Below are 58,896 nucleotides of genomic sequence, written 5' to 3'. Positions count from 1 at the left end.
AAGTGGTATATTTTTTTCATAAAGTAATATGGAAAAGTAAAATTAAAAAGTCAATTTTTAATGCAAGAAAGGTGCTTAGCATAAAAAGTACTACATAAATAAGTTAGGATGCTAGTTTCAAAGCTGAAAGATAAACTGGGAAATAATTGCAGGATTGTTTCATGTTGGTTTTAATGTTCAAAATGTAGCATCTTTTATTACTGCACAAGCAAATAAAGCTACATTTAACAAAGAGCAAGTCTGAAGCTCTTCCACTAATGAGAAGAGTAAATACAAGTGAAGATGATGGAGTTTAATGTGTTGTGTGGCAATGTGGAATAGTAAGGTCCAATAGTGACTAAACCAAATGGAGGAAAAAATAACAAATTTTGTGGAGCTCTTTGAGAGACTGTACAATGAAGAAAGACAACCAGTGTTAATTTCCATGAGAAGATACATAATTCTAGGTGTCGAACTATAATGACTCAAATACCTTTCCCCTTGTCTGAGTGAAGGGAAGAGGCAGGTCCTGCACAATTGTGTACAGGTATTACATGCCCTAGCCACGAAGGGGTGATAACTGTGAGGGGTTCCACCCAGTGACCTCTGCTGGGGTAGCAGTGATAGTGCCCGTTTTCCCTCAGTAGCTGGTTTTAGAGTTAATACCCCTTGAAGCTGACTAGATGGGTCTGAGCACTCAGGCTCTGGCCAATCAGCCCTCTTGTTCCAGACTGGCTGCAGACTCAGGCATATGCCCTGGCAATAGTTACACTCCATGTTTCATCGGTTTGTCATCAGGGTAGAACTAAACTTTATTTTTAAATCGGGGGTGCTTGGGTTGTGGCTTCCAGCGTCTTTGGCTGCAGGAGGATTGCGGGGACGAATACAATTGGCCAGCAGTGCCACCGACCCCAGCTAAAATGTCATTATTACAGAGCGGGAAGTGACTTGCTCCGGGTCTTTGCACCCTAGCGGCCAAAACGGGATTAGAACGCGTGTCTCGGGGCTCCCAGCCCAGCTGAGCAGGGGCCTGCGCTGCAAGGGGCGCAGCCCACTGTCAATAGCTGCAGTCTCCTGAGCTCATTGGTCACAGCGGGCCGGGCAAGCAGGCCCTGTCCCCACTGCCCGTCTACGCATCGCAATGACGTCATGAGGGCGAAGGCGCTTGCGCCCCATCGGGTTCGAAGAGTCCCTTCCCTCCACCGGAAGTTTCCGTCCCCGATCAGCTCCTCCCGCTGGTTGTGAGCGCGTGGAATCCTCCCGCGTGTCTCGTTCCCTCCGGAAGCGTTTCCGTGTTCAGATGGTTCCGCTCCTCTCTCTGCCCCTCGCTGCGTCGGACGCGCCCGGATCCCGGAAGTGGCCTCTCCTGCCCGCTCCGGCTGACGCTGGCCGTGAGGATGGCGGAGCCGACCCCGGAGCTGGGCGACAGGGAGATCCGGGACAAGCTCGGCCTGTGGGACCGCAGGCCCCGGCCCACGGCGCCTCTCACCGACCGACAGACGGACTCGGTGCTGGAGCTCAAGGCGGCGGCCGAGAACCCTCCCGTCCCGGCCGAGGTGAGCGGGGAGGGGCCGGGGCGGGAGACCGTTGCGGCGGAGGCGGTTGGGGGGCGCCTGGCGGACGCTGGGGCCTCCCCGTTCCTCTAACGGGAGCAACTGCCACGTAGCCAGGCGGCGCGCGGCCTGGGCCGCCCCCCGGGCTGGGCGGGGCGGGGCGGGGTGTGTGGGGGGGAATCATGGGCTGGGCTGGCCGGAGGCTGCTACCCGGGGCCCGCTGGGGGGCGGGGCGTGTCGGGCCACCTCCTGCTGCTGCCCAGGTCGTGCCCTTGGTCTTAGTGGGGCTCTGAGCCGCATCGATCCCGTGCGGAGCTGCCCGCGGTGAGGGGGACCCGGGTCTGGCAGGCGGGGACCTCGCTGGTGGTGCGGCAGCTCGCAGTGCTGTCCTGGAGATGAAATGAGCGAAGTCTCGAGGAGTTATGTGGTTAAGAAGGCCTCTCTGGCATCTTCCCGAAGAGTGAGCTCCAGTACCTGCCCTGTTCTCCATGCAAATAACTACATTTCAACTATCCTAGCGTACTGCTCTGGTTTCACTTGGATTCGCTATTCGCTTCCTGTTGCAGGGGGCCGTTCCACCCCAGAGATGGCTCCATTGTAGTAACTGTAGAATCATAGGGACCTCGATAGGTCATCTAGTCCAGCGTCTTGCACTGAGGCAGGATTTACTGTTATCTTCTAGGAATGGCCAAACCGCGGCTCGCAGTTTTACAATTAAAGTGTGGCTCATGGAACCCCCCACATCCCATCATTCTCCTCCTACCAGACGCGGGGAAGGAGGGAAGCTCCGGGCTTCTGCAGTGTGGAGGAGTGGTGGGGCTAGGGGCTTCTGCCCCATGGGAGACACCTGCTAGGGCTTGGGACTTCAGCCCTACTCTTGCTGAAGTCCTGAGCATTGACACATGTGCCTGACACTCAAATTTCTGAAGATTATCATATGCGTCTCAGAGGATCTGTAAGTTTGGCCACCCCTGAATCTAGGCCATCCCTGAAAAGTGTTTGACTAGTCTGTTCTTAAAATTCTTTTGTGATGGACATTCCATAATCTTCTAGCTAATTTGTTCCACTGCTTAACTACCCTTACAGTTAGAGGTTTTCCTCATGAAAAACCTAAATCACCCTTGCCGCAATTTAAGCCCATTACTGCTTGTCCTTTTTCAGTGGATAAGGAGAACAGTTTATCACCATCCTCTTTTTTTCTGTTCTTGAAGATTATGTTCCTCCTCAGTATTCTTTTCTCCTGACTAAACACACCCAATGTTTTAAATATAATAATCCAGACAGATACAAATTTTGTGTATGGCTTTCATCTTGTAAAGGACTGTAGGATGCTTTGTTGCCACATAATTTAAAATCAGCACTGAAAGGGAGAATATTCATTAAAATACAACTACGTAAACCCAACCTTCCATAATGTCACAAAATGTTAAACGCTAATAAAACATAAGTTGATTCTGCTCTCGTGTGATGTCTGATGAGTTGGGACCTGTAACCATATGGCATACTTGAGTCATGAATGTATTATTTAGACAGCAGATGTGCTGGGGTAGAGCCTATCAGTTAAAAAATGAAGTATTTCTATTTTTTACCATCATAAAAGTTTCTGCCCTATTGATTTTTAACAAGAAGCAATGCAATTAAATTATTTTAACCAGAAGTTGGTCAATAACACATTAGGGTAGTATTGGTTTTTGTTTTACTAGCTCTGCACAATATCACTCTTGTTTGTCTTACCTGCAAACTGTAATACTGCCTGTTGCATATAATTGTTTTAAGCTGTTAAGGTTACTTTGATGAATAGTGTTGTTAGCATTCCGAATACATATTTCTGCTAAGAAGACAGGCCGGTCTGTATCTTGTCAATAACTGTTGTTAGTATAGGTTAATTTATTCAACACCCTGAGCATATTTAATTTCCTTGTGTGAAAATCTGAGTCTCACAATCAGTTTTCTCATATGTTTGCTAGCAGGAAAAACATACATAGCAGCAGCTATGTGCTGGTGGAGTTTACTTAATATATTTAAGATGGACAATTTGGGTATACATGAAGTAGCTAGAAAGTGTAAAACGTTGTTACGGTCTTCAAAATTTCCCTTTGAATGAGAAAATATTTTATAGTTGAATAGAATTATAGTGCCTGTTACAAATCCTAGTTTTTTTAAATGCTATTGAATGGACAGATCTATGAAGAAAAAAGGGAACAAAAATGTTGTTGTTCAGAAATACTACGTGAGTTAATTGAAGTATTTCCATCTAGCTCCATTCTGTTGTAGCTGAATTTACAACAAATTCTTATTTATGAAAGACCAACTTACCTATTTCTTATATTGTATTTAATTGAAATGCAATAAGCTGTCAGCAGACTAATAGTCCAGATGTTTATAGAAGGGTTACTCATTCTTGGACAGCATAGTGATCGAAAGGGTTCGTGCACATGATAATACTTAGCACTTTTATAATGCTGTTCTATCATAGATCTAAATTTGTCTTACAAAAGAAGGTGGGAAAACAGAGAAGCAGAGAAGTTATGGGCTTGATTTTCACAGATGCTGAGCACTCTTAGCTCCCATTGAAATAAACTGGAATTGTGGGTCTTCAACGTATCTGAAAATTGGACTCTAGCTGACTTGCCTGAGGTCACGCAGCTAGTCAGATTAGAAGCCAGGTCCCTTAGCTCTCAGTCTTGTGTGCTATCCACTAGCCTTTCACTTCTGGAAATCTACCTTAAAATTCCACCTCAAGTCACCAGCTTCCCCATCCTTAGACCCGGTTTGTCCATATTACAAAACCACCAGTTTGTTTAGCAGGCATGGCAAACCCTGCCCAAGCAAGGATCAGGATTAAATGGTGGCAGACTTGCACCCCAACGAGACCCCACTACAAAGGTCAGGTTTGTGTTGGATCAGAAAACAACCTGAACCTGTTTGGTCGGGTTGTCCCTGTTCACCTTGTCTTGTTGGGGGGTCCTTATCCGCTGTAGGCGCTGCTCCTGCCTCGCCAGCCCCCGCAACCTCTTTGCACTGTATATGCTGAGGTGTGTTTGTGTCAATGGGTCGCAGTGTCTTTCACTCCACAGTGCAGCAGCGGGTGGCAACCAGCAGGAACGGGCTGTACAGCTGCCACTGTGACAACCCCAGAGGTAGGAGGTGGCTGGAGATGGATTATGGGCACTGGTTATGGGGATCCCCCACCAGGCTGAGCCCCAAGCAGTGGTGTGCTAACACAGGGTCGGAGGGGGAGTGTTGCAGTCAGGTCTGAAAATGACTCAACCCTCTTGGGCTCGGGGCAGGTCAGGCTTTAAAATTAGTCCTGCTAATAGAAGCTAGATAGTAGGCATGTTGAATGTCAAAATTAAGGTGCATTAACAAAAAGCAGTCTGAGGAATCTGGCATTATCAGCCTCTACTTTTATGACTATTAAAACTGCCTCTTGCAAAAACAAACAAAAAACAAACAACCTGCTAACAAAAATCAAAAATATATGAAGTTCTGTTGAATTCATTAGTTATCAGACTTTTAAAACCTAGACGAGGCTTTTTACCTGGTTAATATTTTCAGACAATGACTTTTATTGCCACAGATAACTTGTTCTGTGTAGAAAAGTAATACTTTTTTTTAAAATTGTGTACAGTGCTCTTTTGTTATGTTCTTGGTTGTTGTGAGTAAGCTTTAATTGTGCAAATGGTGGGCTGTAGCCCACGAAAGCTTATGCTCAGATAAGTTTGTTAGTCTCTAAGGTGCCACAAGTACTCCTGTTCTTTTTGCGGATTCAGACTAACATGGCTGCTACTCTGAAAGAAGAGGATGTTATGTTAGAATAGTTAGGGAGAACATCCTCGTTAGCTGTAAAATTTTTTTCAGGGATAGGATACAGCATCTAATTCCAAGGCAGTCTCCAGTCTAAAAATACTTAAATTAAATTGTCCCAAATTACTTTGATTTTTTTATGTTCAGTAAAATATATTTAATAAGCTGAAATTCTGAAATATAGGAATTATCTTCTAAAGAAACCTTCCTGTATAATCATCTGGAGTATCTATTTGGAAGTATTATTTAAAACATTTTGAAATTATTGGAATTTCAGGTTGTGACAATATTGGGCTTGAAATTTCCTTTGGTCATATGGCAGAAAAATCTAATGGAAGTTTGTTTAGCTTGTATGCCAGTCAAAGGGTTTTTGTGCTGTGTAGATACTGTAAACCTCTGTTATTTTGGCTTGCACTTGGAAATATGAATCATCATGGGCTTGTCTCCACTATGGGTGGGATAGATGCTGCGGCGATCAATCCACTGGGGGTCGATTTAGTGGGTCGAGTGAAGACCCGGTAAATCAACCGTCCATCACTTTCCCATTGACTCCGGTACTCCACTGGAACGAGAAGAGTAAGGGGAAATGACAGGAGAGTTTCCGTGGTAAGTAGATCTAAGCTACTTTGACTTGAGTTACGCTACTAACGTAACTCAAATCGCGTAGCTTATATCTGCTTTTCCCCATAGTGCAGTCCTGCCCCATGTCTTCTGATATTCAGTCCACAAACATTAATTTGTCTTGCTGTTTAGCTAGCTAAACTGGAGATTTGTAACGCTTTTCAATAATATAGATCATATCCAAGAGGGTTGTATTAATTCATTTTCAGTTAATCTTGTTTAGTAGAAAGTATTAATTTATTTTTTTTTTGGTCCTGGGATAATTAAGTGAATATTTTAAATATTTCTGAATTTTGATACTCTGGTGTTTAAATATATTATTGAAATAGTTTATAAAATGTCCATGCTGATTATTCCTTCAAAATTAAACAAACAGGAACTTAAGAAATAAGTTTGGTGTGATTGAGATGTTGTTTACACTATTGCATATTAATTTAAAATTAAGCGTTAATTTTTAAAAAGTAATTTAACTAAAATGATGGGATTTTTATGTACAGCTTCCAATTGAAGATTTATGCAGTTTAACATCACAGTCACTAAGTGTCGCGCTGGCTGCAGCAATACCTGAATCAACAGAGGATATCCTCTTGAAAGGATTCACCACTTTGGGAATGGAAGATGAAAGAATTGAAACTGCACAGCAGGTAAATCACACCAAATTAATTGCTTTATAATCCTAGAGGCATCATTTCAGTGCTAAAATTCTTCCCAGTGGATTTGTGAAGCTTTAGTGTGCCTTTCTTATGTTTTTTATTAAATTCTTTTGTTAGCATTTAAGAGACATGCAAAAAAATTGAAGAAAATTAAACTTTAACATTTTGGTTGTTCAATACTAGGTGTTTTTCCTGTATTGTGAGGCTAAAGCATCAACAAAGGACAGTGGTGTTGCCCGCAGAATGTTGCATTTCAATCCCATAATGTTTGCAGTGAGATAGACAGTGCTAATGTTGTGCTCCTAGAAACTCAAGGAGATCGCATTCTACCTTTTTCCTTTAGTTAGGTGGTAGGATTGTGCTCTGCTAGGTTCTGGACTGTCTGAATCATTGTTGAGTACTTAAGGGTTTTTTTCCTTTAATAATGAAAGATGCTTATGTTGTGGTGCAATTCATCATCTATATCCTGTTGATTGCTCTAGAACTCCAGATATGATGGTTTCTCTAATTGGTTCCTTGTAATGTCTGGATTGTTGACAATCTAAAAATCTGTGTTCTAGTTCTTCTCATGGTTTGCTCAGCTGCAGGCCCAGATGGATCAAGATGAAGGTGCTAAGTACAGGTATGATCCTTCTTCCATTTGTTGAATTTTATCACTGTATATTTTTAATCTCTGCCCCAGCAACAGCTTCTAAACTAGAAGTGAAATTTTGCTTTTATGTATATATCAATTCCCACTTAGACATATTACAGCATATGATATGTAGGATTTTATCCTGTCCACTAATATATATGCATCTAATTTTTCAGCATCCTATGGCACTTTTCCCAGTTATGTCTAATTTGTATCTATTTTCACCTGACTGACTTTCTTTCTTCAATCTGGGAAGGACTACTTTCAACTGACTTTAGCTGTTTATCAACTATTCATAAAGAGTTGTGTCTGAAACATTTCTGAGTGACTGATGATCTTAGATATTTCTACTGTGGCTAGTGCCACAGTGTTGAGTTGCCACATCCAAAATTAAGAGCATGCATTAAATTTTACTGTAAAATAACCTGCTCTTTTCCCTATCACTTGGTTTTTACGATCTGCTTGTTCTCTGGCCTTTATTGTGGGAAGAGTTTTGTGTTGTATCCGGAAAATGGTAAGGCTTGGGATTATTCTGAGCCCATACTTGTGAACCTGTCGCAAAGTTGGAGAGTTGCATCCCTGTTCTCTCTATTATGATGTGTTTCTGATGCATGGCAGTAGTGTTTTGTAGATCACAGATGGAAAAGTGGTCTATTATGTGGCTATGCTTTATCAGTTTTAGTTGGAGGAGTCTAGAGAAGAGTGTTAATTAGTTCTGTGCCCTTACTATTCTGGGGATTACACAAGTCTGAGAAGAATTTATGATTTTACATACTGTTGTATATGTGCTAAAATAGAGCACAGTAGTTGAGGCCCAAGAGTCATTAGTTTTGAAGTTCCTTTTTGATTTAAATTGGACACTTAACATTGTTTTAATTTATGCTTAATAGTGTTTGAAAATTGATGTCTTATCAGTTTTAAAACAGAATCTATGACCCATGAGCTTAAATATCAGGTCAGTTTGTGATTTAAGATTTTATTATACGTTGTTTTTTGTTCTATGCATTTACTTCCTGCAAGTGATCTACTCTTTTCTAGAGAGGTTTATGTATCCTCAGGAAAATGGAGTAAATCATGCTATGTATTGGTTATATTTTTAAATATAAAAAGAAAAACATTACCCTTTTTCATTGTGGTTCTCTTCTCTAGACAGATGAGGGATTATTTGTCTGGATTTCAGGAGCAATGTGATGCTATATTGAATGACGTGAACAGTGCTCTTCAACATTTGGAGTCTTTGCAGAAACAGTATCTCTTTGTGTCCACCAAGACAGGAACACTGCACGAAGCCTGTGAGCAACTTTTGAAAGAGCAGGTAATTTGTGATACGGTAGTTACTGAAGCTTTTTAAATTGAAAGGTACCAAAAAATAAAGTCCTCTGTTTACAGAACAGGCATCTTGTGGGCAGTAATGGAAGTGCATGATTTACTCCTGAGGGAATTCTGTGCCAAAAAAATAAAAGTTCTGCACACAATATTTTAAAATTCTGCAAATTGCATTTGTCAAGAAATAAATGTGGAGGCTCTAGCATAGCAGTGGGGAGCACAGCCCAGTGGCGGTGGGAGATCACCCTGCAGCCCCCCCTTAACCCTGGGACACAGACTCGGCGGTGAGGCTGCACCCAACCCTGACACAGCACAAGGGTCAGACCTGCCCCAGAAACACACAGGGGCTCTGCCTCTCCATGCCAGGTGTGGGCAGGCAGGCTCAGCCCAGCAGGATCCAAGCGTGGAGGGTCTTAGTGAGGGTGGATCCAGATGTGTGGTGAGAGGGTTCTGTGTGGGGCAATCTGGGTTCAGGTGGCTCTGTGTATGTGTGTGTGGGGAACGGTCTGGGTGTGGGGGCATTTGGATGTAATGCATTTGGATGTAGGGTCTTGTTGGGGCAGTTCTGGGTGCAGGGGCAATGGGACTCTGCAGAGGGATCCAGTTGAAGGTGGTTAGAGCTCAGCGGAGAGGAGTCTGGGAGTGGGGGATGGGGTTCGGCACGGGGGAGGATGAGTGTGGGGGGCTTTTTGGGGAGGTCCTTGGTTCAGAGGAAGAAACAGAACAGGAGCAGAGTTCTCTAGTCTCTTCACTATGGTCCCTGGGAGTTGAAGAGGAGAGTTCCTAGTGAAAACACTTTTCTGAAATTAGAAAGGTCATGTTGGAATTGTGTAAACCATTCACCAGAAAGTCATATATTTTAATGTGGAAATATTTTCTTCAGTAGCCACCTAATTAGAGGAACATCCTAAGACTTTTTCCATTCCTCTTTTTTGGACTGTTTTACCTGTGAAAAATTTGGGTTAAGGTTTGTCATTTATACAGGTTTATTTAGCAGTTGTCCCTGCCTACCATTTCCCAGCTGGGGGCTGCCCTTTATTTTTTGCACCCCTTTAGTAAAGGATTTTTAAAAGGTCTCTTAAGCTGTTCACACTTATTCATAAACCCACAAGTCCTTCGGGTTTCAATTTGGTTGTCTGCAGACTGATGAAATTACTGTTTGAACATTTATGGGAATGTTGCTTAAACTTTCTCTGTTGGAAAACAGAAAACTAAATGAGTTGTAGGCTGTTGTAGCCTGTCTTACACCATGTTCCACTCAGACAAAATGGTCATGAAGCATTAACCAAAATTGTCAAAGGTTGTTATAGCTAAGCTGATACTACTCTGAAAAGTAATGCCACATAAACAGCATTATGAGTGGTTCCATGTTTGTTTGCTATCCAGCTGACCTCAAGAGCAAGTGCTCAGTATACGAGTAAACATATTTAATATTTAGAGAGACAAGGTCAGGTAATATCTTTTATTGGACCAACATCTGTTGGAGAACAGTCTGTGTCATCAGAAGAAGTTGGTCCTGTCAAGGTTCCTTCCCCACTCTGAACTCTAGGGTACAGATGTGGGGACATGCATGAAAACCCCCTAAGCTTATTTTTACCTGCTTAGGTTAAAACTTCCCCAAGGTACGAACTATTTTACCTTTTGCCCTTGAACTTTATTGCTGCCACCACCAAACGTCTAACAGATATATATAACCGGGAAAGAGCCCGCTTGGAAACGTCTTTCCCCCCAAAAATCCTCCCAAACGTTACACCCCCTTTCCTGGGGAAGGTTTGATAAAAATCCTCACCAATTTGCATAGGTGACCACAGACCCAAACCCTTGGATCTTAAGAACAATGAAAAAGCAATCAGGTTCTTAAAAGAAGAATTTTAATAGAAGAAAAAGTAAAAGAATCACCTCTGTAAAATCAGGAGGGTAAATAACTTACAGGGTAATTAGATTCAAAACAGAGAATCCCTTTAGGCAAAACCTTAAGTTACAAAAAGACACAAAAACAGGAATATACATTCCATCAGCACAGTTTATTTTCTCAGCCATTTAAAGGAATCAGAATCTAACGCATATCTAGCTAGATTACTTACTAAGTTCTAAGACTCCATTCCTGTTCTGTCCCCGGCAAAAGCATCACCCAGACCGAAAGAGAGGCTTTGTTTTTTCTCCCCTCCAGCTTTGAAAGTATCTTGTCTCCTCATTGGTCATTTTGGTCAGGTGCCAGCGAGGTTATCCTAGCTTCTTAACCCTCTACAGGTGAAAGGGTTTTTCCTCTGGCCAGGAGGGATTTTAAAGGTGTTTACTCTTCCCTTTATATTTATGACAGGTCCAAAGGAAGATATTACCTCACCTGCCAACATGGCTACACCACGCAACAACACTGCATACAATTTTTTTTGTCAGCACTGCAAACTCAGTCTGAGATGTTAGTCTAACTGCTTCCTTTTCTTATCCCACATCACCACCAATAATACGGTTCTGCAGAGCAAAATATGCTCTCAATAAGCACCATCCATGCATTGTTCAAATTTATGTCCTCAATGACTCTTATGTAAACATCCCATTGCATTTAGTGGCTTTGCACATGTGCAACTGCTTGGAAATCAGTAAACAATTCTGATATTGAAAGAAGAAAGACTATATAAAAGTAAATGATATTCTCCAAATCTACTGCTTCTGCAGATCTATGATGACTTTTTCCAAGTTATTTTTTGGATGCTTTTGAGGGATAAAGGAACTGAAGATAGGAATGTTTGCATGGTATATTTTTAAAGAATGTTGGGATCCTGAAGTGCTTCAGAATAGCATATAATAGCTTTACTACTTGAAAAGATTCTACGGCTCCTTCAGAATACTGCAAGACCCCTAGGTTGTGTGTCTGTAAAGACAATACACTTGAAAACAGCATTTAGTGGTAACGTTTCTTTCTTTAATTCAGAGTTTAGAACATGACAGGATTTCTGCTTTCTGCATATTTTTTTTATGGTCTGTTATGTAGCTAGCAAAATCTGATCTTATTTTTTTAACATGTCTTATTTGAAACCTAAATAGTTTAAGTTACTTACAGTCTTTTATTTGCTCTGTTTGAACAGTCGGAACTTGTTGACCTGGCTGAAAATATCCAACAGAAACTCTCTTATTTTAATGAACTAGAAAATATTAACACAGTAAGTGTTGTTTTATTTCTTATAATCTTAGAAAGTCAAGTAGGCTATATTAATCATCCAAGTTCTGTGACCAAAATTAGTTATTTCTGATGTTTTCTTAATTTCTTCTGATTGATGTATTTTTGTTTTTTAAAGAAATTAAATTCCCCAACGTTGTCTGTGAACAGTGAAGGATTTATACCTATGCTGGCTAAGCTTGATGATTGTATTACATATATTTCATCACATGTAAGTAACTTAACATTTTGTATTTTTTGATTAAATCTTAACACTTTAGAGATACATATTCTAGTTACTTTGGATTTTTAAAAATGTGTTTATTTTTACAGAGGGAAAAAAGGCAAGGAAGACACTTTCTGCTCCTTAAAATGTATCTTATCTGCATACATTTAGTCCACTTATGCTTAAGTTTATAAACCTGCTACAGTTAGCTTGCATTGGATACTTTTTACCTATTACTTGTTCTTTTTAAAAGTATTTTTTGTACATCTACCGTTACTGCCACATTTAAAATGTTTTTCTTTGTTCTTTGCAGCCTAATTTTAAAGATTATCCCGTGTATTTGGTTAAGTTTAAACAATGTCTTTCTAAAGCTATGCACCTTATGAAAACATACACTGTGAACACACTACAGAACCTCACAAGCCAGTTGATAAAAAGGGTAAGTTGGGTAAGCAGGTACTGACTTGATTAGTCTGATGTATTTGTAATAACCCTAGACCAGGGGTTCTCAAACTGGGGGTCGTGACTCTTCAGGGGGTGACAAGGTTATTACTTGGGGGGTTGAGAGCTGTCAGCCTCCACCCCAAACCCCACTTCGCCTCCAGTATTTATAATAGTGTTAAATATAAAAAAATGTGTTTTTAACTTATAAAGGGGTCGCACTCATAGGCTTGCTGTGTGAAAGGGGTCACGAATACAAAAGTTTGAAAACCACTGCCCTAGACAGAACCAAAAATACCTGCAACTTCTTTTAATATTAATTTGACTGATGCTAATATTTATTACACTGTTGTATTGGACAAGCATTTTTTGGTGATATGGCCCATTTAAATACTTTCTTTTGATTAGTTTGTAGAGCACATTAGTTTACGCTGCTCTGGGACAGCTGCAGAGCTGCAATGACAAGCGCAAGTAATCCAAGTGATATCTTGAAAATAGGCTATAAAGATGAATTTTTAAAAGGAACAAAGGGGAGTTAGGTGTTCAACTCCCATTGAAAGTCAATAGAAGCTGGTCACCTAACTACCTTTTTGTGCCCATGCAAATCTCCCCTAAAAAGCTTGCAGAGATGGTAAAATCTGAGTAGCAAAATTACGTATTTGACTATATAACTTTGGCTGAAATCTGGTGAGAATAAATAATTCCTGTGAGCGTTTTGTAACGTGATTCAGAAGATTTGGGGGTGGGGAAAATGAGCCCATATCCCTTCTCAGAACTTGAATGTGTGCACGCTAACATATTGCCATTCAGACTTCTGTTACACTGTATACGTTTACAGAGGTAATTTACTATGTCTCCATTGCTTTTATTTTACATGCTTTTCTTTTTCATTTCCTTCTGTTGTCTTTCTTTCAGTGTCTCCATTTTCTTTCCCTTTCTCTCTTTGGCTGCATTGCTCTGTCTCCCTTTCCACCCATTTTTTCCAGTTTCTCCCTTTCTTGTCTCCTCATCCCGAGAATCTCTCTTGTTCCCCTCTTCCTCAGTCTCACTGCTTTTCTAATCTATCTCTTCAGCCTCTCCCTCCTATATCCCCTGCAAACTAAGGAACTGTCTACAATACAACCCCCTTCCCCCCCCCCCAAAAAAAAAACCCCAACAAAAAACAAAAACAAAAAAACCAAACCAAACCAAAAATAAAACAGACTCAGGCAGTGAGTCTCACAGCCCAGGTCAGCTGAGTTGGGTTTGTGCTGTGGGGCTAAAAACAGCAGTGTAGATGCTTGGGTTGGAGCCTGGGTTTTGAAACCCAACGGAGGCATGGGTCTCAGCCTGCCCTCAGGCTGGAACCTAGGCTCTGAGACCAACTCCCCTTGTTGGGTTTCAGAGCCCAGGCTCCAGCCTGAGCCTGAATGCCGACACTGTTGTTTTTAGCCCTGTAACGTGAGCTGAGTGAGCCTGAGTTGGTTTACCTGGGTTCTGAGACTCACTGCTGTGGGCCTTTTTTTTTTTTTTTTTTTTTTTTTTTTTCAGCATAGACATTCCCTAAGGATACATCTACACCACAGTACAACACCCGTGGCTGACCTGTGTCAGCTGTGGGGCTGTAAAATTGCAGTGTAGGTGTTCAGGTTTGCACTGGTGCCCAGGCTCTGGGAACCTGTGAGGCTAAGGATTTAGCTAGATTAAAAGAGGGATTGGACAGTTTTATATGAATAACAAGAATGTCCAGAGTTATACTAGGTAATGCTAACAAAAAGGGTACTGGAAGAGAGACAGAACTTCATGTTTCAGGGTTTAAGCCAATCTCTAGCTATGGGGGATTATGAATATGACCTTCGTGGAGGAGGAAAGGGAAGATTACCCCATATCCTTCTACAATGAGGTTTTTTTGCACTTTCCTCTGAAGCATCTAGTGTTGGCTTCAGAGATAGGTTAGTAGATTAGATGGACCACAGGTCTGATCCAGTAAGGCAGTTCATATGTTACTGTGGAAAGAAATTCATTGGGGGCTAGCCTGCTATTTGCAGTCTCTTCTGCTTTCCCTCTGAAGGTCTTCTCTCTGCCTCCTAACGGGACAGGAAACCAGTGTGGTGGTCTCTATTTGTGGGAGCGCAGCCAGACTGCTTCAGGGGATGGGTAAAGAAGAGTTAGAGGTGGGGCTACTTTTTGCCCTCTTCATGTCACAGGCTGAATGCTGCTACTTCTCCCCCCGACCTCTGTGGGAAGTGCCCTGGGAGCAGGAGAGGGAGGTGAGCTGGTGGCTAAATTATCCAGAAGGTATTCAAATGTGCAAGGTTCTTTTTTCTGCTCTCCATTCTGGTCTATTACTAGAGCAGGTAAAAGCTCTTGCTTTGCACTGAGCTGAGCCATGGAGGGCAAGGCAAATGCCTGAGACTCTGGCAGCCCAGTTCAGGCTTCGGTGGGAGGGGGTTGAATTTTAACTCAACCTCTCAGTTCCAGGATAGAAGTTAGGTTTCCATTTATCAGTAGTCACCATTTCTGGTTAATCAGTGGAACAGCATTGGCAGGTTTCAGAGGAAATGGCATTGTGACTGTTTTTTAGTGGAGAAGAAGGGAGAGAAGTAAAAATAAAAGTGTGCAATAAATATTCTAACCCTTGCTGCTCTGGTCTTGAATATTGTTCTCTCAACTGGGTTTATCTGAGTTTTGAGAGAGTGCCAGCCTTTGGCACACTGAATAGAAAAGCATAAAAAGGTCATAAAAGTGCAAACATTTCACAAAACAGTTCCTCAAAAGCTTAAATGTCTCAACCAGTTAATACTATGAGCTAAATATAGACGAATCTTATTTATCAATTTGTTCTTTCTCTCTTCAGGATCCTTCATCTATGCCAAATTCTGACAATGCCTTCACACTATTTTACGTAAAATTCAGAGCTGCTGCTCCCAAAGTTAGAGTAAGTAGCTTGGTAATCAATAGCTGATAGTGAAGCCATAAAATGAGTTTTAAATTCATTGTTAATGCTAATATGTGGGCTGCAGTTTATTTCTGTTTTAAGGATAGTGTTCAGATCTACCTTCCTATGTTAGAAAATGGTGAATGATGCATTTCTTACTTACTAGATGATGAACATTAATTTTTTACTCATTATTTTTGTCAAGCTGTGTTTTGGATGGAAATTAGAATTAAATTAAAAATACACGAACAGCATTTTAAAATAGTTTATTAGTTAAATAAAATCACCTTTAAATGTTATGATACTTTTTTCTTGTGTAAGTATCGAAGAATGTTTTGCATTTAAAACTGAATTATTAAGCAAGGGAAATATCTGTAGCTAGTGAATTAATCTGATTGTTTCTGATCACCACGTCTTTCAAAGACTTTAGAATTAGTGGATCTCAACCTCTCACCTCATTTTTGATAGATTGGGAGAGGGAAACAAGCTTTCCTGTTTTTGGTTTTCCAATTCTTAATTTTTCTCAACTTTGTACAAACTAAATATTGAAGCGAATGAGTTGAATAAACTACAATGAAGAAAATATTCTCTTCATCTGCAGAGGAGCGTACTGCTGTGTCAAAAGGTGGTTTAGCACTTCAACAAACTCTTGTTCCAAGTGCTTAGCCAGTGCCTTCCACCAGTTCAGTGGTTTGATTTTCTTTAAAACTTCAGCAACAAACATACTGCTTTAATATTTTTTATTTAATTGATTTTAATAGGTTATAGTGCTCTAAAGCCTTAATGTAGGTTGCCATAATTTCAAAAGTAATTTTAAATAGGTGTATTTTTAAAAAGAAAAATGTTTACATTTAAGAGTGATTTCTTTTATTAAAAAATAATTTTTATTCACCCTTAATGTGCTTGGAGTTCATGGGGTTTTTTTTTGTTTTTTTGTTCTCTTTCAATATAGACTCTTATTGAGCAAATAGAGCAAAGATCTGAGAAGATGCCAGAGTGAGTATAATGTAATACATTTATTTTCAAGTGTTTGAAATTCTGGAAGCTTAGAATATTTTACCTCAGTTAAAAATATTGAGTTAAAGAAATACTGCTTTTTGGAAACACCCCCCCCCCCCAACAAACAAACAAACACAAAAAAACTAATAACTTTGCTTTGTTTTGAACTATGTAGCAGAAAAGTTAGAATACTGGCAGTGGTGACCTGAAAATCTAAATCCCTTGTACGCAATTGTTAGGTTTTTTTGTTTTTGTTTTTGGCTAGGTACCAGCAACTTCTGAATGAAATCCATCAATGTTACCTTGCTCAGCGGGAACACTTGCTAGGCCCTAGTATTACTAGTACTGTAACGGAATTAACCAGTCAGAACAACAGAGATCATTGTGCTCTGGTAAGAATCTTAGTGGTGGGGTTTTTTTGTATGTTTTCAGATTTCTTTAGCAAAACTCAGATTCCTTTCTAGATCCAACCAGCCTTGGATAAAATGACAGATTTCCAGAAATTTTATTAGTGTGAAATTTTGTCCAGTTTTTAGTAAAGTTTATGGTTTTTTTTCCCTTTGTAAAATCTGTGCTGTTCCTCACAAAGTGACACTGACAAAAAGTGATTCTCTTTTAAACTTTGCCCAGTGCATGCAAAAACAAAAAGTTTCCCAAGGAGCTTTCACTTGTTTGGCAAAATCTGTGCTAGAGATCTAGTACCTCCTTTTCAACATAGTGTAATTTTGAACAGCTGAGAGATTAAACTCCAAATTAGTCTTATCTGTAGCAGCAAAAATCACTAACATCCCTTTCAATGTAAATGCAAGAAAAATACAATTTGTTAATTACGTATTTGTATTTATGAAATGCAGGTACGAAGTGGCTGTGCCTTTATGGTCCATGTGTGCCAGGATGAACACCAGCTTTACAATGAGTTTTTCACAAAACCAACACCAAAATTGGAGTAGGTAGTACATACTGTTCTTGTTTTTTTGCATACCATGTTTAATGTAGTGTTATACAATAAGTATCATCAGAGGTTAGATTAGGCAGTGTTGAGGTGGTTTGCGTAGACTAATAGTTTTTCTTGATGGTTCCTGTTTTGTGCTCCAGAATCAAAGCTTTAATTTAATTGTTTTTAAATCTCTAGCCCTTATGATTCTGAAGATAGTCTTAAACTCCTGAACCTAGTGTGAACTGATGTGCGTGGTTTGAAAGACTTCCCTTCTGGAAGTCATTATTCTACTTAGTTCAGGTTCTTATACTGTGCCTATCATTGTAGTGTCTGTGCACCTGGGCGTAAACTGTCTCTGGTTCCTCTCATTGGGAAGTTAAGACTGATGCGTAACAATAATTATTTAAATGTCAGAATTAACTAATTCAGTGATAATCAAAGCACATGCGAAAGAGGGACACTGATATTATGAAAATCTACACGGTCTGCTTTGACTGACATCATTTGAGTGTCACATTGTGGGGTGGGTGGAGCTTGAGGAAAATACTTCCGCTCATTTTTCCAGTTGGCTCCTTGAAGCCAAAAGCTAGAGGGGAGAAGCAAAGGGCATCAGAGCCTTATTAAAAGGAAGCCAAGCTCCGAAATGCCAACAGGGCATCTGAGTCTCACTTGGGGTACTATACCCAAGGAGCCCTTTGAAGCCTAATTGGGGATCCATGCTCCAATGAGGAGCAGCCCAGGGATATCTAATCCCCATCAAAGAGGAGCCAAATTATGAAGCCCAGCAGAGCACAAATGTTTGTATTTTGAACATCTGCTGAGTAATGCCCAATTTTCACATCTTGACTGGACAGAGCCAGGAAGCCAGTACACCTGCCTCATTTGCTCGTCAGTTCAACCCCTGGCATCATTGGGAATATGCAAATATTGACTATTCAGGTTAGGGTCACTACAATTAAGATGCTTATTCTTTTCTTAACCCTAAAAGTGACCCTATTTCCCAACAAAGTTGCTGATTCTCTGAGAGTCACTCATTTTGGTGCCTGAATATAGATTTATGAACCTTCCTTTAGGCACCCAGGCTTGACATTTTTGCCCTGAATTCTTGCTGCTGCTGTTTTTTTGTGTGTGTGTGGTGTTGGGCTGTTGAAATTTGCCCCCTTTTCTCAGTTTCTGCTCTTACATTACCTTGGCAAGCAGCCCTGATTATGCTGTTATATTTTGAGAGCTCTTACAGGATGCCCATACCAAAATATGTACATTTAAAAAATTTATATTTTCGTCAGCTATTCACAAAAAGAAAAGGAGGACTTGTGGCACCTTAGAGACTGACAGATTTATTTGAGCATAAGCTTTCGTGAGCTACAGCTCACTTCATTGGATGCTCAAATAAATTTGTTAGTCTCTAAGGTGCCACGAGTCCTCCTTTTCTTTTTGCGAATACAGACTAACACGGCTGCTACTCTGAAATCAGCTGTTCAGTTACTTGGGCATAGTTCAAGATGCCTACTGCAATTGTCAGTAATTCCACCTTTAAAAAACATGGTTTATCTAGTTTAGAAGGACTTTCCTATTGGAGTAAACTGTCAAATATATGAAAGTGTAAATACTTTAAATCCTCTGATTGAATTCTTTAATTTATTTTCTGTTAATTAGCAGGCATGATTTAAATGTTCAGATTTTCATAAGCACATTACTGGGACTTCATTGAAATCTAGGAGAAGCTCATCTGAGAGAGTGAGACAGCTCTTGTTAAAATACAAATCTTCTATGATAGGCGAGGGAGCACTGAAAAATGACAGTGTAAACTTATTTTAGCATGAATATTAGTATTTCCTAGTTTGCTATAATGTAATACTCTGTAAGTAGGGCTTAATTATAGAACTGTGCTCTCAATAGCTACACATCAGTTCTAAGGAGAAGGGATGCCAGATTTGTAAATTGGGTCTGAGATTATCTATTTTCAGTGTAGATTTTATATAATTCAGTTATGAATGGTAACTTCAGTTGGATTAAAATTAGGATACATTATGCTGTAAACAGTTTGTTGGTGCTGGCATACGGGAACTAGTCCTTTCTGTAACATGATCTTAGTTAGTATTTTGGTATCCTGGAAATGTTTTTTTATAATATCATACATTTTATCTTTCTTCTAGTGAACTTTTGGAGAAATTGTGTCTCTCGTTATATGATGTCTTCAGGCCATTGATCATCCATGTTATTCACTTAGAAACTTTGTCTGAACTCTGTGGAATTCTCAAAAATGAGATGCTTGAAGATCATGTACAGAACAATGGTAATACATAGGTGGAAAATGAGTGATTGTGGTGTTAATCAGTGTTAGAAACTACTAAACTTCATAGGAAACCGGATGTAGATGTTTCTTATGTGCTAAACGTGTCAGAGGTGACACATGATTATTTTAGATGAACTTTGTCCTTTTTTTGTTACATTATGGTAAAAAAAAATTGTTTTAAAACATTTCTGTATTGAAATGAGTATACAAGGGGTATTCTAGAGATTCTTGCTACATTTTGATTTTACTAACAGGCCTTGATCCTACAAATGCTTATGCATGTGTATAACTTTACTCTCACAACTAATCATGTTGATGTCAGTGGAATTGCTCAGATCAATGAATTTGTGCTCTTGTGGGTACAGGACTAGTGCCATGTAGAGTGCAATGAAGAGAATAGTGTATGTTATACTTTACATCTAGTCAGGGATTCCAGTTTTTTTTGAAAAGTCTTATTATTCATGTGGGAACCAGGGTTGGCAATTTCCTGGGGGAAAAAACTGGATTAGGACACTGTGCTGGTAAATTCCACTTAAACCCTGTTTAAACTGGGAAAAATAATTGCATCAGTGTCCAGCACGTTCAGCAAGCATAGAATGAATCTTTTCAACTTTGGATACATCCATTCAAACCTGAGGAATAGGCTCAGTCTATCCCCAGTATCAAAGTTGGTCTTTTGCTGTAGGCTGCTGCAAGGTCAGATGGACCAGGACTGGTAGTCTGCAACTCTGCATGCTTATGATTGCTTAATGCTTCAAGCCTAGAACTCTGCATTGTTGTTGTTTTCATATAATGGAATGTTTTTGAGTTTTGTGTGTGTAATATTGAAAACTGAAATGATTCATAACATGTATAGCTTCCTTGAGAAGATACTGAGCCCGAAATGTGTACAGACATTCTGATGTTCAGTATTATAATTTTATATATATTAGTATTATACCCACTGCAGTTTTACTTTTTATTTGTATAATCCTAAATTAAGCTATGAATACTGTTGTCTTACGTAACTAAAATAAAGTGTAATGTGTGAAATAATGAAACAGTTTTTAAAATAGAAAATGCCTTAAATTGAGGTGGTAAAAATCATGATTTTACCTGGTAAAAACCACCTCTGGTAAATATCATGCCATTCCTGTTAGGAACTAGTTCTTCATTTGTGGCTTACTGTGAAACTTATGAAATCTAGTCATATGCCTTTAGATTTCCATTCCCTTGTAGTATATAATTGCATATGGAATAAATATGCAGAAATTTCTGCTCATCTGAGTGGCTATCCATCTCTGGGATTGTGAAGATAGTTAATTTACTTTCCTAAGAACAGAATTGTGACCCTGATCCCTCACACTATCAAAAACAAAACACAGAAACACAGTATGACACTTCAGTCCACATGGTAATACTGTACTGTGTATATGACAAAACTACTCTAGGGCATATTCTTAGTATAAAGGCAAAAACTTCATTTTGACATATATTTTTAGCATCTCCCAAAAAATCAGCATACTTAAACTGTAATATGGTATGTTATGTTCTGTTGTATTCCCAGTTTGCGTGTGGGGAAATCTTAGGCAGAGAGAGAGCTGAAGTGACTGGCCCCACGCCACATAGCAAGTCAGTGACAGAGCTGTAGTTAAGAGCGCAAGAGTTCATGGCTTGTTACAAACCATGAACAAACTGTTATTGTGCAGCTCTTCAAATGTTATTTGTGCCTGGCTTTCTTTGCAGCACGTAAATTAATTTGTGACAAAGTATGAAACTCAAAAATTCTTTTTAAACATTATTTTCTAGATGTAATTACTGAGCAATTGTATTGGTGTTTTTTTGTCAGCAGAACAACTGGGTGCATTTGCTGCTGGTGTCCAGCAGATGTTAGAGGATGTACAAGAACGCCTTGTATACAGGACATTTATCTACATTCAGACAGACATCATAGGTTACAAGCCTGCTCCTGGGGATCTTGCATATCCAGATAAATTGGAAATGATGGAGGTATAGTATCAGTTTGCTTTATTTGCTTTCCTAGTTTATACATCATATGCAATTATATAGTGAAGAGCATGGCAAACAGGATTTTTCTATTTATATGTGTATTTAAAAGCATTGACACCATCAGGGTGGCATCCGTTGATTAATCTTTGGCCCTGAAATCAGATAACTTGATAAAAGATATATTATACTAAGTCAATTTGGACACAATTTCCACCACAGCATTAGTGTGCATTGTGGTGCTTCTAACTTTCTCTTCTTTAAACAATTTCTGTTTGTTTATTTTAATGTTCTTGTTTTTTGTCAATGGAAAGTTGGAGTTAAATGTACTGAATTGTAGGATAAATTCTATGGATGGACACAGTCGGCTGATATTTTGTTTTCAAAGTTGCTGGTCTGATACTGGCTTAAAAAAAAGCTTCAAAGATTAATTTGTTAGGTTGCTAGTAGTTTCCAATAACTTTCTCTTTCAAGTAAGTACTGTCACTAGCTATTCATAACAGCCATTCCCAGCTTCCTGCAGGGTAAATTCATTCTCTTCACACTGGTCCTGGTGGAAAGAATTAAAAAAATAATTTTACTTATAATTTAAAATAAGTATAATGGATACAAGATCTCAGGTAAATGACTCATAGTGTCAATATCTTGTCAAAGAATGATTTGAAAACATCTTTTGGATATAAAGAAAACAGTGAACTTAATACATAATTTAAGGCATATTAAAAACGGATATTTCATTAAAGGGGTTAGTCATAAGAACATAAGAATGGCCATACTGGGTGAGACCAAAGGTCCATCCAGCCCAGTATCCTGTCTACCAACAGTGATCAATGCCAGGTGCCCCAGAGGGAGTGAACCTAACAGGTAATGATCTAGTGATCTCTCTCCGGCCATCCATCTCCACCCTCTTACAAACAGAGGCTAGGGGCACCATTCCTTACCCATCTTGGCTAATAGCCATTAATGGACTTAACCTCCATGAATTTATCCAGTTCTCTTTTAAACCCTGTTATAGTCCTAGCCTTCACAACCTCCTCAGGCAAGGAGTTCCACAGGTTGACTGTGCGCTGAGTGAAGAAGAACTTCCTTTTATTTGTTTTAAACGTGCTGCCCATTAATTTCATTTGGTGGCCCTTAGTTCTTATATTATGGGAACAAGTAAATACCTTTTCCTTATTCACTTCCTCCACACCACTCATGATTTTATATACCTCTATCATATCCCCCCTTAGTCTCCTCTTTTCCAAGCTGAAAAGTCCTAGCCTCTTTAATCTCTCCTCATATGGGACCCGTTCCAAACCCCCTAATCATTTTAGATATGCCAATATATCTTTTTTTGAGATGAGGGGACCACATCTGTACGCAGTATTCAGTGGGCGTACCATGGATTTCTATAAGGGCAATAAGATATTCTCCGTCTTATTCTCTATCCCTTTTAAAATGATTCCTAACATCCTGTTTGGTTTTCTGACTGCCGCTGACGCTGTGTGGACGTCTTCAGAGAACTATCCACAAAGACTCCAAGATCTTTTTCCTGATTAGTTGTCGCTAAATTAGCCCCCATCATATTGTATGTATCTATGGGGTTATTTTTTCCTATGTGCATTACTTTATATTTATCCACATTAAATTTCATTTGCCATTTTGTTGCCCAATCACTTACTTTTGTGAGATCTTTTTGAAGTTCTTCACAGTCTGTTTTGGCCTTAACTATCTTGAGCAGTTTAGTATCATCTGCAAACTTTGCCACCTCACTGTTTACCCCTTTCTCCAGATCATTTATGAATAAGTTGAATAGGATTGGTCCTAGGACTGGCCCTTAGGGAACACCACTAATTACCCCTCTCCATTCTGAATATTTACCATTTATTCCTACCCTTTGTTCCCTGTCTTTTAACCAGTTCTCAATCCATGAAAGGATCTTCCCTCTTATCTCATGACAACTTAATTTACGTAAGAGCCTTTGGTGAGGGACCTTGTCAACGGCTTTCTGGAAATCTAAGTACGCTATGTCCACTGGATCCCCCTTGTCCACATGTTTGTTGGCCCCTTCAAAGAACTCTGATAGATTAGTAAGACATGATCTCCCTTTACAGAAATCATGCTCACTTTTTCCCAACAATTTATAATAGTAAAAAATAAAAACAATGATTGCTGATGCTAATTTGGCAATGAGAGCTCAGAATGTTAAAGGATTTGACTGGAACATTGCCTTACTTGGCCATTGTGTTTGTAAGATTGTAACTTGTAGTCCATTTTATTTTCGAACTGACCCTAACAGCACAGATGGCATTGTCAGACTTACTGCTACTGAAACATCCTCAAAGAGGCAGTTTTTTATGATCACTTGGTTGGCACATGTTACTATAGGTTTAAGTTGTACAAATGCTTGCCTTGGACAGGAGAAATACATTTAGTAAAACTATATAGTTTTTTTACAACTCTGTCCTTGCAACTGGCAAAGCTTTATAAGAAGTGTCCTGTTCAATGCCCTATCCGTGTTCCTATAATCATGAATGTTTTCTTACCAGTATAAAACTTCTTATAATACTATTGTTCAAGCACAAGTAGTAAGCACAAAATGCCCAGGATTGTATAAATGTAGTTATGATATTCATATTTGTGAACATATTAGCCTTCTACTTGTTGTATCATTATGCTTTCCCATATAGTATAATAATGTCTTTTAAATGGCTGTTAAATGTGTCCCATCCATTCAAGCCTATCTACACTCAAGTTTTACCGATATAACAATTTCAGTTAGAAACTTTTTTTTTTTAACACTGAAATTATTATACTGTAAGCCCTAGTGGATGCAGTTATAAAGGTATGCAGGAATAAAGTGACTTTTAAACCAGTAAAGTTCTTCCTCTTCCGATACATGGATAGCTATACTGGTATAAAATACCTTTATACCGATATAACTGCCCTCATGCTTAGCAGGGAAAGTATTTCTACCACTCTTAACTATAGCAGTATAACTAAAACAGTACAACTTTCTAGTGTAGCCAAGGTCAGTCTTACGGATAATATGCTAATTAAGGTTCTGTAGCTGATCATTTATAGAGAAGCAGAGGTTTACACCTAATTCCACTGATAGTATAAAGTTTCCACTTCTTACATGTCCTGGGTTTGTCATTGTGATTCTGATCATTGCTGCCAATCACTTTTAAACCTCAAACTTTGAATATTTGGAGAGCAATGATTAAGTCTGAGTAAATGAATTATTCAAATATTCGTAATGCTTAAAATGCAGTGTAAGAGCATGTTTTAAGCTCTTTGCTCAAACATCCTCTTTCCATTTTCAAATGGCTGCTGCCAATCTGACAAACAGTTTGAAGTGCTAAAGTGCAGCACTGTAACAGGACTTCAAAGTGCTAAGCAGAGTCTGGAAAATATTTTGCTGAATTCTTGTGAAGAATGAGCTAAAGATAATTCTCTGATGCCACCCAATGATAACATTTATAGGAATAAACAATCCAAATCAGCATGTTATTTTAGAGTACTGAGAATTATCCACCTTTAAACAGAAAGCAGTGCCCAAACTTAACTAAAGCAGAACAAACCCATCCCATAAACTGTGATCTGCATGGAATCTATTGAAATGTTGAATCAGGTTCCATGGGTCAAATTCGAACAGCTGTTCCTAAGTGGGCCAGTTGTCCATATCTCTGTAATAGGTGAATATTGGTATACTAGGAAGCGTTCAGTTAAAATCTTGATAAACAAAACACCTTAAAAATTTATTTAGTTAAAAAGTGCTAAACAAAAATCAAGTTTTGCTATCCTTACTTCTGTCCTTTTTCCACATACAAATCTGAAGATTTAAATAAAAACCTCCCTTTTTAGTTGACATTGCATCATTAATGATATATTTTTCTGCAGTATCAGAGTTCCGCTTAACACAATTAATTTTTAACAGAAGGGGTGAAGAAACACAAGCCAAAACAGGAAAAGAACAGGCTAAAGAATATTTAGATAAGTTAGTTGTATTCATGTTGGCAGGACTTCATGAAGTTCACCCTAGATGAAGCAATCTTGGAACCATTAGGGATTATTTTTGAGAACTCATGGAGGACAGTGTGGTCCCGGAGGTCTTGAGAAGGGCAAGTATAGTACTTATCTTTAAAAAGAGAAACAAAGAGAACCTGGGAAATTATAGACCAGTCAGCCTAGCTTAGATATTTGGAAAGATACTGGAACAAATCATCAAACAATTAATTTATAAGCACCTACAGGCTAATAGGGTTATAAGGAAGCAGTAAGGACACAGTCCATATGAGATTCTCATAAGCAAACTAGGGACATGTGGTCTAGATGAAATTACTATAAAATGCATGCACAATGGTTTGAAAAAACATACTCAGTAGTTATTAATGGTTCACTATCACAGTGGGAGGGTATGACTAATGGGGCCCACTGGAGTCTGTCCCATTTCCAGTACTAGTCAACATTTTCATGAATGACTTAACTAATGGGATGGAAAGTATGCATATAAAGTTTGCACATGACACCAAGCTGAGAGGGCTTGCAGCACTTTGGAGGGCAAGATGAGAATTCAAAATTGGTAAATGAGAGACTTGGTCTGAAATGAATGCGGTAATATTCAATACAGACAAGTGCAAAGTTCTGCATTTAAAAAGGAAAATTCAAATATCCAAATACAAGGTGAGGAGTAATTGGTAGGTAGTTAAAAGAACAGGGGTACTTGTGGCACCTTAGAGACTAACAAATTTATTTGAGCATAAGCTTTCGTGGGCTAAAACCCACTTCATCGGATGCATGTAGTAGTACTGCATAAAAGGATTGGGGGTCAGTGTGTGTTATGATGGATCACAAATTGATTGAGCCAACAATGTGATGCTGTTACAAGAAAAGGCAAATATCATTCTGGAGTGTATTAACAAGAGTGTCATATGTAAGACCTGGAGATATTTGTTCTGCTCTACTCAGCACTGGTGAGGCCTCAGCTGGAGTATCATGTCCAGTTTTGTGTGGTACACTTTAAGAAAGATGCGGACAAAATGGAAGTCAAGAGTAGAGTAACAAAAATGATAAAAGTTTTAGAAAGCCTGACCTATGAGGAAAGGTTAAAAAACTCGGGATGCTCAGTCTTGAGAAAAAAAGACTAAGGCAGGGGTCGGCAACCTATGGCACGCGTGCCAAAGGCACGCAAGTCGATTTTTAATGGCATGCTGCTGCCTGCCGGGTCCCAGGCACCGGCCCCGCTCAGCCTGCTGCCGATCCCAGGCCGGCAGTGGGCTGAGCGGGGGCCAGTGGCCAGGACTCTGGCAGGCAGCAGCGTGCCATTAAAAATCCTGCCCGCCCCAGCCCGCTTTTCTCCGCCCCCCCCCCCCCCCACGGGAGCAGGATGAAGAAGCTTGGTCCTGCCGGCTACTGCTGCAGGGCAGGCAAGCTCCGCTCTCCCTCGCCTCTTCTCCCAGTGTGCTGGGTTCCTGCCCCTCCTCCTCTTCCTCCCTGCTGCCAGTCAGCTGATGGCCCTTGCGAGGGAGGGGGAGAAGCAGAGCCGCAGCATGCTTGCTGCTCGGCGGAGGGGACGGAAAACAGGTGGGGATGGGGCCTTAGGGAACGGGGATGGAATCAGGGCATATCCCCTCCAGCTCCCTGCTGTGAGCCACTCTGGGCAGGGGGCTGGGAGCACCTCCTCGACCCTAGCCCACACTCCCAGCCCTCTGCCTGGACCCCTGTCCCCCGCCCACAACCCCAGCCCCGACTCCAGCATCCCCCACACATACCCAGCCCCCCCACACTCCCTGCCCTGACTCCTGCAACCCCCACGTTCCCACCCCCACCCCGAGCACCAAACAGGAGCTCCAGCGGGGGCCCCCCCCCACATTCTCACCTGCACCCTTTGCACCAAATGGGAGCTGCCCAGGTAAGCACTCCACACCCAAACCTCCTGCCCAAACCCTGAGTCCCCTCCCTCATTCTAGCTCCTGGCCAGACCCTACACCCCAACCCCCAGCCTGCTCCTTCACCCCCAGCCCTGTGCTCAGCTCAGTGCAGAGAGAGAGGAAGAGAATGGGCTAGAACCAGGGAGAAGGTAGGTACCCACTCTATGTAGGTACCTGCTCAGCCCACTGCTGGTCTGGGGTCCTGGCCGCCGGCCCTGCTCAGCCTGCTGCCAGTCTGAGGTTCTGACTGCCGGCCCCTTGCCAGCTGGGGTCCTGGCCACAGGCCCTGCTCAGCCTGCTGCCGGCCTAGGTGAACGGAACTCCAGGCCAGCAGCGGGCTGGTGGTGTAAGATCAGCATTTTAATTTAATTGTAAATGAAGCTTCTTAAACATTTTGAAAACCTTGTTTACTTTACATACGACAATAGTTTAGTTATATAATATATAGACTTATAGAGAGAGACCTTCTAAAAAATGTTAAAACGTATTACTGGCACCTGAAACCGTAAATTAAAGTGAATAAATGAAGACTCGGCACACTGCTTCTGAAAGGTTGCAGACCCCTGGACTAAGGAGTACCCGATCAGTCTTCAAATATGTTAGGCTGCTATAGAGAGGACTGTGATCAATAGAGTTCTCCATGTCCACTGAAGGTAGGACAAGAAGTGATGGGCTTAATCTGCAGTGAAGGAGATTTAGGTTAGATATTAGAAAAAGCTTTCTAACTATAAGGCTAGTTAAGCACTGGAACAGGTTACAAAGGGAGGTTGTAGAATCACTGTCAGTGGAGGTTTCTAAGAACAGCTTAGACAAGCCTGTCAGGGAAAGTCTAGGTATAATAGGCCCTGTCTCTGCCGGGGGATGGACTAGATGACTTCTCGGGGTCCCTTTTAGTGTTATATTTCTATGATTCTGTGGTACCTTCCAGACAATGTAAACAAATAGATTCTCCACACCTCAGAGCTTGCAGTCTGTTAAATGTAAATGTTAACTTCTATTTTAAGGTCCTGTCTGAACCCAGCACACTAAACAGCAGTGAAAAAAATAAATATCTCACAGTCTTCATATAATACAATGTTAAGTCAGAGTTGCTCTATTTGCCCAACACATTTATGAATAGATTTTTCACTCTCCATGTTATGTTGCTTTTCACATTTTAAAAATATAAAGAATATTTCTTTTGCAGTACATGAATATATTTATGTATTTTGGCCCAACAGTAACAATTACAGCAACTTTGCTTAATGAAACCTCATATTAAAACATATATCACTTTACATTCACTACTGTCTTTTTGGTATTTCTTTGAATATTTTTTACACTCTGGAGATGCTGTTTTTTTAGATCAAGGAAAAACGACTTAAAATGTGGCGAGTGACTGTCAAAATGGCACCTCTTTACTGGATAGATCTGTTATGCGTTTGTATGTAATTATATTCACTTTAGGGACATATCTTTGCCTTTTACTTCTGTTAGCCATAACAAAGGTAACACAGCTAACAAAGTGAGCCCAATGTCTGTTCCTTCTGGCTCATCAGCAGAGTTGTTTACTTGAGATTCAATTGTTTACACTTGTGCAAACCAATTAAAGGCAATAAGATTACACAGGGGTCACTGAGCCAATATTAGAAGGTTGTAGAGCTGCCCAGGTGTAACAGAGGGCCTAAACTGACCTACAGAACCTTGATTACTGGTGGTGGAGTGAGAAGAAACAAATCCAGCTTGATTGAGTCCAGGTTTAGTTTGTAGTTCTGGCAGGCAGCTTATAAGTAACAAGATTTTTATGAGTACCTTTTCATACAGGAATTGAGACCGATAAACTTTGGACTCCCATTGTGATGTTTTATTATTCACTTTTTTTGAGTAGAACCATTCAGTGTAAAGCTTCTGAATCTGATCTCAATACTAAACATTTCTCTGTTCCTGTATGAACAGAAGTGCTGGGTGGGAAATAGTTTTCCCATCATGGTAGAATTTTTGAGATTTTGAAAATTTTTCTTATACTGAATCAAGACAAAAAGTCAGTCTCAAATTTTCACCCAACCCAAAATCTGAATTTTTTTGGATTGGATCAGTCCAAATACTTCAGCTATTTAAAAAATTTTTTAAACTTTTTTTTTTTACTATGTTAACTTGGATTTTTAAATGAAAAATCATTTAGACTTGCAAAAGAACTTTTTCATTTGGAAAGTGTCAAAATGACACCTTTAGACAATCTTGATCTCTCTTTTAAGGTTGCAACTGAACCCAGCACAGCAAATAGCAGCAGAAAAAATGAATATCTTGCAGTCCTCATATAATATAGTGTTAAGTTCATTTGCTGAGCACCTCTCTGAATTTTCAAATTTTTTTCTCAATGGAAAATTCAGAATCAACCCTTTCCCACAAACAGTTTAGGTTTTGATGAATTGGCATTTTCTGACCATCCATCCCCCCCGCGGGGGCCCCTCACCCCAAAAAAAAAAAAAAAAAGTTTTCTCGAAAAAATTCCTGACCAGCTCCATTTAGCAGCAGCAACATTTGTTCAGTTATCTGGTTTTGCCATGAAAATCCAAGTAGGCTGGGCACGTTAACTTTTTTCTACATTGTAAATATAAGTTACAGATTCTTCTTAAAAAAATAAGTCTGTTTAATGTAATAGTTGCATGACATATCTTCCCCTGCAGCAAATTGCAGAAAGTTTAAAAGATGAACAGAAGAAGTTGCCTTCTGATGCTTCATTTTCAGATGTGCGGCTAGAAGATCCAGAGTCCTGCAACCTAATAAAATCTGGTATGTTTGGGAATATATTTTATAATATCAAATGAAGTAGTAAAATAGACATAGTGGGCATTAATCTAAGCAAATAATGAGAATTATATTTACTTTAATAAAATATTTTAAAGTATTTGGAGAATTTTGGGAAGAGCTTGCGTAAAAGGAACTTTGACTGAAGAATTTTAATTTAAACTTTTTAAAATTGTCTTCCCAGAACACCTCAGGAACTGGATTTTCAGTGTGTTTATTACCTGCCTTAATCCCGTGATGGTGATTGTGGCATGTCTGTACTAGACGCATTCATTCTGCAAAATACTTACTCCTGTTGTCAAGGGGCATAGCATCTTTTCATATGAAGTATAATAAAGAGCTGAGCTCACAGGAGAAGAATGGGTTTTTTGTGATTCTGGCATGTGTGTTACATGAGCGCTCTCGAAGTTGTAGTTCAAGAATGTTTTCCTGTTTAAAACATAGAATCAGACAGTGATTGCATCCTTTTAGTGTTTTTCTTAACCGATTTCAATAACTTGTAGTCTAGTTATTGCAATAATTCGTTCTTTAGTCTATGAATTTTATAACCTCATTTTGGGATCCACGTTTTTATACATTTATAAAGGTAATTAATTCCATAAAATTTGATTTTGTTAACACCAGAACACCACATGAATACTGCTTACATGCCTTTAAATGTGCCTGGAATCCCTGGATGACTTTTTTTCCCTCCATCTTACTACAACTTATTAATATTCTGCTTCCCAGTTGTATCTTTCTAGCTCTGGCAGTTGTCTTCACTATTCCATGGATTTATCATGGTTTCCTACTGTGGACATACCAGGCTGACACACCAAAGACCCAGACTAGAACCAGCTAGAACACACAATTCTAGCCTTGAACAAATGGTAGGAACTCCACAAATGGAAGAGATTGTTAGACTATCCCAACTGGTTCTGAGACTTCCTTTTAGTTTTTATTTTTTAAAGTGGTTGTCACTGAGGTTAACTAGTAGTTGCCCCAAAATCTGGGGGAAAGATGAGTTCTGTGAAGTTCCGTGCCACCAATTGTTAAGAAAACCCAATCTGAATGTGCACAGTTGTTTTTGCACCTTCTTTGTCACGAAGGGTGCCCTTGTAACAGGGTTGTGACTTCTAATAATCACCATGACAAAATCATTGTCAGCTGTTAGGACAGAGAACTATATTGCCATATTAACATGGATTTTAAATTCTATATTTCAGCTGTATTAAATCTGCTCAGGTCATCTCCTGTACAGCAAGGAAAGAATAGCAAAGTAAACTTACTCAATATTATTCCTTTTCTCTCCTCCCTCTGGGTGACCTCTGGGTTCCTGTAGGAGGGCCCACAGGGCTTTAACGTTTCCCCCCCTGTCTTTTCTTCCCCATAACTCTCTTCAGTAGTTATGCATCACATCCTTTTAGCAGCTAGGATGCTACAGTAATTTCCAGAGAAATGCCTATAGAAGTAATACATTTAACAAAGGAGGAACTAGATCTCCTTTGGATAGTCAGTAGTACATATAAAATTGGCCAGGGGTGAAGGAGTAGATGGTTGTCATTGGGTGAAGGAAGATACGCAGTCTCAGATATGGGTCACTGACTGGACCTGATGGCCTGAAGAATGAGTGTGGTAGCAAAGTTATTTTCAAATGTCTTTTAGCAATTTTTTTTATTTAGGAGGGCAGGCTAGTGTTTTCTTTTTGATAACCATGTATGCCCTCTTCTTAAATACATGTTTCAGAGTATATTCACCAATTCAAGATCACTCAGTGCATTTTCAAGATGAATTCAAACCCTACATAGCTGCCCGCATAATCTGTGCATGTATATACTGGAAGTCAGGTTTCTTCCCTCTGAGGAGGTTGAAAACAAAGTAATTTTGTAATGTGTAACATTCCTATGGAGGTCAGCATTAAATAACATTCACTATGTATTGTTTTCAGATTGAAGAAGAGTGATAACTTTTTAATGTGTGTTTTCTACCTTTAAATAGGTACCGCAGAATCCCTTAATCCCAGACCGCAGACTATGATTTCACCGGCAGATCTACATGGAATGTGGTATCCCACCGTCAGAAGGACTCTAGTGTGTCTCTCTAAACTGTACAGATGTATAGATGTATGGACCTCTTCTTGTAACTTACTGTACCATTTTAAGTTAAAGTAGATAAAAAGAGAATGTATGACAAATTCTAAATATTTTTGTCTAAAAATAACTGGAGAACATTGATATCTATCTTTTGTTAGCTGTTGCCTTTTTTGCTGGTCTCATCTTATTGCAAATTGGCAAATTGCAGATTGTTCAAAGAGAAGTGATTTTGCAAATGTTAATTTAGAAATGAAGCACCAAATCAGGTCCAAAATTGCATTTGCCATCTTGCTAAGATTTTTCAACAGGTAATGTTTAAAAAGTTACATACCACACCACACAGATTTAAAAAAAAAGAAAAAAATAATAATGCTCTATCTCAATCGCAAGTTATGGGATTGATGTAGAAATTATTGGGTGAAATTCTGTGGCCTGTGATATGCACTCAATCAGACTAGATGATCATAATGGTCCCTTCTGGCCTTAAAAATGGAATAATTTATAGTTACCTTAGAAAATGTTTTAAATCTTTTGCATCACATTTTTAGTAACTGTAAAAGTACAATAGCAAGAAACGGACAAATTTACGTAAAATAAAAGACTACTTTAAGCAGTGTTTCTCAAATGCGGCCACCAGGTGCTTTTCTTGTGGCCGCAGCCTCCTGGGCTGTGATTGGAGGGGCGCAATAGAGCAGCCCCTCTGACTCCCTGTTGCTCCTGGATGCACTGCCTTGGTGTTGATTGCTGGGGCCACCAGCAGCAGTTGGGTCCTGTCTCCCTCCGGAGACACCTGGGGTAAAATGCTGAAGGAGAAGGCAGCCAGTGAATTCCCCACCTTCCCAAGGGTAGTGGGACTCAGGCTTTGGGCTTCAGCCCTGGGATGGCGGGGCACCAAGCTCTGGCCGGGGGCTTCGGGCTACAGCTCCAGGCTGTAGCTGCTCAGTGACAGGGCCCAGGCTTCAGCTGTGGGGCTTCAGGCTCCAGCCCCCTGTTGTCTCCCCCGACACCCCATCCAGGACTTCATTTGCCCCAGGTGTGGCAGGGCTGAATAAATCTGCTGTGTAAAGTGATACTTGTACGTTTATTAATATCACTTTACACAGCAGATTTACTAATTAGCAATAAATAAATTACAATGATTTGGACGTGTATATGTGCATATTTATTTGTTTTTCCTAAAGCTAATTAAGTATTTTAGGATTTTTAAGTCTGAGAGTGGCCACCAGCAAGAGTTGATGATGGCACTCTGAGGCCACCAAATTTTTTTCCTGAGAACCCCTGCCTTAAAGTATATAAAAGTATACAACAGTGTGAATCTGTGTAAAGCACATCTAATAATCACAGATACAATAAACACCCTGTTCATGGAGATGCAAGAAGTACTTATTCCGATAACCTACTCTTAAAGGAAAAGTTTCATAATTAGATTGTCATTTAACAAAACTACAAAAAGGCTGGTAAATATCTAAGAAACCCACAAAACACATGCATTTTTGCTGTATGTTGATTTTTGTTTTTACTCAGTTGATAGGAGACACAGCAGAAGGGCTACTTTATCACTTTTGAAGAAATCCTTATTTAAGAGGCATAATTTGTGAAAGTGTGGGAGGTGTTAAATGGAACATGGAAAAATATAATAATTAACATTTTGATAATCTCAGTAAAAATAGACAAGTACTTCTTTAGTGTTTTTTAATGTTTTTGGTTGGAGCCCACTCTTTGAAAGAAAGAGAGTGCAGTTTGGAATTATTGACATAGCCCAATTATAAGGGAGTGTGTATGTGAAGAAACAGGGATCATTGATCAGCATACAACTGAAAAGAGTTTCAGTTTTCAAACTGAAGTTTTAAGTGGACCTTTTTAAAATCTGACGCTTTACATATATTGTTGAGTATCTAAAGCCCTTGCTACGCTACACATACAAAAGTGTTTTTGTAACCAGTTTGTGACACTCTCATTTGACTGTTTACAGCAAACACAGTGGAGCCAAGTTCAAACAATTTTTTTTCCATGACACAACAGTGGGTTTTGTGTGTCCACACCTTACTCTATATCAGTGTGTTCTGGGAAAATCTGAGTAACCATCCTACATTACCTAAGCAGGGGTAGAGTGCACAGAGGTATGCACGCAGAGTGGCACCAGCAGCATGTGGAGCAATGCAATATGAGATGTCCTACTACCCAAGAGAGCTGTGAGAAAGGAGGACTAGCCACAGTTGGTTTTCCAGCTCAATCCGGTGGTGACATCTACACTGCAAAAGTAGTGTGCTGAATAGTTACAGGAAGACCGGCGTGTTCTAGCCTAGGCCACTGGCAATGGCAAAACACTGTTTAGGTGCCATGGTCACTAATAGACTATTAACCATGTGGTGTATAAGGACACAAACCATATTCAGAGCAACCATGTCACTAACTGGTTACAAACTCTGTTAAAATTTGTAGTATATGTAGTATATTCCTTATTTTAGTTGCTTAATTATGCACCCACCATATCCAGTCTGTTTACTTGTTATGAAAATCTTTTATATTTGTGGGTTCCATTGCATCTTCCTGAATGTGGAAAAAGTGTTCCCTGCTAATGTGGCTCCAACCCTGTACACTTACGTATGTGCTTAATTTTATGCATCATATGCGGAACCTTTGACTTCAGAATCAGAGCCACTGTCCTGTATGTTCTTTAAGCTATGTAGAAGGTTGACAAACTTTTTTTTTCCTCCCTCCAGAGGGCAGTATTCCAAGGATTATCACAAGAGGCTTTATCTGCCTGTATTCACTCACTGCTGGGAGCTGCAGATTCAATTTCCAAAAATAAGGTCAGGCAAAGTTACCTTTTTGAATGCAGTAGTGTTCATTAGGTAAGATTCTTTCATATATAACGAAGGCCCTTAAAGAGTTGTCCAGAATTCTGTTGAAATCTGATCACAATACATTGTCTCTGTCCCCAAAGATCTGTTGGAATTGCTTGCATTCCACTGTGATATAAGATGTGGTAAAGCAGAGAAAATGATGCATACACAAACTGTGCTGAAAAACTACACTTGCAAATCGTAGAGATAAAGGTTATAGGCTAGTGTAACTCATATGACTCAACTAAACAATAGATTAAAGTGGGATTCCTCTAATCATCTCTGCACCTAATATTTCTCTGTGTCCTATACCTTGTTTACTGGACTTGCATGTGTTATAGTGAGTATTAAGTTCCGTACTGGGCGAGTTGATAAGACTGTTCCTTGCCAATATTGGTCTGTACGATCAAAAGAGGTGCTCTTATCTGTCATTTCTTCTTAATGGAACACTGTCAATTTAGTTGGTGTTCTATATAATAAAAATATTTGTGAAAACTTTTTCTTAAATTTCATTGAAAATACATTTTAATGTAAATGTTTCTCTGTAGTTTATTGAACACAAACATTGGAGTGTTGTTGCTAATTCATAAAAGCCAGAAAGATAAATTGCTACAAACAAAAATAAAATGTTGTGGGCTATAATAATAGACCAAACTTAGTGGATTGTATAAATGGCAAAAATATTTAGAATTTATTTAAAAAAAAAAGAAAAAAAAAGTCCCTTTGTTTCAGTTACCAAAGCTGGTTGTAATTGATTTGAAATACACCTACTTTTTTCCGAGTGTCATTTTAAAAGCATAATTCATTAAACTATTTGATAGATTCAGGGGAATCCAGTGATACGGGAAAAGTTTCCTTAAAATTTCTGTAAATTATTATCTTTCATATGCAGCTTGTTCAGAGTTCTGCAGTTATTTGGTATTGTGTCAATATCCTTTATTAAATCAACCTTGATAGAAAGTGTTGTAGAGACTGAGGCCTTGACCCTGCAGTGATTTCTGTGCAGGCACCGCACTTCCTGGTATCGGGGTTTACCGCACTTCACTCCTGGGGCATGTTAATTTAACACTCACTAGAGCACTGTCAGATGAAGTCATTCATTAAAAAAAAAAAAAGCAAATTTCCATACTGTATTGTTAGAAATGCCTTGTTTTATTAAAAATGTTAATTTGATTTACTTTTCATCAGTTTTGTTCATTGTTTGTTTTTTCTTTTAAAATGTTTTCTTTTTTAATGCCAAAGTACAGCCATTGCAATGCAAACACATGTTGCTGCTTTGTTAACTTAATCTTGGAGAAAAATCTGTCCTACCTAGCAATAGCAACTTCAGAGGTGTAATCTTGGGTCCCATTTCCTTTACCTTAATGAGGCATTTAAGATTCAAATCTTCAAGATTTAAAAATGTGTGCAGCATTAAAAGTGCATAGCTGAAATAACAAAGAATGCAAGAGTTAAGGTTCTTATAGTATGGTGAACTCTGGCCTTGTACTCTGTATCTGTTTTATTGCTTAGAAATTAACTCAGCTTTACATTTAATGATAAAAACTAGGGCTGTCAATTAATCGCATTTAACTTGTGATTAACTCAAAAAAATTTTAATCATGATTAAAAAAATGAATCGTGATTAATCGCACTGTTAAACAATAGAATACCAAGTGAAATTTATTAAATAGTTTTGGATTTTTTCCTACATTTTCAAATATATTGATTTCTATTACAACACAGAATACAAAGTGTACAGTGCTCAGTTTATATTGTTTTTGGTTACAAATATTTGAACTGTAAAAATGATAAACAAAAGAAATGGTATTTTTCAATTCACCTCATACAAGTACTGTAGTGGAATCTCTTTATCATGAAAGTGTAACTTAGAAATGTAGTTTTTGGGTTTTTTTGTTACGTAACTGCACTCAAAAACAAAACAATGTAAAACTTTAGAACCTACAAGTCCACTCAGTCCTACTTCTTGTTCAGCCATTCACTAAGACAAACAAGTTTGTTTACATTTACGGAAGATAACGCTGCCTGCTTCTTATTTACAGTGTCATCTAAAAGTGAGAACAGGCATTCGTATGGCACTTCTGTACCTGGCGTTGCAAGGGATTTACGTGCCAGATATGCTAAATGTTCGTAGGCCCCTTCATGCTTCGGCCACCATTCCAGAGGTGCTTCTGTGCTGATGATGCTAATTAAAAAAATAATGCATTAATTAAATTCCTTGGGGGAGAATTGTATGTCTCCTATTCTGTTTTACCCTCATTCTGCCATATATTTCATGTTATAGCAGTCTCGGATGATGACATAGCACATATTCATTCTAAGATTTCACTTTCACTTCAGATTTGATAAAATGCAAAGAAGGTACCAATGTGAGATTTCTAAAAATAGCTACAGCACTGGAGCAAAGGTTTAAGAATCTGAAGTGCCGTCCAAAATCTGAGAGGGACAAGGTGTGGAGCAAGCTTTCAGAAGTCTTAAAATAGCAACATTCGAAAGCGGAAACTACAGAACCCGAACCACCAAAAAAGAAAATCAACCTTCTGCTGGTGGCATCTGACTCAGATGATGAAAATGAACATGTGTTGGTCCACTCTGCTTTGGATCGTTATCAAGCAGAAGCAATCATCAGCGTGGACTCATGTCCTTTGAAATGGTGGTTGAAACGTGAAGGGGCACATGAATCTTTAGCACATCTGGCACATAAATCTCTTCTGACACCGGCTACAACGGTGCTAGGAGAACGCCTGTTCTCACTTTCAGGTGACATTGTAAACACAAAGCAGGCAGCATTATCTCCTGCAAATTGTAACCAAACTTATTTGTCTTCCTGATTGGCTGAACAAGGAGGAGGACTGAGTGGACTTGTAGGCTCTAAAGTTTTACATTGTAGTATTTTTGAATGCAGTTTTTTTTATACATAATTCTACATTTGTAAGTTCAACTTTCATGATAGAGATTGCACTCCAGTACTTGTATGAGGTGAATTAAAAAATACTGTTTCTTTTGTATTTTATAGTGCAAGTATTTGTAATCAAAAATAAATATAAAGTGAGCACTGTACACTTTGTATTCTGTGTTGTAATTGAAATCAATATGTTTGAAAATGTAGAAGACATCCAAAAATATTTAAATAGTATTCTATTTTTTTAACAGTGAGATTAATTGCGCAATTAATTGTGATTAATTTTTTTAATCACTTGATAGCCCTAATAAAAACAGAACAGCAAATACTACAGTCTGGCAGAGCTAATGTGTTTAACTCTTAGGTCTGGTCTACACTTAAAAAGTAGATCAAGCTAGCTATGTTGTTCAGGGCTATGAAAAATTTAGCGCCTTGAGTGCTGTAGTTAAGTTGACTAACCCCGGTGTAAATGCAGCTAGGTCAATTGAAGAATTTTCCCTTCAACCTAGCTACCGCCTCTCGGAGAGGTGGATTAACTATATCAACAGAAAAACCCCTTCTGCTGGTGTGAGAAGTATTTACCCTATGGCGCTACAGCTGCCTGGCTATTGACATACTCTCATATTTTATTATATTCCAAAGACATTGAAACAAAAGATCGTCTAAGTGAGAGAGTGGGCTGCCTTTGTCAGATTGTGGGAGTTATGCTTGCTTTGCACACGAATGCAGAAAGCATGTAGTCAGGGTCTTTTAAGGAGCATGCAAATGATCTGTTTCTGTTGAATGAGTTATCAGAAGTAATATCGAAACGTAGCGTGTCAGACATGGGACAGAATTATTGGTGCTATGAACCTAGAGTGGCTTGTAAAAAAAACCTAGGGCTTTAGTATTAATTAAAGCAAGTAACTGAAATAATTGGGAGAACTTATAATTATGCTCTTGTATTAATATTTCTCTAAGTTTTTGACATTCTTTTTCTCATTGTAATTTAGACCCAGGTTGATGGACAGCTTTTCTTAATAAAACACCTTTTGATTCTTCGTGAACAAATTGCTCCTTTCCACACTGAATTCACCATTAAGGAAATTTCCCTGGACCTTAAGAAAACTAGAGGTACTGCACAGTGCTGGCAGACAGAGCTGGGGGGGCTTTCCCTCCCCTAATGTGCTAGCAAAGGTTGTGGGTTTATTTTATGTTCACCTGCAATGATCTGCATGCTTGCTACATTGTCTTGCCTTGTTCTAATCCTTTCTAATACAGGTTTTACCTACTAAGCAGAGCAGCTCAGAATGCTTCTAACAAACTCTACTATACTTTTGATTTATATCAAGTGCATATCTGTGCTTTTGCCACTGACTTGTCCAATTCATACATGCTGTTTTAAAAAAAAATTGCTAAATAATAAGCTTCACATTTGTATTGTGCTGAAATATCTTTCATCCTTATCTATACTCTGCAGAGAAGTTTCTTGCTACTTAACAAATTGATTTTAATAACATGAAACTTACTTGCCTAGGCCAAAATTAAAATTGCCCCAGTCTTTTCTGTTGAAGTTTGACTAGAGAAATATTCCTTATACTGTAAAGTTAGTCAATACTTTTCTATTTATCACGGTGAGAGTTGTTTCATGAAGCATACATACATCTAGTGAGCAGGAAAAATAAAGAGCAGAGGTCATCCAGAAGAGGTTATTAATGTTTTCCTGAGAGTGCATTATGAAGCACAGAGGGGAAAAAAACCTTAATGAAAAAGGGAAGGGTGAGAGAGACTCAGTGCTGTTCATAAGCCTGAGAAAAAGGAGCTGGAGCATCTCTTTCCATTACAGAAGAGTAAGTTGCAGAAATAACCTTTCTTCTCTGTCATCTAATACACTGTTATCTTTGCCTTGAAGTTACTGAATCTTATTACTAACAATTACATCTATTGCATTTGAACATCAATGAGACCTCCCTCCTATTAAGTAGTTTCTAGTTGGCTGGAGGTTAAAGGGTAAATATGTCCTTATGGTGTCTTGTCCTGGCTGACATAAAAGTTTGTTCTGTATCTTTTTTTTAAATGAATAAATTTTTGTACCAGCCAGTGTTTTACGAAGGTGGTAAGTAACAGGAAAAGGGGTTCGGTTGGACCAAGCTGTCTGCAAATAGACTTCATTTAAATCAAATGTGGATTTAAAGTTTGAGACTTCATCAACTTAAAAATCATGCTCCTGTCTGAAAAAGAGGTACTTATAAGTAATACTTATAACACTAAGATTATTATAACTGAAAGAGATATGGGGGAATATAGCTTTTTTTTTGTTGACTTTGTGTATTTAACAGCATTTCCAAGATAGCTAGTCTTCCAATAGTCAGTTTATCCTGTTTGTGTGGGCCTTTTATACAGCAACGTGGGAGAGAAATTCTTTTTAAAAATAAAAGGAAGATATGGGTATATCAAACAAATCAGCAAATGGCGTCTGGGACACAGGCAGTACCTGAAAATACCTCTAATTAATTTTTTAAAATTTGACTAGTTTTCAGGCTGATGGTATCCCTTTAATCTCTCACACCTCTTTGGAAATGGGTTCATTTTCTTTGGCACTTATATGTCGGTACATTTACTGCAAGTATCAGTATTACTACTTTTCTTCTTACTACTTCCACAAACCTCATAAACACAAACCCAATTCAGTACTGAAATTTTGTCACCTTCCCCTTCCCTTATTAAAAAACAAACACCATGCATCTAACACATCAGTCACTGGTTTGTGATGCTGCATGGGTCTAATTCTGTAAACCTTTACTCAAGTGACTAACTCCCGAGTTCTGTGAATAATCCCACTGACATCTGTAGGACCACTCAGACATAACTCAGGGTTTGCAGGATGGGCCCTAAACAATCACCATTCTCTGTATGGCCGAGTGCATTTTGGTGTATTGTATCTGTGTATTTGAAGTGTACCTTCGTAAGAACAGGTTTTGTCTTGGACAGCACCATTTACGTTGCTGGCACTAACAAATATTAGGTTGTCTGGCTATACCAGAAGGAGGATAGGAGACTCTGGATGTGGTTTAATTAGCCCGCAATTTTATTCCTAAATGTCTTAGAGTAGCTGGCAGATAAGAGTACAGTGCAGGTACTTCCATAATCACTTACATATATCCCGGGCGCTGCTGGCAGCCCTCCCCCTTTCCTGTCTTAGTCCCCAGCCAACCTGCTGCTGGGACCTCACCACCCTGCGTCCCCTTGAATGAGTATTAAAAGGGGCTATAAAAGAGTGGGTTGACTCCCTGCCATATCAGTCATTGGAGCCCCAAACCCCCAATTTCTACTCCTTTAAAGAATACCTCCTTTAAATAATTTCCCGGTCCATTTTATTTGATCACTCTATCCCTTCCCTACAAAAGAGCTGCAATGGACATCCATTCCAAGCTTACATCATGAGTTGTGACATGATAGGCTAACCCCCCCCTTTCATTTGTTCATCCTACTAAGCCCCCCAACTTGCTGCGGGAAGGTAAAAATAACCACCTTTCTTTGGCCAATCTGGTGAGGGAAAAATTCTTTCCTAGGCATGACCCCCCCCCCCCAAAAGGAGTGACTAGCGTAATGCCCACCACAGATCATGATGAGATCTGGTATTTCAGCTGTTGCCGTGGATGGGAGGGGGGTGCTGCTCGGCCTGGTCCAAATGAAAAAGAGGGTGTGTACTGCACAAATATGGGTGTAAATAGTCCCCTTCTCTTCTGATCACCTGGGGAGGGGAGGGAAATGGGTCTGCATCCCCACGTTGACCTGTCCTGGAGCAGCCTCTACTTAGTACATATCTCGCTGGCTTTCTAATCCTTAAAGGAGTAACACACCTTCTCTGACAAGCCAAACAAAGGGCACTGCTGCTTAATGTGCGGTGAGGTCATTAACTCCCCAGTGTGTGGACTCTCTCTCATTTTGTTGTTGTATTGGGTCTAGCACGAGGGATGCTCATCTGACTGGGGCCTCGCGCGCTACTTTAATAACAAATAGTAGTAATCACGCCATGCCATTGTAATGAAGAAATGAAGTATTTCTGTTTAAATTTACTCTGGCTGAATCCTACACATTTACAGTCTGGTTGACTTTCTGCTTCACAGATGCAGCATTTAAAATCCTGAACCCAAAGACTGTTCCAAGATTTTTTAGGCTAAACAGCAACAACGCACTGATACAGTTCTTACTGGAGGTAATATGGAGTCTTTTTGTTAACTCCGCGTAGGAAGAAAAAATCTCATTTCGTTTAAATGTGTGGTGATTTCTGGGCAAATAAAAAGAAGATAATTGTCTTATGTTCAAGGGTACTCCAGAGATCAGAGAACATTATTTTGACTCTAAGAAAGATGTAGATCACCACCTGAAATCAGCTTGTGAGCAGTTTATTCAGCAGCAAACCAAACAGTTTATAGAACAACTGGAGGAGTTCATGTCAAAGGTACAAAGAGGCTATGTATTCACTGTGTTGATTGATATGTTTTTTCCTGAAATGGCAGGATTAATTTGTATTTAAATTTGTTTAATGTTCATTTTATAATAGATGGCGTTGGTAGAACAGCCTATACTTAAGGTTGCCTGACACTTCCCATTATAAGACTCCGTTTTCAGTTGCTTATAACCTCAGCAGAAATTGTTCCTCCATTGCTGAGAATGAGATTAGGGAAACATATTTTGCCCATGTTAAAAATAATTCTCATGCTGTTTCATTGAGAAGCGCATTGATTCAGTGCTTTGGAGCAGGGACATGAAATTTAGCCGGAGGGAAGGGGGTGCCTTGGTGCCGGGGATTTATGTTTTGTTGTTTTGTGAAAAGCCAGCCAGATTTTACTGAGTGTATAAGCTCTTGAAAAATCACAGGTGTCATGTGCTTAGAGGTTTAGTCTGGCAGTTAGTTAAATTAGTTACATTCTCCAAAGATTCTGTCAGTATTGGGAATGCCCGGGCAGGTGTGAGGTGAGCAGGACTTTTCCTTGCAAGTGCTGCTCCTGGCGCAGGAGCAGAGGAAGATGCAGGATTCGGATGAACGGGATAGTGGAGTTGGGAGGCTGGGGCAGAAGGGTCTGTAACCACTAACTTGGAATGGAACCCAAAATTCCGGAGTTTGGCCATTCTTCTGCTGTCAGTAACTATCCACTAGCCAATATGTCTCATCCCCCTCTAGTGCTGGTCCACATGGAGGATGACCATCTACGATTGCTGCCAGTTACTCTTAGTTCAAGTGTCAGAGATCTGTGCAGTGGATATTAAGGTTCTGACCCTGCTGATGAGCCATGTGGGTGTTAATATGATGCCACATGATGGAATTTGTTTGTTTGTTTTTTTCAGTTTGCTTTTTTTAAAAAAACCAGGAACATCATAATGTTCATTTAGCAGTTTTTTCACTGAAAAGTTAGGAAATGCCAGAATTAAGGTTGCATGTTCAAATGCATTACGATAGTTTGTAATTTCCTAACTTCTACATGATTGACTTTGCAACTGTTTTATTTTCTTACCACAGTTTTTATGAATATGGTATTGAAAGCTTTAAGAACAGAATTACCGTGTCACATTTTAAGTGATGAACATGAACTAAACCCAACCAAGCGAACATACCTGAGAATAAACCATAATGGTCTTGCTTAGAATGGCAATACAAGTTATATTTGCAGTGTGAGAGATTTGTAACACAGTACTTTTAGGGCAGTATTTTTCATGGAAGAATAGTGTTCTTATCCTTGGCAGATAGAAGTAGTCTATATTAAATAGCTTTTTTTTTTTTCTCCTGATGTATACTGTTGAGATGGAGGCCAGAGATCCATGGAGGTAACTTTTGTCAGACTTCTTTATAGTAACACTTTCTGTAGGGTAGACTTTAAGTAGTAAATGTGTCTGTTTGAAGGAGGGTGCAGCAAAGCTTCCTTTCTGTTCAGTATGCATCTCTGAACCAGTGTTAATGCTGTTTGTTCTCTGGAAGTTATCCCTTTATATGCAAGGTCAGTGTGGAAAGATCATACAATAGAAGTGATGTTTGTAAAGTGCTTTGAAGAGGAAAAGCACTGGACATGCTGAGCACTGTTATGAATCCTCGTATTTGTAACCTCTTTAGCATAACTGCTTATAAACAGGTTTATCATGAGGATCATGAAACCTCAAGACTGGTGGTTGCAGCGTTGCAAGGACACCAAAGTTATCCTGTTTCTTTGCTTTTGGGAGTTCAGAAAATTAAAACAGTGCATTTACTTTTAAAAAAGTATCTATCTTACCGTAGTCCATGGACTAGATGAAATATTTACATGCCGAAGGATGGATTGAAAATCACAGATTGACGAACCTAGCTTACTTAGGCACTTTAGTATATCCCACTGGGGGCCTAAGTAAGCTAGGTTCATAAATTCTATTGAAAATCATAGGAGTTATGCACCTAACTCACTTAGGCACTTTTGTAAATCCCTCTAGGGCCTATCTGTAGGCATCTAAACATATTTGTAAATCTGGTCCCATTTCTAATTTCAGTTGTGAGAAGCGTTTTTGTATTGTACCATATGACATTCTGACAACTCAGCATGTTAAGATGCGTAAATGGTTTTGAGTGTTGCATTTGCATTTCTTTGGCCAAGATTGGCTAGGTACACTTTTCCTTTTAAGGGCTTACTGTTATCTTTTATGTAGCTACAGATTCTTGTGAAATAGTTAATGTATCTCATTTTGCTTCCCTTTTCATGTATGGCAGGCATAAGTATTATCAAGCTTAAATTAGCCTCCTATTAATTGTATAAATAAATAAATAAATATGGAGCATAAATCTTACCCTATTGTTTTTGGAATTGTTTGTCATGACTTGACTTTCCTTTTAGTTATATCCTCAATCAAAATATACAAGAAAGGCAAAAAAATGGTCTCAGACTAGAAATTTTAAGAGATTTATTTAAATGTTACTGGCTTGTTTGACATGATTTCACTTTTTGATTCCAATGGAAACAAAAATTTCTCATTCTTTCAATCTAATTGTTTTAGGTTGCTGCATTAAAAGCAATGGCCAGTCAAGGAGGTCCCAAATACAACCTTTCACAGCAGCCTTGGGCACATCCAGGTATTCCTTTGCTTTACATTTTTCATTTTATTCAGAATAGTCTTATTGAGGCTCTTGTAGGTTAGTATTTTGGCTAATAAAGGACAGTTTATATTAGTTCCCGCCTTTCTATAGAATTTGTTTTAAAAACTATTCCACTTACCTAAACAACCTTTCTAGTTATCACTTTTGAGAACATTAAAGCAATACAAAATGCATTCTGGGCTAGGCCATTTCAGGAATAATTTGTTTTGTGTATTACTAGGTCATGACTTTCAAAATTAGCCTAAAATACATTGCATATTCTCAAGAGCTGAAAATGTAAAGTGGGAAGCCAACTACAAATTTCCTCATATTAAGAACTCAAATGAGAACACTTCCGAGGAACCTTCGTTGGCTTTGAGCAGTTTTTGTGATATTTATAGCAAGCAGAACTAGAAATCTGAATCTTTGTGTCATAGATCTGAACCTTTAGTTGCACTAAGTTCTTAAAATGCAAAGCCTGACCCATTTGCTCGTAATTCAGTGCTGCCTCATTGGAGGTCAGACAATCTTGCTGCTAATTGGAACTCTTGGCTATAGTTTCTAGTTTCTTCAGGAATATGTCTTAACATTTGCTTTGTGATTCTGTACATAAATGTAAATGTGAATATAGCATGTTTGCAAATGAAAACCTGTTTATCTTAAATGAAATTTCAAGAAGCAGCTGGTATGTAGGACAGTGCCAATGAGCTATTTGCCATGCTGTCAGATTTTTCAGAGGCAGGAGGAGGGAAAGGAAAATACAAAAGCTGCGAAAGTAAAAAAAAAAAAAAAAAAAAAAAAAAAATATGTAACCCTATTTTCCCCAAAGCTCTTGAATATTTCCCCATGTTTTCTTCAAGCTTCTTTGCAAGATTTCTTTAAAGCGCTCATGGCCATTCTTCATGGAGACAGACAGAGCACCTAGAACTAACCATATGCCTCAGATGGCTATGCAGCCTACCATCACAGGAATACTGTGCTGGATTGAAATATGGTTTCTGTATTGTTGCTACATATTTTCAATGCCATTTTCAAAGTACTGTTTTCTTTTTTTGGGCTGAGTATTTCCCAACAGTCACATCTCCAACTAAATAAGGAACCTTGAAGGGAGGAGCCTTGTCAAGGCTTTTTACCACTGAAGGGTGGTGACTGTGATTTTGGGGGTTCAGAGGGGACTGGGGTGGTGATGTACATAAAGTAGGGAAAAAATAGAGGGGATCATTTGGAACATAGACTTTCAACCAGCAGGAGCAAATATTTGTGTCTAATAATTTTAAACTTTATTTCCAGCAAAGGTCAATGATTTAGTGTCTTCCACTTATAAGACAATAAAAACAAAGCTGCCATCAATGTTACGAAGCATGTCATTATACTTGGCCAATAAGGATACTGAATTCATTTTGTTTAAGCCAGTTAGGGTAAGTATTGTTAGTGTATACATCAGCATACTTTCCATAGTTTGACCAACCTTGACATAGTTGAGTAGCTTCTGAAAGTGTGCTTTGTAAGCTCATTTATTTTTGTAGGAATGAATTAATGTAGCTGTTTCTAAGTTTCTTTATCAGATGATTGTTTGTTTTTCTTGTTAACTCTCACAAGATTTTCTGAATTTCTGGTGCTCTTGTCCATTACATAGACTCTTGTATGTGAGTTATCGTACATTAGAAAGCCAGACAGTAATCATATGAAAGACACCATGCATGTAATAAGTAAGCAGTCTAGTGTATCATAAATTATAGTGTGGCTTTGCTCTGAAAAGGGACCATTTAAAAATGGCACCTTATTCCCCAGACCTGATGTAAGTGTTCAGAGTAAAGAAAATAAATGTATATTGCTTTTACTCCTATCCAGTGTGCACAGCAAACACTATAGTGAGAGAGTTGACTGGATTCTGTTTATTCTTGTGCATCACCAACATTTGGTAAGTCCAGTCAGGTATACCTGTGCGGACCGATCAAAGGCAATGAGGGTTGCCCAGGTTTAATAGGGGACCTGTTACTGGTGAATGTGCACACACAAGAAAACCCAGCATGGTTCTTAGATGCCAGGTTAAGTGTACAGGGTTAAGTGTTAAGAACGCTCTCTCTCCCTTCCCTCCTCCCCCCCATCTTTTATTTGTTAACATAGCACATATTACCTGGAGTAGTCACACAATAGACAAGGAAACCTCTCCATGCCATTTTTAGAGTTACTTTTTAGAGGAGAACCACTTTTAAGAGCACAGAGTTCTACCACACATACAGCTCCATTCACTTCAGAGGCTGTTTGATACACAGGATGTTCAGTTTGTTTCATATTTGAGACAGATCTTGTGATATTCCAACACTAAATGTTTTTCTTTCCTTTGTAAAGAATAATATTCAGCAAGTGTTCCAGAAACTCCATGCTTTGTTAAAGGAAGAATTTAGCAATGAAGATCTCCAGATCATAGCTTGTCCTTCAATGGAACAGGTATAAAGTGAAGCTCCTTATTTTACAGATTACTCATTTTTGCATGACTAGCTCACACTTTTAAATTAACCTGCTTTTCCATTTTGCCCAATTTTTATTCGTATTCCTCTTTTCTGATTCTTTGAAAATCCAAAATTAATTTGAACTCTAAACCCTGAGCAAATGCAATTGTTTAGTTTTTACAAATATCTGTTAGGCTGTTTTAAAACTGAGATTAGTGATTAAGACATGCAACATTGGGATTTTATTGTACAAGGTCATGGCAAGGACTTTCTGGTGAACTACACCCACTTTGGGCATCTTTCCTCTTTGGAGAAGTGATCAGAGGTGCTAGGTGTATAAAAATTCTGAAGGAATTGCAAGGATCTGTTTGAACTAAACAACAACTGGAAAAATGTGACTAATCATGGAAACTTAAACAGAATTTCAGGTATAAGGAGGGCCTTTATCCTCAAAGATAATCAGTGGAAGGAACTCTCTGCATCAGGAGGCCCTGCATAAGCCACTGTTTTAGCAATCCCATAGCTTAAAAAAAAATAAAATTATTGGACATCAGTGGTATCTTGGGTATAGGGGATCAACTGGTGATTCTTGTTCACACAGTATTAAACTGTTCATCAAATATGTGGACAGGAGGAATTTCCCTACAGGGTATTTTGACAGGGAACATGAAGTGGGAGAAGAGTATTAACTTCCTCTGAAGATGGAGCAGGAATAATCTACTGGGATAAGGTGGATTTTTCCCCACAGTAGTCAGATTTCTGTTCTTTCAGTGATGGACAATGATGCCCCAGTCTTTTGGATCTCTTTTATGCCTCCCCTTCTGGTTTATGTAAGCTAAAGTTTGCAGGTTATTAATAATGTAAATGATTCAGAATGTGCCTCTTGGGTATTTTAAATTTACCTAATTGTCTCTCAAATGCCTATTGCACATAACTTTCTTTTAAAATTACATGCAGATACACACACACTTATTAGAAGCTGTGTTGACACAATAGACTGTAACAGCTGAAAGAGCTAGTCTGTCAAGTCATCGATTGCATAGTAGGAGTCTGTAAGTTAGCTAGAACTGGTGATTGACCAATATTCTTATAATTGTTCTCTTGGTTCCTCTAAATCCTTGGAGATTCGTAGAATGTTTGTTTAGATGCTCAAACAGCATAAGTCTGCTCCTGACCTTGGATGATGGTAACAACACAATAGCTAACATATACTTTAATTTTGCCTTTCAGGTGAACCTACTTTTGTCAATGTCTAAATAGCCCAACAGTCTGGCTGTTTGAGGTGAATTTCAGTGGTATGCCAGGCAGCGAAGGGGAGATGAAGTCATTTGCCAGAAGTAAATAAAGGATTTACACTGGGATCCATCAAGGCATCAACTTTAATACCCCCAGGCTGCTCAATACTGATTTACAGAAGAATTGAGTTCTACAAGTTGTTTCAAGTACATCAGTTTTTTCTTTCATAAAACTTAAGGGAACAAACTCGCTGAAGATTTTTATCCAAGCTCAGTTTCTGCCTTGCCATTAGATGTAAACGCGTCTCAGATTGAAATGCTAAGACTTAAATATATTTAAGACCTTACTTCTTTTCCTTTTATGGAAAAGATGTGTGTGCAGTAAAAGAAGTAGCAATTTCACAGGACACACGGACGATAAATGACAGGAAATCCAAGTTGGAAAAAGTCCTTGTGCAGGGTGCTTGAATGAGATGGTGACCTGAGTGTCAGGTGTCGCTGTAACTTTGTTTTGACAGCCACACTTGTTTTTCTCAGCCCTCCAAAGAATCCTATTCGTCCACAATGCATTTGAAGAACATAGTTCAAAGAATATTAGTTTCTGAAAACGGTCTTGTTTCCCTTGAATTTCAGAATGTTCTGCAATATTTGATGCAATGTATTTTGGGGGCCCTGTAATGATTAGTAGACGTGAGCATGAACACCTGTACTTTGATATTCTGGAGTTCTCTAAGTGAAGAATCTTTAAAGAGTTCTGACTGTGTTATGAAATGACTATGTGGGGTTTGCAGTGGAAAGCTGTGCAATATAATTGTTAATGTTTGTGAGGGGGAACGACCCATGTACTAAAAGCTTTATGGCAAAGGTAAGGCTTAGCATTAAAGTTTTCAGGTACTTAAGGTTTCAGGTTAAGGGTTTCTGTTTTTTCTGATTTAAGGTTGAGCAGTGCAGCTGCATTGTCAGAAGTGAGTGCTAAGATGCTGTAGGCCAGAGAAAGGGGCTCAAAGAGCAGCTCCTGGTGGCAAAGCTGTGACTATGGAACTTGTGCAGTACTGGTGCTCTGGAGTAAAGATGTGTAAAGGAGAAGTAGATGATGAGTGACTACAAAAGCACCTTTGTTAAGTTAGGGTCATGAGAGAAATACCTGCTGATCAGTAAACTATGCATATGTGTAACATCTGTTTATGGTCAGCGTGCAATGAATGATTGATACACAACATTGGTATGTTCCATTTCAGAAGGTTAAGTGCATAAACACTTGTCCATAAACTGGATGAAACACTGAAAATGGCTTTAAAAGTGTCTTTACTGACCTTATTGTATAGATATGTGGAAGGCAATACAGTGACTTAAATGACAGATTTTTACTTATTCTCTAGCTTGCATGTTGTAGAAATTTTACATATTTTTGGTATCAGTTTTGCTGTTACAGATCAGCTGACTGGATACTAAGAAGGCAAGTTTTAAAGCCACCATGAGCAGCATTATAGCAGATGCTCTGGGGAATGGAAATGGTACTTACAGGATCTCATGTAGCTTTTTTGAAATTAACTAAAGAACTAACAAGGAAGAGAACATACCCCTTCCCTTTACCTATTCAAGAACCTAGGCTGTAAAATAATGTCCAATGCCTTGTAATGTATGTACATTTGGTCTTTTTATAGTGTTTTACAAAAGAGTGCATGATTGCTGTACAGAGTTATGACTGAATTAATTGTACAGAAATGATCTGAAGGATAAAATATTATGTTAGTCTTGTGTTTTGAATCTTTTCACTTCTAAAATACTCAGATAGCTCTAGGACAGCTGATTTAAAAGATTACAAGAGCAATCAGTTTATTCAGCCTGTTTGCTAAATTAAGATTTGTTTAAACATGTACAGTTTCAGATATTTACATATACAATAGTGTAAATAATGTCAAAAGATTAATTTAAAGTGCTTTATATGATCTGACTAGACATTTGCTGTTTTTAATGTTTCTTTTTTAAATAAAAATTTTGCTTCCTATTTTGGTCCCTGAGTAAAGCTTTGTGTGTATTTGAGACTTGTCTGACTGTAATGGCAAACCAATAAATATCCTGCAGGCATGCACAATGCTTCATTAAGAAAGACAAGATCTATTTTGTTGTTAGCAGTAAGAGCACTGACTTTATCTAGCACAGACAGATGTATCACTGAGTACTGAGTGTGCGGCTAATTGTGTTAAATTTATCTCTTTATAGTCATAATAAAAGTAAATTTGTATTTTCTTTACTCATGAAGGATTTTGTGTGACTAAATGGTCTCTTCACTGCAATTTTATTATAGGGAAGAAGCCAAAGTTGTAATATTTTAACTAATTGGCTTTTGCTAAGAGTAAACTTGGGACCTGATGGCAGAACACACAAGTATTATTCAACCCTTATTTTATTTAATGACTTTTTTCTTGTTGCCTAGCTACTTGCAGGCTCATCTATCTGTCCTTTGCCGTTAGGTATTGAATGTATTGTTCTTCTGGTATTCAGTCCTGTAGGAACGTTCCTTCCAGAGGGTTGTGGTTTCTTCCTTGTAATGGCAATATAAACTTCCCATTTATCCCTTGCCTTTGATAGTGGCATTTGAATTAACTATTTTTAAAAAATCCTGTTTTCCCTAATCTCATTTGTAGAATTCAAGTGGTTTAATTGTCACACAGCGGTGGTTCACAGCAGTTGCTTCCTGGTCACTCCCCTGGACACACACAACATAATGAAGAGGCAAGGTTCTAACACCTGTTTGAATTATACCGTACAAAACTAAATGGAGTGAATAACTAAGTGGCACCCAAAGAAGTCTTTTGGACATTATTATTTATTTGTATTGAGTCTTGATCCAATTTCCACATCCATCCCAATTGCTAGTACAATAGTGAAAATCATAGGGGCACCCTTTGTGTCCAAGCCAAGAAGTTTCAAACAGGAGGAATGATGTGGGGACAGCATAAAACACTTCAGAACACACTCAGTTTATGGAAGGAATATTTATTAGATAAGTAATTTTTTTCTAAGTTTATAAAATTCTGTAACGTCATGCCTTCCTAGGTACACTGGATGTAAACATCTATAACAGCCATAAAGAATAAGCAGAATGAGTTTATAAAGAATGTCATACCACATGAACATGATCACCTTTTAATACATTTACTAAACTAATAAACGTCTAAGATCTGAATTCTGGTACATCATTTGATAGCATTTTGAAATTTTACTTGGAAAAACTAATTGAAATTGATTTGGTTATGAGTGCTGCCAAATGGATGGAAAACTAGCTGAAAGACTAAAGAAAGTATAGTGATGACTAATAAAGGAACCTAGAGAGGTAGAAATATCATCAGGAAATAATAAAATGAATCTGAACTTGTTAAAATGCAAGCTACTGTACCTGGGGGAAATATGAAACCCAGCTAATCAAGGGGAGAGAAATCTGGCATTCAGTACATTAAGAGGCCCAAGTTTGATCATAGTGAATTAGGTATGAGCTGGTACTGTGAAATGGTAGGGAGCAAAAAAATTTAGGCTATATGCACAGAGACCATATGTTGTTGGAGAGCAGTGAACTTGCAGTCCCTTTTCAGTGAGTACCAGTCAGACCACTCCTAGAATATACTCCATTCAGGTCTGGGCTCTTCAAGAAAATTGTAGACAAACTGAAGGCCTTTCAGAGAGCAAGAGAATCATGAAGACTGGAGAAAGTGACTTACAAGGACAGACTGTTCGTGGTGCCTGTTTCATTTAAGAAAACTAGTTCACAGAGGGAAAAAAATTCTTAGCTCCATTTCTTTGATTAACTTGCCGTTTCGCTTAGGATCTGTGGCAGAGCCCCATTCTCTTCACCCTGTCTCACTTTGAAAGCCTCAAATAAAAACACACCAGCCAGCTTGTTCAATACCAACCCTAGTCGCTCAGGCTACTTCACTGTTAAGCTCCTGGAACGATCACTGTGATAAGAATTGGAGAGAGTTCATATCACACAAGGCTCTTCATCCACAATCTTTTCCTTTCTTTCGTATTCAGACCCTTCCCCTTTAGTAACCATGAGGGGTGTTTTGTTACATTATACGCATGCTGCGTATTCATTCCACAATGAATTTCTGGGCAGAAATGCTGGGCCAGGGTGCCAGGCCTGCTCACTGGGTCACACAACAGGCAGGGTCTGATATAGGCTCCCACCAAACTGAAGGTGACCCCTATTGTCCTTTCTCCTACCTATAAGAACCACCTTCTCATTCTGTCAAACTCGCGCGCATGTACTGTCGATCCGTAGGCATATACAATCCACTGCCTATTTTCAAATGTGCTGTTTAGTGCCATAGCTGCTCTACGCTGGAATACAGCTAAACACTTACGACATGCTTGAAAATGAGTTTTATTGTTTCCACAGTGAACTGCCCGTGTAACCTTACTTGACTAGAGAGAAATCTAACATTGCAACACCCGGCGTGTCTACTGGGCAAGAGTCTTTCTGCATCTCCATTTCAGCAGTTTACGCAGCTGTGCTAGAACACGGGGCAGCGTCTGAATTTTGTCCAATGGCGTGCGCTGCAGGTCTTGTAGTACTTCCTTCATTTTGGCTAGGAGGCTGTTGATCTGAATGCTTTTGGAGTGCAGGAGTAGCCCCAGCTGGCTTTCTGCTGGTTTAAGTAAGTGGAGTGTGGCTGTGTCTTTCAACTGCAATATAGCCAATGTAAAGAGAACTTAATCTTCCGAGCCAACCGGAAAGGCAGCATGCTTATTACTTATAGTCCCAATTGCAGAATATCAAAAAAAATGTTGCACTATCCGTCTCCTGCAGTGTGTTTACAGCTTTAATTTAAACCACATTAAATCGTCACCTGTAAACATCTAAAATAGTTATACATCTTGAAGCTGTGTCCCTAGTAGTCCACGTGAGATAGGGGTTATTTGCTGCAGAAAGTAAATTAAACTCTTCACACCTGTTTACTGTGAAATCCTACTGGTGCGTCCTTTGTTCACTGAAAATAATCCCACAATGCATCATTCTGTGAGACCCCCCTGTTATCAGGGCATGCCACAAGAAATGCATTTTGATTTTATTTGAGGTCACATTCTGGAGTAATTTCTACAAAGCCAAGCAAACCCTCATTAAAAGTCTCAGGAGGGTCCAACAGTGTCCCTAGGTCCTTCTCACAGGAACTGAGTAAAGTTGAGTGAAGACAGGTGGAACTAATCCCTCCATCTCCAATTTGTCTTTCTCCCACAAGCTACATTTTTTAAAAGATGAGCGTGGGGAGGTTATGTAGTGGGACTTTCAGCAGTGCAGTAATCAGTACAACAGCTGAGGAAACGTCTTGGGACTTGTGGACTCCAGCTTACTGTTTATAGGTGTGAACTTGGATCTTCCTGCTTCATAGAATCATAGAATATCAGGGTTGGCAGGGACCTCAGGAGGTCATCTAGTCCAACCCCCTGCTCAAAGCAGGACCAATCCCCAATTTTTGCCCCATATCCATAAATGGCCCCCTCAAGGATTGAGCTCTCAGCTCTGGGTTTAGCAGGCCAAAGCTCAAACCACTGAGCTATCCCTCCCACTTCAAAGCCACAAGACCCATACCACTTGAGCTAAGAGATTTCCATAGCTGCTAGTAATATAGGAACAATGGTCAAGAGCTGAGTAGTTCTGTTTTCATCCAGCAGAGGGCACTGATGTACACATGTATGCCTGCAAGTTCACTACCCTATTAAGCCAAGTTCAGCAGGAGAGCTAGCTGGGCAGGAACCAGACTTTCCATTTCATAGGATTAGTTCTGAATTGGAAGAAAAACCATTCTGGGGGAAAAAAAATTAGTTTCAGGTCAATTGAAACATTTTGTTTCGAGAAAATCAAAACTTTTCATAGAATATCAGGGTTGGAAGGGACCTCAGGAGGTCATCTCGTCCGACCCCTTGCTCAAAGCAGGACCAATCCCTAATTTTTTGCCCCATATCCCTAAATGGCCCCTTCAAGGATTGAACTCACAACCCTGGTTTAGCACGCCAAAGCTCAAACCACTGAGCTATCCCTCCCCATTGACTTGTTGTTTCCATTGACTTATTTTCTATAATATATTTCAAAATGAAAATTAATGTTGAAACAAAAATATCAAAACTTTCTGTTCTGAAAATGTTAAAATGGAATGTTTTAACCTGATCACAATGCTTTTGATTTCTTTTCTGAAATGAAATTTCATCAGAATCAGTCCCAGTGGAAGTTTCAATTTGGCCGAAACAGCATTTTCTGACAGAAGAATGCTCCAGTGTACAATTTCCAGCTAGCTCTATTCAGCAGCAATTGCAGATGTGAAATAAACTAAGTAGTCAGTAAGGATTTTTAACAACGGGCACTAACAGGACTCCAGAAAATGTCACATCTCAGTCGAGCCTTTTCTATGGAGAAGTTAATGCCCTGTCCTTTGGGACAGCTTAGTCCCATTAATTGGTAAATAGGAAATGGATCTGTAGTACTGATGCTCACTTCTGAGAACTTACCTTTAGCCTAGCCCCCATGTTGAAATGGATGCAGTTTTGTTGTTTAGCAAATGATAAGTAAATTTTCTCCTGAGCCACAATTTTAATCCTGATATACATGTTTAGTTTCATGCAGATGGGCTGGAAAGGTGGTGCATGAACATGATGGCTGAAGTCATGCCAACTCCAGTGCTTCTGTCTTCTTCCTTTCTTATCGAAGTAGGAGCCAGTGTGGCTATCCAGATTCAGCCTAGAGAAAGAGTCTGAGTTAAGGCATGCAGAAGACCAAAGTACACACTGCCTGGGGAATATAAATAACGAAGAATGTCTCTCTTTGGCCTCTTAGGACCCACTGTCCTCTCACTGGTGTAATTGTTGCCATCAGTGTAGTTTCTCCTGATACTCTGCAGTAGGAAGGAGATCCGAATCATGCCTGGCATGTTTTGCTTGTGAACTCAGTCAAACACAAAAGCTTCATTTACGGTAACCCCTATCGAGTGATGGATGCACTCGTAAGCAGAGCCGAGTAGGAAATGTTTTTTTTCATCCCAGGAACGTTTTTGATATTTTTTTGAAAAAATGTTCCCAGCACCAATCAGGATGAAAAGCCAAGCTCAAAAGTTCTTGTGAGCTGACAATCAAAGAAAGAATAAATCAAATCTGGTCAGGTCAATCGTGATGTTTGGTTTCAATTTTGACTTTTTTATTAAAATTGGTACTATAATTAGCTTAAATTTCTAAAGGAAAGGTTGGTTCAGATTGAAAACAAAATGGACATTTGTTTGGCAATGTCAAAATGGGATGTTTAGACAATTTCAAAACAAATTTTCCAAAAAATTTTGAGCCCAGAAATTTGTTGAAAATGACCTGTTCCCTCAAACAGTTTTGGTATGTTCCTGACCAGCCCTACTTAGCACAGTTTCCATAATGAAGGGAAAGTGGGGAAGGCGGAGGGAGCTCTAGGAAACATTTTCAAGGGCTCAGCCCCCCACAGTTGCAGCCAGAGTTTCAAAAGAGCCTAGGTCCTGTGGTAATACTTATGGCTGGGTTTTTAAAGAAGTTCAGTGCTCAACATGCAGGGCTCTTCATCTGCTCCCTGAATGGGAGCAGAGTTCTTGAAAATCGGCCCCAGACTGTGGCTGATGAGCTTTTTTTGACCCCATTGCATCTGATCCAACTTAACGGAAGTACAGTTGCTTCACTTGGACCATACGGGCTTCATCTTAGGCAAATAGCTACTCTACAGCCACCAGATGCTTCATGGGAGTGGCCTGTCAAAATGAGGGGAAGCCAGTGTGTGTGGTACACCTCCCACAGCTGAGCAAGTATTTGATGCTAAAACCATACAGGTGTTTTCCCACCTCTGATCTATATTCCTGAGCTAAGGGAGCTCTCACCATTGATATGTATCCCTTTGGTACTTTTCTTTTACACAGTGGCACCGAGCCGGGCTGCAGTCTTTCCCCTACACTATACACACTCACCATTGAACTCCTTGCTGTCGGTACTCAAAATGCAACAGAGATAACTGGAATACTTGTAAAGCAGTTGGAGCAGGGTAGGTGTACGTGTGCTGCTCCCAATGGGTGCTTATGGCTAGCTGTGGAAGAAGGCAGCTCCCTACATAGCCTCTTGGAAGGATTTCTGGCTATAAGATTAACCACTTCCAAGCAGAAGACCATCTCTCACCTGCTGTTCTCCAACAGCCGTTTTTGGAGTACTATTTTCAATGGCCTCAAAAGGGGATTATTTAACTGAACATCGCAAATGCCAAAGCTGAGAGGCAAAGTCACACACTTATTCCACAAAAAACTATTAAAGTAGCATCACAATTGCTCACTCCAGCTGCCTGTAGAAAAAAAACTAGAGTAGGCCTTGAGAGGGTCCTTCTACTGTGTTTTGATCGTAAGTGTAAGGCACTCACATACCATGGGGAGGAGCACACAGTACATACAGTTAGATGAAAAACGACCTATATGAGTGGAACTTAATTCCTTTGTTACTTTGTGGGCTGATATACCCCCAGAAAATGATTTTACGATGCTTTTTGTTTCCTAATTCCCACTAACAGAGCAAAATGACACTTCCACTGCAGCTTTTCTTGAGGGTTTAAGTACAGCCACTTTGACAGTGAGTGGCTAGGCACTTATTCTGTGTGTTGTGTTGCTATATTATACGCCCTGGTGGGTGAAGGTCACCCCAGCGCAGAGGGCCAGCTGCACTAGCTTGATGTACCACGTAAGCCCTATTTTAAGGTTGTAAGCGAAGTGTAAGTGGTGCATCAGCCTAGTTTGGTTCCTGTTCCCAGGACTGAATTTCATTCTGCTGTGTTTATTCAGCAGGAACTCTGAGAAGTTCTTGTGTGGGATGGGGGCAGGGGGGCTCACCTATTCTGGTTTGGCCTAGCAGTGCAAGCCTTTTGGGCCCAAAGTGCTTTGTGACCCATTTTCCATTCTGAATGGTGATGTCATGCCCTAGCCATTTCTCCTCATCGTGGAATCAAAGAGTAAACCCTTTCAGGCTCCCCCAAACAGGCTTTGATGCTGTCTATAACATGCAGTCTGACACTTTTATTACAGTGTGAGTCCAAAGGACCACTGGATTTCACTCTAGGGCTAGAAGAGCGGTACTCAAACTGTGGGCCACGACCCCACTTTAATGAGGTCGTCAGGGCTGGCATTAGACTTGCTGGGGCCCGGGGCTGAAGCCCCACTGCCTAGGGCCAAAGGCTTCAGCCCTGGGTGGTAGGGCTCAGGTTACAGGTCCCCCCTCCTGAAGTCATGTAGTTATTTTTGTTGCCAGAAGGGGGTTGCGGTGCAATGAAGTTTGAAAACCCCTAGACAAGGAGATTCAATCTCTGAAGAATTACACTCTCAGGAGCTAACACTATATCCTGGCAGCTTGAAGGAGGAGAAATGTATGTGAATTGGGGCTGTGCCGCTGTTCTCCTCGCTTTAATGTAACTCGCCTCACTTGCTCAGTTTTGATGCTGTGGCTCAAACTCTGCCATCATTTCCACTGGCAACCCCCACGCCCTTCCAGCTAGAGGGTTGCCTCTGTGTAAATAACAGCAGCTGATGGCCTCATATTTTCATTATGATTTTGCCCATACGTTAAAAGGATCTGATCCTGACCTAGTGAAATCAGTGGGAATCTGTATGTATTTGTACCTTATACATGTGCAGCATTTCAATTAAAACTAAATACATGTTCTCTGTATATTTTGTGTTTGTATGAGCGAGCGAGCTGACTTGTGGGATAAAGAGAGCTGAATGAAATGGAAAATCACAAATTCACAAGATACAACACGGGCAGAGAGGCAATCAGGGAGATCACTCTGAGAGCTGATAAATGGCCCCCAAATGAGGAGTTCAGATAGTTTTTATAATTCAGCCTATTTGTCAGTCTGAATTTTTGTCTAGTTTAAATATAAAGAAATTGATTCTTACCTCACCACAACACAAAACTGACCAGAACAATGGCCGGTGAATGGCTTAGTAGACATGTTACATTATGTGTCAAGTATTAAAAGAAATGCAAAACAATAATACACCCCCGCTAGGCTGCTCTGGAGCACAAATTGAAGACATGTT

General features: G+C 39.4%; 1 protein-coding gene across 3 annotated transcripts; it reads left to right on the top strand.

The window, feature by feature from the left end:
* The first annotated feature begins 1,167 nt into the window (after positions 1-1,167).
* Positions 1,168-50,828, top strand: COG3 (component of oligomeric golgi complex 3). 3 transcript variants are annotated; one of them, XM_077811633.1, is made up of 23 exons: positions 1,168-1,535; positions 6,458-6,604; positions 7,174-7,235; positions 8,397-8,562; positions 11,660-11,734; positions 11,870-11,962; positions 12,270-12,395; positions 15,234-15,314; positions 16,267-16,310; positions 16,579-16,705; positions 17,168-17,259; positions 19,407-19,546; positions 21,375-21,535; positions 30,114-30,219; positions 32,212-32,336; positions 35,030-35,119; positions 39,047-39,167; positions 42,164-42,252; positions 42,364-42,498; positions 45,054-45,129; positions 46,423-46,550; positions 47,485-47,583; positions 48,816-50,828. In XM_077811633.1, the coding sequence occupies exons 1-23, from the start codon at positions 1,377-1,379 to the stop codon at positions 48,843-48,845; spliced, it is 2,472 nt and encodes an 823-aa protein (XP_077667759.1). In that variant the 5' UTR covers positions 1,168-1,376; the 3' UTR covers positions 48,846-50,828. The 3 variants fall into 3 exon arrangements, 2 of the variants coding, with proteins under 2 accessions (XP_077667759.1, XP_077667775.1); XR_013345484.1 differs by lacking the exon at positions 46,423-46,550 and having other exon boundaries at positions 48,816-48,839; XM_077811649.1 differs by lacking the exon at positions 1,168-1,535 and having other exon boundaries at positions 6,531-6,604; positions 8,401-8,562.
* Positions 50,829-58,896: the final 8,068 nt, after the last annotated feature.

The sequence above is a fragment of the Eretmochelys imbricata genome, chromosome 1 (genome assembly GCF_965152235.1).
Source record: "Eretmochelys imbricata isolate rEreImb1 chromosome 1, rEreImb1.hap1, whole genome shotgun sequence".
Lineage (NCBI taxonomy): Eukaryota > Metazoa > Chordata > Testudines > Cheloniidae > Eretmochelys > Eretmochelys imbricata.
Note: the sequence above shows the minus strand (reverse complement) of the source record. Positions and strands in the feature narration are given on the sequence as shown.

Bases quoted from the DNA above. Each gene is read 5' to 3' on its own strand.
- COG3 (XM_077811633.1), top strand. From the start codon at position 1,377: ATGGCGGAGCCGACCCCGGAGCTGGGCGACAGGGAGATCCGGGACAAG. The intron at 12,396-15,233 runs GTAAGTTGGGTA...TTCTCTCTTCAG, and splicing joins CAAGCCAGTTGATAAAAAGG to GATCCTTCATCTATGCCAAA. The intron at 30,220-32,211 runs GTATGTTTGGGA...ACCTTTAAATAG, and splicing joins CTGCAACCTAATAAAATCTG to GTACCGCAGAATCCCTTAAT.